At 36.1% G+C, this 72,089-nt stretch overlaps 3 protein-coding genes, 2 long non-coding RNA genes, 4 other non-coding genes and 1 pseudogene across 11 annotated transcripts; 5 read left to right on the top strand and 5 right to left on the bottom strand.

Annotated features, from left to right (window-relative positions):
* The first annotated feature begins 19,541 nt into the window (after positions 1 to 19,541).
* On the top strand, positions 19,542 to 22,841 carry LOC147518829 (putative pre-mRNA-splicing factor ATP-dependent RNA helicase DEAH5; annotated as a pseudogene). Its single transcript, XR_015211891.1, has 3 exons — positions 19,542 to 19,791; positions 21,186 to 22,231; positions 22,591 to 22,841. The product of XR_015211891.1 is annotated as a putative pre-mRNA-splicing factor ATP-dependent RNA helicase DEAH5 (transcript).
* A 1,893-nt stretch (positions 22,842 to 24,734) lies between these two features.
* Positions 24,735 to 29,363, bottom strand: LOC147518828 (DNA-directed RNA polymerase II subunit RPB2-like). Its single transcript, XM_086590553.1, is given in 14 exon segments — positions 24,735 to 25,282; positions 25,398 to 25,776; positions 26,848 to 27,142; positions 27,331 to 27,474; positions 27,562 to 27,615; positions 27,727 to 27,796; positions 27,896 to 28,011; positions 28,106 to 28,201; positions 28,304 to 28,381; positions 28,465 to 28,532; positions 28,535 to 28,589; positions 28,841 to 28,945; positions 29,030 to 29,185; positions 29,340 to 29,363. Coding segments are annotated over 13 exon segments (1,554 nt in total). The 5' UTR covers positions 29,349 to 29,363; the 3' UTR covers positions 24,735 to 25,282; positions 25,398 to 25,468.
* Positions 29,364 to 34,860: 5,497 nt separating this feature from the next.
* On the top strand, positions 34,861 to 43,110 carry LOC147518827 (uncharacterized). Its single transcript, XR_015214129.1, has 3 exons — positions 34,861 to 35,065; positions 42,042 to 42,143; positions 42,790 to 43,110. It is a non-coding gene; the product is annotated as an uncharacterized LOC147518827 (long non-coding RNA).
* A 2,185-nt stretch (positions 43,111 to 45,295) lies between these two features.
* LOC147518826 (protein sym-1-like) lies at positions 45,296 to 53,640 on the top strand. The gene is made up of 8 exons (XM_086590552.1): positions 45,296 to 45,921; positions 46,604 to 46,691; positions 49,080 to 49,174; positions 50,358 to 50,430; positions 50,561 to 50,653; positions 50,743 to 50,829; positions 52,910 to 52,990; positions 53,192 to 53,640. The coding sequence occupies exons 1-7, from the start codon at positions 45,533 to 45,535 to the stop codon at positions 52,988 to 52,990; spliced, it is 906 nt and encodes a 301-aa protein (XP_086446678.1). The 5' UTR covers positions 45,296 to 45,532; the 3' UTR covers positions 53,192 to 53,640.
* Positions 53,192 to 58,967, top strand: LOC147518821 (Pentatricopeptide repeat (PPR) superfamily protein). 2 transcript variants are annotated; one of them, XM_086590551.1, is made up of 2 exons: positions 53,192 to 53,324; positions 53,827 to 58,967. In XM_086590551.1, exon 2 carries the CDS (start codon positions 56,249 to 56,251, stop codon positions 57,983 to 57,985), a length of 1,737 nt encoding a protein of 578 aa, XP_086446677.1. In that variant the 5' UTR covers positions 53,192 to 53,324; positions 53,827 to 56,248; the 3' UTR covers positions 57,986 to 58,967. The 2 variants fall into 2 exon arrangements, with proteins under 2 accessions (XP_086446677.1, XP_086446676.1); XM_086590550.1 differs by having other exon boundaries at positions 53,217 to 53,354.
* LOC147518825 (small nucleolar RNA snoR97) lies at positions 54,774 to 54,881 on the bottom strand. Its single transcript, XR_015214519.1, has one exon. It is a non-coding gene; the product is annotated as a small nucleolar RNA snoR97 (small nucleolar RNA).
* Positions 55,412 to 55,505, bottom strand: LOC147518824 (small nucleolar RNA Z223). The gene has a single exon (XR_015214549.1). It is a non-coding gene; the product is annotated as a small nucleolar RNA Z223 (small nucleolar RNA).
* Positions 55,548 to 55,628, bottom strand: LOC147518823 (small nucleolar RNA U36a). Its single transcript, XR_015214687.1, has one exon. It is a non-coding gene; the product is annotated as a small nucleolar RNA U36a (small nucleolar RNA).
* LOC147518822 (small nucleolar RNA snoR134) lies at positions 55,796 to 55,958 on the bottom strand. The gene has a single exon (XR_015214674.1). It is a non-coding gene; the product is annotated as a small nucleolar RNA snoR134 (small nucleolar RNA).
* Positions 58,968 to 63,538: 4,571 nt separating the features above from the next.
* Positions 63,539 to 65,645, top strand: LOC147518820 (uncharacterized). Its single transcript, XR_015214128.1, has 2 exons — positions 63,539 to 64,731; positions 64,826 to 65,645. It is a non-coding gene; the product is annotated as an uncharacterized LOC147518820 (long non-coding RNA).
* The last annotated feature ends 6,444 nt before the right edge of the window (positions 65,646 to 72,089 follow it).

Below are 72,089 nucleotides of genomic sequence, written 5' to 3'. Positions count from 1 at the left end.
TGTGTCAATAAAAAGAGTAGCAGGTCGGAAACCCGTAGCATAATTTGAGTGACAAGTACGGCAAGAGGTGCTGACCTGGGTTTGGCATGCGTCATGATAGTGCAGAGGAATTCCACCATACATAAATTTACCTTGCATTCCTGTAGAATCCACAATAGGTGAAGAAACGTCTTGTTGATGTCAGACGTCTTGGAAGTGCCAATCACATTGTAGGCCAACCACTGAGTCACTGCCAGTTGGTTGTGACACAGAGAGTGTTGGAATGCGCATCTCAAGGTCTCATTGTATTCCCCCTCGATTAACATGTCGACCATGAGGTCGTAAAACCTCGGGTACTCCGATTGCTGTAGCGTTGGTTCATTGAATGGGATTAGAATGCCCGTGATTTCCAAGACTAATTCCAACTTGAGTTCACATTCTTCTCCGTCGACCGCTATCCAAAACTCATTCCCCCAGAAACCTCCATTGTTGTAAAACTTCAAAACCAAATCTTGGGAGTAACATTCCTCATTTTGATGTAGGAGATACTCCCATCCTCTAGCCTCAATTTCCTCATAAAAAAATGGGTGGAACATTCCCCCATTATAGAGATTGAAAAAAATTCACTCAACTGTGATTCGCCTGTTCTGAGCCATAGAGAGGTTTGATTTAATCGCGCGGGGTGGCTTTGAGATGAGTTGGAAAATTGGAGAGGGTGGATAGAACATAAACTGATTTGGTGGTGATACTATCGCGAACGCGAGATGTGTGTAAGCGGATGAGCACGCGGACGCGAGATGGTAGAGCTCGAGACCAGATCCGATTTTTGAGGAAGGAGAAAAAGGAAATAGTGACGCATGGGAGGGGATCGTGTGGGCTAAAAAGCTCGCGCACGTGAGTTGGGTCGGTTTGAAATTTTTGACCCAAGCCCAAATGAAATCCAGAAATGACCAAAAGGTCTTGGAATCCTCGAAATGCGTAAAATGGAGATTCCCGATTCGTTTGAACTCCAAATTTGACAAATGAACTACCAAAATGATCAGCATTAAAAATGTCATCCAATGGTATATGACAAGTGCACATTCAAACTTTTTTTTGAAAAAGGTGGAAGAAGAATTTACAAAATGTGAAAGGGTTGAGTTCTGTGGAAACAAAACTCAACTTTTTTTTTTATCCTATATACAAATGTACAAGGGAAGAGTAACATGTTTCCAACACTGGACGGCCAGAAGACTCTCCACGTAAAATCCAGGCAACTGTAATATCGGTGCTGGAGCAAACCTAATCCAGCCAGACTGTGACTTAACCTTTATGTTTTGGGGGCCTATGGTGTAGGACGGTACCATCCTTAACCGTGTGAAGGGTGCAACAGTTTAATAATATTACCCTTATTACATATGGTATAGCCTCAAACTACCCCAAAATGAACCCAAGTAGCAAACAGCTAAGGGTTGGTCTGGTGGAATCCATTGCCCGTGTCCCAAGTAGGCAACATCCGATGTTGAACACGAATCTTGTTGGGCACAATGATAGTGCTAAGGGGAAATGGGAAAAAAAAAACGAATATATACATGTTGAGTCTTTTAACGTTAGATCCTCAAGATGATTCCCAACCTGTGGGAACAATGGCACGGCGACGAAGTTTATCTTGCTCAGCTAGTGTCAGACAAAAGTATACCTTATACCGGCAAGTATCGGATAGTAATTGAAGACCTGGACATAAAGGAGTTTGACGACGCATACACCACCTCATCCTTCGTGCACGTCATTTACGAGCAAAAGTACTACGACCATTACTAATTCGAGATGAGTGAGACTTACACCAAATGATTAGCTGAAATTTGCGAGGAAGAGAGTAGAAAAGGGAATAGAAGGAAGGAGAGGAAATTTTTGGTACCCATTGTTTACCAGAAGGCATGCCTGCTCGATTATCAGAAGACATTTATATTCAGTTATGAAATAAAGTTGTTGTGGACTACGGTTCCAGAGCTTGCAACCACACACTCTAAGAGATTTCAGAGAAGAAAATAAAAGAGGGCCCGACTACCCTAATGGTGTATTTCCCCTTTTTTAAACACATAGAAGGAAGTACACCAGCGAATCTAGTAGTCTCTGTAGACTGGATCTTAGAGAAGAGTCTTTTCGACATCTGGATAGCGTAACTCATGATAATATTTAAGGGTTGGCCATTTACTTGAAATTCGTTGTTATCGTTTAAATTTTTCAAAGAGATTTCCCCATAAGGTGTGAGAGCAGAGGCAATGAAAGGACCAGACCATTATGTTTTCAATTTTCTTGAAAAAATGTGTAATCTTGAGTTGTACAATAAAAATTTTTGACTTATTTTGAAATTTTTCTCAATATATGCTTGTCGTGCACTCTTTTCATGTTGGCTTTATAGAACTTCGAGAGATCATATGTATCACTCCGAATTTCCTCAAGCTCATTTAATTGCAATTTTCGCTTCGCGCCTGCCGCATTGGTATTATAATTGAGGCTCTTGATGGCCTATAGAGCACGATGCTCAAGTTCAACCGGCAAATGACAAAGTTTCCCAAAAATGAGGCGGTAAAGAGACATCCTTATGGGTGTCTTAAAGGCCGTTCTATATGCCCATAAGGCATTAGATAATCAGAGAGACCAGTCTTTCCTATATGGATTAACTGTTTTCTCTAAAATGGACTTAATTTCTCTATTAAAGACTTCCACTTGGCCACTGGTCTGAGGATGATACGGAGTTGCCACCTTGTGGGTGACTCCATATTTCTTTACTAACAACTCAAAATTTTTATTACAAAAATATTTTCCCCTATCACTAATGATAGCTTTGGGAACACCAAAACAAGAGAAAATATTCTCTTTTACAAACAAAATGACAGTCTTATGATCATTAGCACGACATGGCATTGCCTCTATCCATTTTGATATGTAGTCAACAGCTACCAGGATGTAGAGAAAGCCATGAGAATTTGGAAAGGGACCCATGAAGTCGATGACCCACACATAAAAAATTTCGATAATTAGAATAGGATTTAAGGGCATCATATTGCATTGAGTAATGTGTCCAAGCTGCTGGCAGCGGGTGCATGCTTTGCAATGCTCATGTGCATCCCTAAATAGTGTTGGCCAATAAAAACCACATTGTAGATCCTTGGCTACAGTTTTCTTACCACTGAAATGACCACCACAAGATTGTTCATGGAAGAAGGATAACACGTCATTGTGTTCCCAGTCGGGAATGCAACGGCGTACTAGTTGGTCTGAACAATACTTGAAGAGGTAGGGATCATCCCAGAAATAAAAGTTCATAGTGGAGAAGAGCTTTTGTCGGTCAGCACGAGGCCAAGATGAAGGAACTTCCTCGGTAACTAGTTAATTTACTATATCATCATACCAAGGAGATGAAAAGACTGAGTACAAGTGTTCATCAGAAAAGAAATCACAGATGGGTTTTGGATCATTATCGACATCACTGACGAGTCGTGATAAATGGTCAGCCACAACATTCTCTCAACTTTTTTTATCTCTAATTTCTAGAGTAAACTCTTGCAAGAGGAGGATCCATCGGATCAACCTTTGTTTTGCATCTTTTTTCGCTAATAGGTAACGAAGTGCCGCAAGGTCAGTGTAGATTGTCGAAGAACCAACTAGGTATGGACGAAACTTATCCAAGGCATAAACAACAGCGAAAAACTCCTTCTCTGTAGTGGTATAATTACATTGAGCTTCATTAAGAGTTTTACTAATGTAGTAAATAACAACGGGTTTGTCATCTCGGCGTTGCCCTAAGACGGCTCCAATAGCATAGTCGCTAGCATCACACATTAGTTCAAATGGTTTAGACCAATCAGGTGGTTGAATTATAGGAGCTGTAGTCAGGGCATTTTTTAAGGTCTCAAAGGCTTATTTGCAATTGAAATTGAAATCAAAGACGGCATCCTTAATTAGGAGATTTGTTAAAGGTCGAGCAACCTTAGAAAAATCTTAAATAAATCTCCTATAAAACTCTGCGTGGCCTAAAAAGGCACGTATGTCTCGAACTGTTCTTGGTATAGGAAGAGATGTAATTTAGCTTTATCAACTTCTATTCCATCCTTTGAAACAATATGTCCTAGAACGATGCCTTTTGTAACCATAAAATGTCATTTTTCCCTATTAAGGACAAGATTTTTCTCTTTACAACGCGCAAAAACCTTTGAAAGATTTGTTAGGCATCTATTGGATGAATTATCATATATGGAGAAATCGTCCATGAAGACTTCCATAAAACGTTCAACCATATCACTGAAAATGTGAAGCGTACAACATTTGAATGTAACAGGGGCATTGCAAAGGCCGAAAGGCATTCGTTTATACGCAAAGGTGCCAAAGGGACAGGTGAACGTTGTTTTTTCTTGATCAGCAGGATCAATTACTATTTTAAAATAGCCTAAATAACCATCAAGAAAATAGTAATATGCATGACCCACTAAACGTTCAAGCATTTGGTCGATGAAGGAAAGTGGGAAGTGATCCTTACAAGTGACCGCATTAAGTTTGCGATAGTCAATATATATTCGCCATTTCACTGGGATGCGAGTGGAGATGCATTCATTCTTATCATTTTGCACAATTGTAATGCCAGACTTCTTAAGAACAACATGGACTGGACTTACCCAAACACTATCAGAGATAGGGTATATAATACCCGCATCGAGTAACCTTAAACCTTCCTCCCTTACCACATCCCTCATGGCGGGGTTTAGATGACGTTACGGTTCATGCGACGTCTTTGCATTTTCTTCAAGATGTATGCAATGAGTTGCACACACTAGGGTCAATGCCCTTAATGTCATCGAAAGACCATCCAAGAGCAAAACGGTGTTGTTTAATGACATTAATTAAATGGGATTCTTGATCGGCAATCAATTAGGATGATATGATAATTGGGTGACTACTATCTGGATCAAGATGTACATATTTTAAATCCGAAGGAAGAGGCTTTAAGTCAGGGTTGGGAGGAGTGAGTATCAAAGATTCTTTAGGAAAGTCGCCTTTCATAGAGAAAACATATTGATGTTCTTCCAAATCGCTCGGCATCACGGTAATAGGGTTAAATAATGATATTGACTCTAATAATGCGTTTACTTCCTGAGTGTAAGAGTCGACATCAAATTTGGAAACACCAAAGGAAAGAAATTGGTGTACTTCATTATCAGGAAAAAAATTTGTTAAATACTCTTGCACGAGGCTTTCAACCATGCTAACCTCACCATCAATGTAACGCCCATATTTAAAATACCGTTTTTTCTATTTATTAATTAATTAAATTATTTATTTAAAAATCGGCTGGATTGGATTTGGGACAGGTGGGCCTGATTTCTGGGCCCGAGTCTGTGTTGGGGTTGGGTTTCAAACCCAAGTATATAATCACATTGTTCTAGAGAATAGGGTTTTTAGAGAATAAAAAAATAATAAAAATGGAGGCAGAGCTAGAAACTCGTTTGCTGGAGGGTGGAGCGCGACGACTCGGACTAGGAGGAATTTGTGGAGCTTGGGATTAAGGTGAGTAGCTATTTTGCTATTTCACCGGATTTATGGTTTTCGTGTATCGGTGTATACTGTCTAATGTTTATGTTTTTTTATATACTGCTCATTATATTGTTTTATTCGGCGTCGTCCTGTCTGTTGTTAAAACTCTATTTGAAACTGTTTGTGTATTCCTCTGTCCGTATGCGTTACTGTGATACTGAGCCTTTAGATTGTCGAATTGGGAACTGTGGATTTGGGGTATTTTGTGGGTTGAAATTGGTTGAGTGATGTCGAGGTTGTTCAAGCTCTACTGATGCTCTGTAAAAGAGTTAATAGCGGCTGGAGAAAACCGCCAGTAAATATTTAGTTGAACTGTTTTGGTTGTTGTGTTTTCGAATGGAGTGTTGGTTGTTGAGGTATGTTTAAAGGTTAGATTTGTTTGGTTATTGTTGGATTATGATGGAGTGTTGGAGAGTGGGGGCAGTGAAGCTTTGTGGGAGGCGTTAATGGCGTCGCCCCAGCAAGAGAACGAACTACTCATGTTTGTGATGTTTGAACTTTTTTGATGTTGAATTATTGGTTGTGGAGGGTTGATGGGGGCTGTCAAAGCTCGGAGAGGAGCATTAATGGCGGTCACGAATTTCAAATCTAGATTTAGGAAGAGTTTTGATTTTATGATTTTCGGTTTTTGCTTTTGTTAAAGGTGTTGGGTTTTTCAAATTGAGTCAAACCGATGTGTTGAAGTGGGAGGAGGAGAACCCGGTGGTGGCTGGTGGTGGAGGTTGTTGGAGGAAGAAGATGACCGGCTGGGCTTGGGCCTGGGTCGGTTTCTCTTGGGCTTGGGTTGTTTGGTTGGGCCGGATTCTAGTTTAGTTTCTTGGGCCAGTTTTTATGATTTTGTCTTGGGCCGAATTCCATTGGTGTTTTGGGCGGTTTCAGTTCAAATTTTTAGGCCGAACCCCTTTGTGTTCCGGGCCAGTTCAGTTGAAGTTTATAGGCCTAAACATTAGTTAGTTATTGGGCCGGATTAATCCTTTGTTTCGGACCAGTTTAGTTTAAGTTGTGGACCAATTTTAGTTTAAGTGTTGGGCCGGTTTCAGTTAAATTCTCCGGGTCGAACCCAATTAGCTTTCTTTGGACCGGTTTTTCTGTTTTTGTTTTGGGCTTGGTCCATATGTTTTAAAGTGGGTCAGGTTGATTCACTAGGCCAGTGTAGACTTTTGGGGCCAGGTTTTAAGGTTTGGGCTTGGCCAGTTGGGTCCGAACCATTTCCTTAGTCATGAGCCCTTGAGCCATGCACCTTTGCCCTTAGCCATGAACCATGGCTATGACCCTGAACCTGTTGGACATGGAAACGACAGTTTGACCTTGACCATGACGTGTTGACTTTGACTTTGACCGTAGACCTTTTACTTTGACCATTGACTGTGGAATGTTGACTTTTTCCAGTTTTTCACATGTTTAAGAATATGGACAAATATAGTAATAAAATATTGTCGAAAATTGTATAACTTTGTTTGTCATTATCTAATTAAGATTTGACGTAAGTAGTGTGTAAAGAATATAAGATTGGCACGTAACCAGAGGGGAATTCTGATAACAAGATTTAGATATATATGTTTTTATGAGTATTCAATTATATACGGACTTAGATTCATAGACTTTAGGTTTTTGGGATTTGATTGTGGACTGTGGACTATTTAATTGTGCTACGTTTTATGTTGTAAATTGTATGGACAAATCAAATGCTAAAATGTTGTGGAAGCTTGTATAAATTTGGTTGTCATTATCTAATTAAGATTTGACGTTGATATTGTGACATTATATAATATGTTGGGATGTATATATTAAATACAATAGTTTTGGAGAAATAAATGTATATACACTCTATTATTTTATCTGTGAGATGCTAGTAGAGTATTTGTGGATATTTCCCACGGGATTGTGGCTTAGTGCAATAATATTGGCACGTGAAAGAATGAAAGTGATTATGAGATATAATTAAGATATTTCTAAATATTGTGGCATAGTGCAATAAGGTATTTGACCTGCACATGATAGAGTGGAATTATTATGAGTCATAAATGTATGACACCTGAATAAATTACGTAACGAAAATCCTAGAACCTGACTACCACAACTCATGTGATTTGCCCTGTGTGGGTGTATGGGATATGATTGACCCTTCTGGCGTTTTAGTGAATCTGAATGGCCTTCGGGCATAAGTAATGTGATTGGCCCTTCTGGCGTTTCAGTGAATCTGAATGGCCCTTCTGGCTTAGCCGAATAGTGGTTTGATTATTCCGTTCACAAAATAGAACGAGACGCGCGATATTTTATGCCGAATAGTGGCAGTACTTGCATAATGGCTTTCGTGTGAGGGTTACCTAGTGTGCGGCATCCCGCTCAGGGTAGTTACGCACGGAGTGGTTCATTATGTGAGGGGAGGCATGTGGATGTACATGTTCGGCGTTAGGAAGCGATTGTGGTAGCCAGGGAAACTAGGTAAGACATAGATACGACGTGATTTTAGGGACAAGCAAAGAAAGCCTTAATTAATATAATTATGGTAATATGTTGGTTAATGATATAACTGTAGATAGATGATTGTATAGGGTTTTGCAGAAGGGTGGGTCAAACTATTACTCGTGTAGAGACGACCCACTCTGTAATTGAGCATGAAATGCAGTACGACAGTACGTATATAATATGCTTGGTTGGTTATTTGTTTAGTTCGAACCTAAGGCGCCTTGATGGAGGAACTACATGCCTTATTTATGAGGCGTATAGTTTGTTGTGTGGTTAGTGGGAAGTTAAGGCGCCTCAGTGGAGGAACTACCTGCCTTAATTATTATACTTAAGGATGTTATATTAGTCGTTGAAAGTTAAGGCGCCTCGGTGGAGGAACTAACTGCCTTATAGATTGTGTATATATTTGTATAAGAATATGTTGTATTTTAGAGCTACTCACACCAGCATTTTTATAATGCTGACCCGATTTGCATGTTTGCTTATCGGGTGTGTTCATTAAATGAACATAGTTGATAAGTCTTGACAGGTTTAGTGTTGAAGAAGATTGGTTGATGCTTGTGGTTTGCGTTAGCGTCGCATTTCCAGATAGGTTTTGTTTTCCTTTGAGGTGATATAGATTTTCAGTTGAGATAAAATTAATTGCATTTTCATTTGTTAATTTTTGTAATGAAGAGGATTTTTGTTTAAGTTAAAAATTTTATTGGTTTTTAATTATCCGCATATTTAAACTGTTTATGGGTTTTTGAAAGTGAAGAGTGTGTCACACCTCGGAGATCGAAGAGTTGGGAACAAATAATGTTTTTCCGAATTCTGTCGAAATTCGGGGTGTGACAATCAATCTCAGCCTCTGGAATTTAATTGTTTCATTAACTTGAACACATTTACCTCGACTGAAAGATTTTCAAAGGACATGGTCATGGAACCATCCCTACAATTTATGAGGGCATTAGCAGTTGCTAGGAAAGGACGCCTTAAGATGATAGGAATAAAGTCACAGGCAACTTCTGTATCCATAATGACAAAATCAATGGGATAGTAAAAGTCTTGAACTTTTACGAGGACGTTTTCCATAATGCATTTTGGGTACTTAATGGAACAATCGGCTAACTGCAGAGTCATAGTGGTAGGTTTAAGCTCATGAAGACTTAGCTGTTTGAACAGGTAATATGCAAGTAAGTTCACACTAGTGCCTAGGTCTAGTAGTGTAGTAGCAGTATAGTTGTCTCCCAATGTGCATGGAACGGTTGGTCTACCAGGGTCCTTGTATTTGACAATTCCATTAGATTCAGTGATGGAAGGGAACTATTCGGTGAGGAACGCTTGTTGACCTAAAGCAGAGAGAATATCAAGAATATACTTTCTCTGTGAGATAAAAATACCAGAACTAGAGCATGCAACCTTAATCCCGAGGAAGTAAGTTTTATGACGACATTTTGGTGTCACTAAACTGCTAAAGCCGTCACCAATAATCGAGTGAGCGGAGCAAACGATTTTTTGGCGTATAGGGGCTATGGGACAAAACCAACTTGGTTGGTTTCTGTCTGTCTGTCTGTCTGTCCTCAACTTCTCTCTCATTTTTTCTCTTTCTCCTTCACCCATCTCTCCCTCTCCCCTGCATCACCCAACTCTCTCTCCTTCTCCGCAGCTCCGCTCACTCCCCACTGCCACGCAGTATACTAGTTAGAGAATTATTTCAATTAAATGTTGTGGAATTTTACTAAATAAAGTGACGGTAAAAGAGCGTGAAGAACGAAAATTACAATTAAGGGACCGTGTTTTCTTAGAAAAATCACGACCCAAACACTGCTCTCTCACCCCAGTGCTCATCTATCTCATCTTCTTCACCACTCTTTCTCAACTTCCCACCACTACCTCTGAAAAAGATACATAAACCTAGAAATGATGGTTGGTCGGTCACCGTGAAACGATTGAAGTATTTAGATCTAAAGCTTCAAAATTTCTTTACTGTCAAACCATTAAACGATTGAAGTATCCGAAGACAAACACGTTGAAGAAGGAGCTCGAAGATGTGATTGATTTAATGGAGAAAGGTACTTACGCCATGAAAGTTTGTGATTAATTTGAAATCAAGTTAGGGTATTCAAATTTCTAATTTACTTAGTTCGTTATTCTAGTGTAATCTAGTTTGAATTCATTAATGTTTGGTGTGAAAAAATTGTAACTTTACTGTCTTGCGTGATTGATTGAATTCGGTCAATTTATGTTTACTTTCGTGTTATTGCTTGAGAGAACTCCAATAACTCAAAATGGGAGCATTTGTGGCATCAAACTCACGGAGCTCTTAGCATCACATTGTCTTGAAATTGTAAAATCAGCCAGTGCAGATCATGATTGGGTGGCTTCCGTTGTAAGGTCGGCTATTGGCGTTAAAACCCCAGAGGATCTTATGACTCTTACTACTGCGGCTGTAACAAGTAACTCCACTTAATTGCTTAGTCTCTTGTGGACTTTTTTAAAAATTATGGCATGTAAAACTTCTCATTTTATTGAAGAAAATCACTACTTTTGTGAATGCTTCACAGCTTCAATAATTGATAATTAACTGGTGGTACAATTTTCTATTGCTAAAGCTTTACGAGGAGCTACTTCTTGGCTGAAAGCAAGGCGCCAAAAAGAAGCAAGGAACAATGCAACCATTATTCCCTATGAAAGGGGTCTTACAGAGATTTGTCATTCTGAACTGGAAATCATGGATTCTCCCTGCAAGGGAGAATTACTTCTTCAGACACAAACAGGTACTATTTTCACAATAACGGTATTAGTTTTCTCACACTTTCTGAAAAGGGGGAAAGAAGTTTCCTGGGAATGAATTGAGAACTGAGACATACATGTATACAGTAGTTAATGAAATGTTCATGCTAGGCTAGCAATCCAGCATATTGGAAGTGTGGCTACCATAAATTACATCTCTTGTGAGATTCCATGATATATGATGATCTATACTTTCTTAGTGGACGGTTGACAATAAATTAATTGTGTAAAGAGGAGAGTTGGATTATGTCTAGCAACAACTTCAAACCCCTGCTCCCTAGACACATATGACATTTTCCCCTGGCTTAGTTAAAGGAGTTAATGTGAATAGACACAAAAACTATTTTAAGGTAACCTATCAGTGCAAAGAGGAAACACAAAATCAGCAGAATAAGATTAGAAAACATAAACTTGTACTGTGTTATATATAGCGCCTATACCAACTGATCTGATATATAGCAATGTCTTTTTATGGGTATAGAAAAAACTAAACAAGGCAATGCAGGAAACTTGATTCCTTAAGACAATTACAATACAAATGGACAAAAACATACAAGATTGCCAATGCAAAAATTTATTTGACCTAAAGCAGTAAGAAATGAAAAAGATAACGATAATTTGATGATAATTATTCATTCAAAACCAGAGATGCAGCTAGAAAAGTAACAAGATTGGTTTGTTCCATATTCGATATCAGTGATCTGATGATAACCACGATAAATAGGAATGTAAAAAACAAGTACTACGGTCCAGACAAGAGTTAGCCAAGTCCATTATTTGTTTCATGAATGGATTGAATATTTGAGATTCCACTTAATACTTGCAAAGACATATAACGCAAGAGAATACTCATTTAAGCCATTGAGTGAAATCTTGCCCAATGTTACTCAGAGAACCGTCTCTTCCAAAAAATTCTCTGCTGTAATACTCTAATTATGTTACCACTCTCACTCATGGCAACCAGTTGCACTCGAATGCTAGCCTTAATAATACCTAGATGTTTACTTCAATATGTTTTACTTCATATGTGTAGATATTATATTGTCTGTAGTATAACCTATGTTGCACGGACATGGACGCGGACGCGAACACTGACACGGCGACTCGGTTATATCTCAAAAAAGTAGGACGTCGACGCGACAAAGGACGCGGAAATTAATTAATATTTATAATTTTATTTTATATAAATTAAACATTAAAAACTAAATTAAATGTATCAATATTTATAAATTCAAAACTATTAAAGATAAATAGCAACAAAATTAAGTTTATTATTTCTTAATCAAACTTTAAAAACATGTCATAAGTCTTAACAAAACAAAAAAAAATAAAAAAATTGAATTTTTTAATATTATTTTGATTTATTTTTTATTTTTTTAGGTTAAAATCCGCGATCATGTTGAGCGGCGTCTTGACCGTCGTCTTGACCCCGGTTTAATTAATTTTGCGTCTTGACCATGTTGATCAGATCGACGCGGACCTGACCTATTAAAAGGTGTGTCCGTGCTTTAGAGAGTATAACTTTAAAAGATTATTGAGTCTGGTTAGTTTTGAGTTTGGACGCATATACAAATCATGCTTCTAGTTGTTGAAAAGTTATTTGAGGTTTTTCGTTTAGAGATTTTCAATCATCATTGCAAGATAGTGAGAGTTCCTCGAAAATAAACTGTGAAAGGAAGATTTTCTAGGAAAAAAAGTTGATTGTGTGAATGGACTGGGCTGATCTGCACCTCAAGTTCTGAGCGTGTCACTGCTGAGTCACTAGTGTGCTTAGTGGCACTTTCGACTTTTGACTACATAGGTCAGCTTATCTTTAAAATTTTTCTAGTCATCTTTTGAGTGTTGCAACTCAGCTTTCTAAGTATATTATGTCCTTAAAGATTCCTTCAAGTTCTGTCATAATTTTCTTTTTAAATTTCTTTTCTACTACTATTTAGCTAGTCTTCGAAAGCTTGATGAACAGCCTGAATGGTTGAAAGGAAGAAAACTTCAAGATTATCAGCTTGAGGGCTTAAACTTTCTGGTTACTTGGTATGCTATATCCACCTTTCGGGAGTGATGTATAGGTAATTAGCAACATCCTTAGTAATATGGTAATCGTGGTTTGTTTGTGACAGTTGGAGGAATGATACAAATGTAATTCTTGCTGATGAGATGGGTCTTGGCAAAACTGTTCATTCTATTTCCATGCTAGGTTTTCTTCAGGTACGATCTTTAGGCTCTTTATGATATGGTTTTTAATCTTCAGTTATACCCTCTTTTTCTCAAGAATATTTCTTTTGAATTTTCTGTAGAATGCTCAACAAATCCATGGGCCTTTTCTTGTTGTTGTACCACTGTCGACTTTGTCCAATTGGGCGAAAGAGTTTAAGAAGTGGCTCCTTGATTTGAATGTTATTGTATATATTGGAAATCGTGCAAGTCGAGAGGTAGGCAATGTTTTGTATGGTGATATATATGGCTAGTTGCAAACACATTGTTTTTTCTCGAGTTTCTATTGCGAGATAATTGTAGTCAGTAGTTACTACTTCTATGCTTAGTTTTTTGCCAAGTTTTTGCTTTACTTTGGGGTTCCCATGGTCTCTACTAGCGGACCACATAATTTGTAACTAGTGATCAGGTTAGTCGTGGAGGGTGCAAGGGGCAATGGTAGTTTAGGACATTATTTATGTGATCTTTGTGTGTCTCCATGAAATTTTGTTTTAAGGATAAAAAACGAACAAGAAAAAGCAAATTAAATTGTGTGATACACAATCTTATTAATGTAAGCCAGTTTCCATGTCTTATGACACCATGCTATATACTAGAAGGTAGAGGCAGTACCCATTTAGTTGTATATATGTCACCTTGTTATTCATATAGCTTCTAGGGCTAAAGAGGCTCCCATAGGTGCTTTAATGTGTATTAGTGTTGTGTTGTCAAATAGTAATGCCATATAGCTTCTTTGATATCCTAGTGGCATGGTTACCTTCTTGCTATGTTACTAATTTGGTAGACTAGAAACCATGTCACTTTGTTTTAATTAGTATAAGTGAACCTATTGTTGTATATATCTCTCGTTACATTTTAAGGTAGAATTCCATCTAAATTCTTTTGTTAAATGAAACAAGTAATGCATGTGGCATTTGTTTGTTGCCGACCTTGGAGGATGGAGGTGGTTGATATTGCCACTTGGACACTTTCTAATAAGAAGACTTTCTTTCTAGCTAGTTGTAAGCATAATGTAATGTACTTTTTCGCTTGGAAAATTGAAGTACTTGGTGTTTACAAGTGATTTGTATTTTACTTTTAGATTGGAAAATTGAAGTACTTGGTGTTTGCAAGTGACTTGATCATTTTGAGTGATGGAATGAATGTTTTATTCTTGAATGGGATTGACGGTGTGATTGTGTATTTTATGGAATGTCCTAAACCAAATGAACTAGTAGGCAAATGTTATAAATGTAGACAGCTGGGACACTATGCTAAGAACTGCACTAGTTAATGTTAGGTATGTTTGAATTTGTTGTTTACTAGTTCCTTTATTGGTACTTAGCATGTAAGAAAGTATCGTATGATTATGAAAATAAAATGCTGGTTGTTTTAATGGTTAGTTCTTATGAAATTTATAATTGAAATTGTTCAGCATGTTATAGTGTTGTTTTCCTAACGGAATTTTCTATTTTAAGTAAGTATTGGCTAAAGAAGAAATTGTTATTTTAAAATTTCATATTTGAGTAATTTGGAATTTACCCAAGGAATAAAGAAACCCTTTTGATAAAGGTTGGATTTGAATTTTTATATATTGTCCAAGTTATGTATATCGTTGGTGTGTGATCCAATATACATAAGATCTCTCTGTATGCATCGTTGGAGTTTGATCCAGTGTATACATGTACACCGTTGGAGTGTGATCCAGTGTGCATACCACACATTGTTGGTGTTTAGTCCTATGTGATGGTAGAGAGTTAGTATGCATCATTGGTGTGTGAACCAGTGTATACTTGCATATCGTTGGTGTGGGAGCAGTGTGCATGCATCACATTGTAGGTGTTTGATCCTATGTGATAGTGGACATAGTATAAGTCGTTGATGATATGAATCTGTTAAACTGTGAAAGAATGATTTTAATTAAGTGTTGGCAATTGAAAAAAACTAATTACGTTTATTCCTTTTAAGGTGTGTATACTTGCGTATACACGTATGTCTCATTTTTTTTATATATTGGTTGACGTACTGTTTGTTTGGTTAATCTACACTCTACCTTGAATCTCGGGACGAGATCCTTTTAAGGTGTGTATATTATAACACCCCGTCTTTTATTTTGTTTTTCCTGTAATAATAGTAGTATTAATAATAATAATAATAATAATGATGATAATAGGTTAAACTAAATATAGATAACTATCAGATAAGGATAAAATCCCCGTAGATAAATAGATAAGTGTTGTCCTTATTTTTCGGTGAGTTTTCTCACGTAGAGTTTTTGGGGGAAAACACAGCGAGAGTTTTATACAGAAAAATGGGATTTTTCTGAAAGAAAAAAAAGGAAGGTTTTTCTTGTAGCTGGCTGATAATCGGAGAGCGGTACAGGTGAGTAGATATATTATGTGATAAAGTTCTCGTTGTTTAATGTAGATTGCATGAGGATAGAATCAATATGATTTTTACTGTACATATACTGTTCTATGAGTCGATTATCTTGATATCTTGTGTAGTGTTAACTCATTATACAACTTTGAATACTAAATGCATTAGGAAAACTTAAAACGAGGGTATTAAATCAATGATGGTCTTTGTAAAAGCATTGGTCGGCTTATGTTTTGGCTATCGCGGCTTTTCGGCGTTTTAAGCCAAAAGCCAAAAGCCAAAAGAACCAACTCGACTATTTTGTTTTGTGTGAATGTGATTGTTTATGTTTGATGTAAATGTTCTGGTGGAACTAAATAAGTATCTATGCATCTAAATGATTGTATTGACGGCGGTTGATGGTAGTTGGTGTCATGAGATGGAGCTTTTGCAGAGCAGTAATGGCGTCTAGAGTTTGGTGTTGTTTGGATTAGTGTTTTGTTTGAATTTTGGTTGTGAGGTTGTTGTTGGGTTGAGGTGAATTTGTTGGTGGTTGTTTGGGTGCTGGAGAAGGTGTGGTTGAAGCTTTGAACAAGCTTTAATTGAGGTCGAAATTCCAAATCTGATTTGGTTGAAAGTTTTCGAGTTCAAGAATTTAGGTTCTTGCTTTGGTTAATGTTATAGGGGTTTTGAAGGGGAGTAGTTTCGGTTAGGTAGGGAAGGCTGGCGAGTGGCTGATCCGGTGGTGGCTGATCGGTGGAGGAGCAGTAATGGCGTCAAATCGAGATTGTCACTATATAAGAGAATCACGAATTGTTGGTACAGGTACATGGGGTTTTTCTCCATGAACCAAACCGCTGGGTTCATTGTGGAGATGGATGGCCGGCGGTGGCTGTTTTGGTGGTGGTAGCACTGGTGAGGGGGGAAGAAGATGAACAGTGCGTTTTTGTTTGTAGTTGGGCTTGGGCCGAACTCAGTTTTGGGCTTGAGTGTTTTAAATTTCAATTTTTGGATTTTTAGTTTTAGACTTTGGGCATTTTGGGTTAGAAGAGTTTGGGACTAGTTGGCTGTTGTTGACCCTTGGCAGGTCGACTTTGACTTTGACCAGGGTTGACTTTGACTTTGACCAGGGTTGACTTTGACTTTGACCAGAGTTGACTTTTGACTAGGGTTGACTTTGACCAATTAACCCAATTTGATCTTTTAACTCGAATTATGATTTGGGTTATTAAGATAGGTCTAGGGCTATTAGCATGCTTGGTTTTAGGCTAAGACCTTTATATATATGTGTGTATGTATATTACCTACTATGTGATGTTTCAGTTTTTATGATATGCAACGTTATGACCCTTAGACATCAATCTAATTAATAACGCGTAAACCAAAATACTTGAATCAAGATATTCCTTCGTTCTCTGAAATAATATATACAATAAATTTCAATAATGCTTAAACAAAATTTACCGCACTCTTTTAGAACTCTCCACGCCTCAAGTTTTGGATTTGAGTTTTATGACTGGTGATGTCATATGTTAGGTGGGCATTTATTGAATGTGTCATAAATGGCCCGTTAGTGTTATATATGGGTATTCATTGAATGTGCAATGAACGACCCGGGTATTCATTGAATGTGCCATGAATGACCAGATTCTTTGGACTGCCCTAGAGAGGAACTAAGGTATTCGCCTTGCGGGTTAGTTGTATTCTTTGATTATGCGAGTGTTTGAGTTTACTTTTGAATACCTATAGGATATTTACATATGTTATATAGAAGTTCTAACTTTCTTTTGTAGGAGGGTAGGACTTAATAACATTTTGTCTTGAGGACGCCGGTCCTACCCTTATCTGGCCGATGATAGATATCGGTAAGTTTTAATTCAATGATTTAGATATTAAAACGAGTTATTAGAATAAGTTAATATAATGGAAGTTTTGCTTGGGAAGAAACTATGCCGGTTGAAATGACGGAACTATCTGTCTTCCAAGCTGAGAATGATGAGGTTATGATAGATTTAAAGTGTTAGTTGGATAAGTAAAGATTGAAAATATTTATATGTGGTTAGTCTACTCATACCAGCAAATTCCATTTTGCTGACCCATGTTTGCTTTGTTTTGGCAACGTGGATGTGTTCTTAGGAACATAGATGGAAGGCAGTGGAACCACGACGTGTGATTTGGATTCTTGCCTAGAGCAGTCCGGGAGTTTATTTTATTAGGTCTGATCTTTTTGAAGTATGTAATAACGTAGTTTCCTTTTCATATGACATGAAAATATGATGTTGAAGACCTGTTATTCTTAGAGTGATTTGATGATTTTTGGATGGAAGATAGACTTTCATAAAATAATAAAGAGAATTTTGGAGATGATTTTTGTTGTTAAGATTATTTATGATGTGGGTTTTAGGTTTTGACATGTGTTGTATCTACCCGTCCTTTGGGTTTTAGACAATTGAACATAGTGATGTTTGAGATATTTATATTTCAAATATTCATTTTTTTTAATTGTTTAGAAAATCGGGCTGTGACAATAAGTGAGGTAAAAGATGAAAGGGAACTTCAGGTTAAGTTTATGACAACTAGTACCATTCTGATGACATTCCAGCTGTACCACGAAAGTAGGAACCTTAAAAACATAACCACCAGCTGTAATGGTTGCAGTGTGGTGGCTATAGTAGTCGATGAATGTGATTCAATTATGGGATGTGATAGTAACCATGATTAAGAGTCCCCCTGTCTCAACCTACATTTCTCAAAATGTACTAAATAAACTTTGAGGAGAAAAACCAGAACAACAGAAAAATGTCATTCGTTGAAATTAATACTTAAAAAGAAAGAAATGAATTATTTTTCTTAAAGAAAGGCGTACACTAGATGTTCATTTAGTTTACAATTTATTACCTCTTCAGTGATAACCAATAATACTCGGAGACACGAGGCTCGCATTAAAAATTACAGGAAAGTGAGCATCCCCTACTTGTCCACCATCGACATTGCGAACTATTACATAGTCAAAAACTTTCTTTCCAGTGTGATAGTAACCAAGTTTTCCGCTTCTAGTTCTACTCATAACGAGCTCATTGTTCCTTAATTCCATCTTTTCATGACCATACATTCGCGGCAATAGGGGGAAACATTCCTCTGTAAAAAGATATTCTTTAACCCAAGAGCCAAGTTGTCCATACTCTTTCATCACCCATGTCCCTCTACCCAAAAAGTCTGGAACAGTAACACAGAGATGTTCACCTAACACCATCAACTCATAGCAAGAAAGTCTGTCATTGACAAGAGAAGGCAATTGGATTATAGAAAATTTCTCTGTAGCTACATTCAATGAAAGGATGACCATATAAATCTTAAGATTAACCATTAACTCAGCAACCCAGTGAAGGCATCCATTAAAAATCACATGAGACTGATTCATGGACCAAATCTCGGGAGTATTTGTGCTTATCACTCTCCAAATTAAATACTTGGACTATGTGCCCACTTTCCGAAGAGTGACGCGCATAATGTAAACGAAAGACTTTGTATTGGTTATGAAGTGCATCAAAACCAAACCCTGACCCAATATGTGTAGAATGGATCATAGGAGATTTAGGGGCTACTACATAATCTCGTGTGATGGGATTGCATATATAATCGAATTTTTCAGGAGAGAAACAAATCAAACCATTAACAGTACCCACTACTTCAAAACGAGTCCAAAGATTAGGTGCTCTAAAGTTTTTCTTGAGTTTTTTTAAGTGAAGCTTGTATGCAGTTGCCTGTCTTTTGAGATTACGAAAACATTCAGGATCAATCAAGTAAGACTTGTGGTTACAACTAATAAAAGCGGCACAAGGATTACTAAACGCAGTATAGTGATGTTGCATGTTTTGGATACCCATCTACGTTGTGAGATTGTTTTGAGAGGTAGTCTTGATAGGATGTCGAAGACGATGTCAAGTGGAAGCTTCGAAAACACTTGTTCTTTCTCATTCTTCTTCTTTAAAACCTTTTTCTCGATGAAGCTTTACGGACTTGAAACTTGCGATCAAAGAAAATAGTATGTGACTCCAAAATGGTAACTTTCCTAATAAAGTTATGGTCTTATTAGGATTTAGGAATTTTAACTCAAAAAATTAGAAATTCCGTTTGAACAAATGCAAAAACAATACACCATAGTATATCGTCACTCTGCTAACATATATCAGTCTAACTACATTATTAACCTCGTTTTGCTAGGCGAAAAAATTCACTCCTAGAGAGAGAATCAAATAAATATTTGTTTATATTTTAATTAACTAGAATTAATTACTAGTTAAATGAGACGGTGGATGGGTGTTTAGGACAAAATTAGTTATTCAAGGACAACCTTGTTAGAAACGTGGTCAAAAGAGGGAAAAAAACAAAATTTCTATCTGAAAGACTTTACCAGTTTCTAGAGTGTGTCTAACTTCATCAAATCAGGTAAGCAAACAAACCCTAATTTCAACTCTAATTGATTTTGTTATTAAACATTCTTAGATTTTGTATACAACTATTTTATCAATGTCGTCTGAAATTGGAAACATTGGTCTAAAGAAATTGGAATACTTGTCACTTATATCCAAAATTTGTATAGAGCTAGAAACTGATTTAGGGTTTGCGTAAAAAGTATTAGCTGAGTTTGTAACAGAATTAGATAGATATTCAACTAGTGAGAGTGAATTTGATAAGGAATTGAAAGATAATGGGGCAGAAATGCCAGATTATGTTATTAGTAAGTTGTTTACCGTAATTCATGTTTTTTATCCTTTGGGAATTAGTAGAATTGAGAAGATAGAGGAAATGGGTGAGAATGGGAAGTTTTTGGAGTTGTTGTTGAGGATAGTAAAGAGAGAGTGAAGGGTTTGGAGAGAGATTGAAATAGAAGTGAGGAGTAGGCGTAGAGATGGGGATTAGAGTTTGAATGATGGAAAGAGAGTAAATAGTGAAGATGATAGAAGGTTTACATGAAACGGCGAAATGGTAGAGGTGATTTGGGTGAGCCGGAATTGTTTCAGGTTTATGTAGGTAGGGTTTCAAGTGTGATAAATATAGGATGTTTTGTTCAGTTGAATGATTTTAGAAGAAAAGAAGGTTTAGTGCATGTGTCGCAAATGACAAATAAACGGGTTGCGAATGCGAAAGATGTCGTGAAGCAAGATCAGGAAGTGTTTGTGAACGTTATATCGATGTTGGCACAGAAGATGAGTTTGTCAATGAGGGATGTGGATCAGAGTACCGGGAAGGATCTTCTTCCGATGAAGAAAAGCTCAGAGGATGCTGCTTTTAGGATGAATCCTCAGAGCTCAAATCAAAGTCGTACTAGTAGGACTGGTCTTTCAGGGATTAGGATTGCGGAAGAAGATGGAGCTGTTGCACTGTTGAGGAGGCCATTAAAGAGGATGAGCTCACCAGAGAGATGGGAAGCAAAGCAACGTTTAGGTCGAGAGGGTAAACAAAGAAAAGAAAGAGATAGTCAAGAGTTTAATTTTACCTGCGTTGGTAAACCCTAGCTTTTCTTCAGAGAGAAGGGAGAGTTTGAGTTGTTATGAGTTCCTGAAAATTAGAGTGGAGAGTTTGACATATATTTTGTGAGAAGAGCGCAATATTTTTTCGTTTCCCTCTCTCCCAAAGCTTCTAATGTATTCCCGGTCTTCAATTTTTCAACACATTACCAACATTTTAGAAGGGTAACAAATTAATTCTGGAAATTGTAATAATTATACTAATACTTACATCACTATCCAACGCTAAATAAGCGTTACTAAGCCTGCAACGGTAAAAAAGTGCTGGTAAGTAAAAATTGATAGCGTTGCTAATATCCTGATATGGTGTAGTGAACTCATGGCTGCAGGGGTTCTGGATCCAAGGGAAAATCCATTGTTTGATGATGAGGATGGGGATGGATTACTTTATAAGGAAGAGGGTGCAGAGGAAGAGCTTGAAATTGAGCTCAATGAAGACGAACCAGCTTTCTTGCATGGGCAAACTCGGTATTCTATTGATATGTCACCAGTTAAGATCCTTAAGAATCCAGAGGGTCTTTGAGTCGTGCTGCAGCACTACAGTCTGCTCTCATAAAAGAGCAGAGAGAGGTGAGAGAGCAGCAACAGTGAACGATGCTTGATTCAATTCCAAAAAATCTCAATCATACATGGAAGGATCCAATGCCAGAGACAGGTGAGAGGCATCTTGCCCAGGAGCTGAGGGGTATTCGCTTATCTGGCTATGATATGCCTGAATGGAAGAAGGATGCTTATGGGAAGACGCTGACTTTTGGGCAAAGATCAAAGCTTTCCATCCAGGAACAAAGGCAGAGTCTGCCCATTTATAAATTGAAGAAAGAGCTAGTTCAGGCTGTTCATGACAATCAGGTGCTTGTTGTCATCGGAGAGACAGGTTCAGGAAAGACAACACAAGTGACACAGTATCTGGTTGAAGCTGGTTACACAACTAAAGGTAAAATTGGATGTACTCAACCTCGTAGGGTAGCTGCTACTTCTGTGGCAAAGGGAGTTGCAGAGGAGTTTGGTTGTCGTTTGAGGGAGGAAGTGGGATATGCAATCAGATTTGAGGATTGCACTGAACCTGATACTGTAGTCAAGTATGTGACTGATGGTATGATTCTTAGGGAAATTTTAACTATCATTGCAATGATTCAAACTGGGAACATCTTTTACAGGCCTCATGAGAAACAAGCACAAGCAGATCAGAAGGCCAAGTTTTTTCAACCCGAGGGGGATCATCTTACATTACTTGCTGTTTATGAGGCTTGGAAGGCGAACAATTTCTCAGGACCATGGTGCTTCGAAAACTTTGTTCAGTCTCGATCTTTAAGGAGAGCACAGGATGTCAGGAAACAGCTTCTAAGCATCATCGATAGGTATGATTCTCAGCTCTAGCTTGTCTTGTTACATCTTTTTCGTTTATTATCCATTTTATTGTTTATCTACTGGGCTAGGGGCTAAGGGTGAATCCTAAGTTTCTTTGTCCAAGACAATTAATATGTCAAAGACTCATACTTACAGGCTTACAGCTTATTGTGGTTGGCTAAATAATTTTGTGATCTTCAATTTTATTCTTTTAATTGAACCTTTTCCAAAGGATATAAAACCAATCAGTCACATGTTTCTGTCTCCTTGCCATGCTTTACAAGTACATCAACAATATTCAACTATTTGGTCAAATTTGCGGTCTTGTTTCTTACTGTGAAACTAATTGTCATGTTTGATCGTAATTCAGGGGAGAGATATGCTATAACCACCAAATGAGAGTAAGTATTATTGTTAGTAATAGTATTATTCTATGTAGTGGATTTTAGTCCCATAATGGAGAGCTAGGAGTTCTGTTACAGTGTTACATGTTATCTCCTTGTTTAGGAGATTGACCATATGCAATTATTTGACCTTGCTTTTATCAATATATTTCGAAGTCTTGTGTACTATTTGTTTACATGAAAATGGTAATAAACACTGTCCGACATCTTGATGCTATGTGTTATTGCTAATGAATATTAACAACAAACTTTTGTTTTGATTCATCTTTTTTAGCAATTGCAACCGCACACACCTTAAATGAGGTTAGTAAGTTTTAGGCACATTGGAAGCTATTGAGTTCTGGACAGAATCCATCCATGTCAGAATCTCATCAGAGTAGAATAAAAATGTTAGGATCCTATTAAGTATTTAGATTTCCGCTTCTTGACAGCTTGGGCTTTTAATTAGCATTGGCTGGTTACTTAACAAAAAGATCTGATGACGGTGCCTGTATAAATTATCCCTTATTTCTGCACAGAGAAGAGTGCCTCCATAGGGTGGACATCCCAGTGTGAGCTTCCTTGCTCATCTTTCCGTTGGAACTTAGGTGCCAGATGCCTGGAGTTTTCAAAGAATCTCCTATTAAAGATAGTCTCATGGAGTTCTTAGGATGCCAAGGAACTGTTACTCTGTTAGGATCTTCAGCTTGTGCCAATGTTTGAAATATGCATACAAGTCAATGACTAGTTACGCTCACACACGCACAGTATTTGCAAATTCTGACATAAATATCTCCAACAGTTCTCCAACAGTTCTCCACACGAATCACAATTTTTATGCAAAGAACTCTACTTCCTCTTAGACACATTCCCACGGTTTAGTGCAACTTACTATGTGTACCAAGTCTTAAGGTGCAGATGTCTCACCACACAAGACGAATGGAGCTACTGAAAATAACTTCTGTAGTATCCAATGTCTGTTTTTTCTTTCGAAATATAAAAAAGTATTTGACAAGGAAGGACTTGACCAAATATGGACCACACAGGAAACTAAAGGGAATTTAACCTTGTTATGGTTTTCAAATCAGTTATCTGTGGAGACTTACCCTGTTTATACTATCCCTACACTTCAGGCTTGATTAGTTTCTTTATCGTATTTATTTAGCATATCCGAGGTTCTTCAAGTTTGCAGACCCTATGAAAATGAGCAAGCGGAAATGACAAGAAAGGATTGAACCGCTGTATGACAGATACCATGAACCAAATTCGTGGCGCCCGCGCTTAAGTAAACGCCGGGCATGATTATGTAGATAATAGTTGTTGTATGTAGAAGCATTTCATATTTGCTTTGTTTAATGAAACTTTAATCTTCTCCCGTAAAAGCTGATTAGGTTTGGCTCGTTGGAGAGAACCTTTTTCCTTGTACTTGTTGGATAAATTTGAATGAATCCACTTTGTGATTCAGGCTCAAAAGAGGGCGTTAAGATCCATACAGATAACAAATATAATGGTACATATGTTGATACATGGCATGCTGATGTGGTAGAATCTGCCAAAAGACTCGTCCATCTTGCCGACTTAGAGCTGTTGTGGACTTGTGGCATAGCCCCATTTCGTTTTCTAATTTCTCTTTTTTTCTGAAATAAACGTTCAATAGCTAAACATCATTTTTACAATGAGTCAATGATCAATAGCTCAACATCAACACATCATTTATACGATGATCATTTATGCAATTTCAGTAAATAATAACGGGCATAGATATTTATACATCTTTGTGTACGTCTCACTTAAACGATGAACCTGCACCAAAAAATTGGGGCTGATTTTCGGTGGAGATTTCTTGGAGATCATCCACAAGGAAAAACTGAAAAAGGAATGGTACTGCATTTTTAATTTTTGCGACCCTGTTTTAACTATGAAGTTTTCAAATTCGCTGGTCGTTTTGAGCATGACGTCCATGACGGAACGATCTTCACAAAATATCATCCCTCGACTCATTTTGTAAGTCGATCTTGATCTTTTAAAGGTGAGATGCATATATAACTGGTAAATAGGATGTCTTTCTATATCTATTCTCAATAATAACATGAACAAACACATCACTGCTATTTGAAAGACACTACGGCAATAGAACCAATACTGGACAACTTTTACCACGCACAGCTTAAATACAAAAATGTATTCAATGTCACGAAGTCTTTGACACGATAGAATCACAGAATTTCTTTTCTAATTTCGCATCCAATACATTCAAATAAATAACTAATGTCCAGTAAATTAAAACAAATAACTGTCCTCCATTGGGCTTGGTTATTTTTAGGTAAGTGGAGCTGTAGTAATATACTGATATGTGAACGTCGAGGTCAAATGCCACTCAACTTCAGTGAAGGGCAGGGCAAGACGATATACATGCTGCCAAAACTGGTGTCACAGATACAAAGCGTACTTTTTTTAAGCAAAAAATACATTTTGGGACTCAATGGGATACGTATTGCTAGATGCCTTCACTTCAATCATCATTGAAGCTCCCACATAATGGTGTTGCTCTGGGTTCCGGTAACATTGATCAGGATGCTTTCTTTTTGTTATCCTTTTTTCCTTTGTCAACATTCTTGGGGCAATCGCCATGGCCATTAGTTCCTGGAAAAGTAACTTGCATGCATAGGGTATGTGAACCTGCATATAAGCGAAAAAAAAAAACCCTTAGTCCAACCTGAACAGCTGAAAGCCAAATATCAAACTTTTAGAGCCAAATGTAAGAAAAAGGAGTTATTATCAAGATGTTCTTTACCTGAACAATATCAGTCTTGTTTTTGCATCCACGACACTCAAATGAGTTTTTCTTTAGGTTTGCAATAGCTATTAAGCCACAACGTTCTTTAGGTTTGCAATAGCTATTAAGCCACAACGCTCACAAACATGAACTCTATAAGCATCACTCTGGTCAAACAACCGCTCTTTGAGAAAGTGTGCAGCCCCATGTGCAATCAAGCAATCTCTTTCCATCTCTCCAAACCGAAGTCCTCCGTCACGAGACCGACCCTCAGCTGGCTGCCTGGTCAATATCTGAACTGGCCCTCGCCCACGTGAGTGGATCTTATCATCCACCATGTGCGTCAGCCTCTGATAATATGTAGGCCCTACGAATATCATAGCAGTCAGCCGCCGACCTGTGTGACCATTGTACATAGTTTCAAAGCCACGCATCTGATATCCACATTTGTGAAGGGCTTTGCTGCTATTATCCACTTGCAGATATCCGAAAAAATATATGGATATGGATCTGGCAGTAAAAAATAACTATAGCCCTTTTTTATTAAAATGCAACAGACATACTTCTAAATTCAAGTTCTGAAATCAAAAGTGCAACGACAGGAAGGGATTCGCCAGAACTAAGGGTGGTGATGCAGAAATTACCAAATTATCCACCCGTGAACTGTTTATATTTGATGAGTTTGAAGGTTTAGGCATCCTGGACGTCTTCAGTAATTGTAACCTAGGGCAGTATGTATCCATATACTCGAGAGTGTTCTCGTTTAACATTTTAGCATGTAAAATATGTAAAACAAACTTCAGCTAAAGTTGTAAAAAACTGGGGATTCTTTTCATAATGCATTGTTATCCTGCCAAGATTAAAGTTTTCTTTTAAAAAATTTTGGGCTTAGGCAGAACCTTAAAATAGTACTAAGATGATCATCCACAGGAGTTGACAAATAGGGCTGTCAATGGTTTCGATAACCCGATAACCGATCCGAACCAAACCGATAAAAAATAGTTTGGGTCTGGGTAATTTGGTTTGCCCTCCACCGACCCGAAACCGAACCTAACCAATAATATATTGGTTTGGTTTCGGGTTTGTCCTCCACCGAACCAATATGAACCTGAACCGATAAGATGGCATTTTAGTAATATTTATGATTAATTTTGTATATCTTTATCAATTGTGTGGCTAAAATTAATTGATTTAATTTAGGATTTAATTGATTTTATAGTTTTCGGTTCGGGTTGGGTTCGGGTTCCCAATTTTCTTATCAGTTCGGGTTTGGATTTTCCATAATCCGACCCAAGCCGATCCATTGACAAAGTAGTAGATGTTAATGTGCAGCTCTGTTTGTTTCTCTAGAAATTTAACAGAGACTGTAACCGTCACAGCCTCCTGGATGCGTATCATATTGCTGAAGACCATAATTCCAATAAAACAATCAGTTCTGTGAAAGCAAATTGAAGTATTAATGTCTTACCGTGACATCTGTAAAAGGAGTAGCATCTCCCTCCTTCCCAACAGTTCATAGCATCTCCCTCCTTCTCAATAAGCTGACCAATTGTCATTCGGGACGGAATAGCGTGTGGGTTAACAATAATGTCTGGAGTAATGCCTTCCACGGTCCATGGCATATCTTCTTGGGTGTATGTCATGCCAACAGTTCCCTTCTGTCCATGCCTGCTACTGAATTTATCTCCAATCTGAGGTATCCAAACAGATCTCATCTTTAATTTCACAAATCTCAACCCATCTGCATTTGTTGTCAACAAGACCTATATTGGCACAAACAAGGTTTAGCAAACAGTAAGACATATAACACCTAACGTGAGGCTTCAACACTGCAGCGAGAACAACACTTCCAAGCACTTAACTAAGAAAATAAAATCAGACAAAATAGGAAATGATATAGCAGGATCCAATTGTTAAAATATTAACTACAAGAACCAAATATTCCATGTACCTGATCCACCATTCCACTTTCACTATGACGTAAACTTGTACTGTGATCACGCCGTGTGTACCGCGAAGCTACACCTGAGGATTCATCCGGAGCAATTGGAGTGGTCTTTCCAATAATAACATCCTCTCCGGAGACTCTTGTACCCTGAATTTGCAGGAAGATATTTTAGTTTGATAAGAACTTCACTTATTAGGAAGATATAATGGTAATAACTATCTCATATATACTCACAGGAGGCGCAAGACCATCGTCATCCAATTTATCATACGACCCATGCCGCATACCCTACAAAAAATGGCTGTGTTCGTATAAAATAACAAAAACAAGAAAAAACCAAATGAAACAAAAGAACAATTATTAAAAGAACAATTATTAAAATAATTTAACACCACTCACCATAGTATTTTCTCTATTCGGCCGCCCAAAATCTTCTTTGACCAGAGTTCCCATCTTCTTCTCCTCATCTCTGTGGAGAGAAAAAAAATTGATAATGAAGAATGAAGGATACTTATAAATTTCCAAACAAAACAAAACAAAACAAAACGACTTGGGATAGCTTGATTACCTGTAGGAACGGAAAAATAATGAGCGGAAGAATCCACGGTCAATCGAAGACTGATTCATTATGACAGAGTCTTCTTGATTATATCCAGAGTAGCAGGTGATAGCAACAATAGCATTCTATAACATGAAAATAATAAATAAATAAATAAGAAGTCCTTAGAACGGAGGTCTTGCAAGAAATTAAAACAAAATAAATTAGTCAAATACTTACAATACCAGCGGGCAGCTGCCTAAAATGCAAGTGCTCCATGGCACGAGTGGTAACAAGAGGCTTCTGAGGATAGTAGAGAACGTATGCCAGTGTATCCTGAACATGGAAAATAGTAAGTAGACCTTAACGAAAATGGTAGACGGGTAAACAGTTTACAACATGCTAATAAATACAAAGATAAAGAACCCATGTGCTTACCATTCTAAGCTGATAATTGGTGACATAAATTCCCATTGCTTGCTTTCCCATAGCTGACTGGTACGTGTTACGTGGGGACTGTGTTGTACCAGGAGAAGGTATAAGATAGAGACAACAGGAAGTAGCAGTTGACCATGTTTTCATACAATAGAAGAACTAACCTGGTTATGGTCAGGAAAGGGGATGATGGAAGCACATACACCCAATTTTAACGACGGATGGATTTCCAATGCGTGTAAGTTTCGGAATATGCTTCCTCTGGCTTTAGCCTAGCTTGTACAAGATCCTGAAAAACATACTTAATAATTAAGACTGCTCAAGTAGATCATGGTGACTTCATTTTCTTGGAAGCACAAGCAGATTAGAGACTCCTAGCATGCCAGGTCTTTTTCTTTTAAATAGGAACTTAAAGGAAAAAGGATTGGAAAAAAGAAAGTCACAAAAGACATCCACAATTTTTCTGATAAATAAAGTATCACAAAAATCGTTATCATCGTAAAATAACAAAGGGAGATGCCTTGAAAATTCAATACTAACATTAATGGTCATGGAGATCATGGTTGTCTCCTCTTCTTCTGTATCTACATACTCAATGTATCCCTTTTCTACAAGCTCGTGCCATCCACCCTCCTCAGCAGACTCCTGGAAAAAGATGAAACATGGTTGAAGTTGTCAAAGACGTATTTAATGATTGAAAACATCAAAGAACCTTCAAACAATACAGACCCGTTGCTGCAAGGCCATGATATCCTTTTTCTTTATCAGCAGTCGTTGTTTCTCCACAATAAATAATGGGCGACTGCAGCGACCATAATCCGTATACAGTCGCAATTCCTTCAAACGGATATCTCGGATGACTCCAACTTCTGTATTGACATCAACCTATAAATAATAATAATAAATTAGTCCAATATCCACGACTCACCCAACATCACGATGCAAAAGCTACAAATAAATTTGCAACTTATCATGTATGCATACTCCTTTAATGCAGTGATAACTTCAAGTGAAGAAATGCAGTTTCTAGGTAACGTACAATTGCCATAACAACCAAAGGTATGGTTAAGAGAATGAAACAAAAAAAATCAGTAGCTGTAAGATGACAGAAATTCACCTAAGGACTTCATTATGAGCAAGTTAACAACATCTTATGATACTAGCTAGGGCGCTGGAAGAGGTGGAAATGGATCAGGTCTGGGTCAGATACTCAGATCTAGCCATATCCATGTGAACAATATATCTTCAATCTGATCCGGATCCACGTCAGATCTTACCATCACCGACCCATTCGGATGCGGGTCCTGGTGAATCTGGTTGGATCTGGTTCGTTTTAAACCTCAGTTCAGGCAACTCGATATTTTGATTGATACCCATTGAAAACGGGAGAAAATTTTGATTTCAGAAGCCTTTAATTAAATATAAATATGATGAAGAAAAATATACTAAATGAATGTCTTACAATAACATTTTAATAAAGGTCGTACATTAAAATACAGCCGCAACCTTTAAAAATGAAATAGTCTGTTTGGATATTGCCAGTACAGGATCGATTCAGATCTGACCAGAACCCAATTCGGGCTTCTAAAGTCTAAACCCATGTGCGTTCCATTTTCTATTAGGAAATACTTCTATGGTCTGTATATCGAAAAATGAATTAAGTGTCGGGTTGGAATCGGGTCAGTTTAGTGCACACACTTCAAACTTAGCAACCAAACAGTAAAATAAATCTCTGGGGGCATCAATATCGTAGTTTATCTTGGTCTGCTAACTTTTTGCTTCATAATAAAGTTTTTGAGGAGAAATCTGCAACTCAGTACCCATTTGAACAATTCATTCAATATCATACAGAAAATGACACTCCCAATTCTTCCTCAACAAAAACAACTAAAACTAAAACTGGGTGTGTTTTTCCTACCTAAAGTGTCGTATTCCAGGCAGTTTTCACTACCTCACTGAACCATTCATGTTTCGCTAAAACCCCCAATTCTTCCTCAACAAAAACAAGTTAAAACTCAAACAACACCAATTATCTAAGAATTGTAAGAATTTTGTCACCTCTAGAAAGTCGGATTATGTTGAGATTCAGGACGGATAACAATATCATCAGACTCATCAAAAGAATCTAACAAGTCCTTTTTCTTCAAAATAAGCACTTATTACTGCCCATGCATCTTCTTCCTCGCCTAAATCTAAATCTCCTCCTTGAATGTTATTATTATTGTTAATGTTAATTGGTTCGTATTCATCTACACCTCCATACATTTTTTATTATTATTATTATTAACAAAATGAAACCCTAGTTTTTGCTTTTTCGCTTTTGAGGATGGAGCTCGATTTGAATAATAAAGTTTCGAAAGAGTGGTGTGTTATAAAGTGATATATATCGTGAGTCGGGTTGGAATGTCGGTACTTTTATAGTTGACTAGTTTCGCAGTTTTTTTAGCAGTGGCAATTCCGCAATTGTTTGCACAAAATGAGGGCAATGTCTCAATTTCAAAAAACAGTCCACGTGTGCGGTCAGCTTTTTGGGGAGTGGTAATATTGCAAATATTTGCAAAACTGAGAATAATGTGCTAAATCAAGAGGGAAATGTCTAAATTTTACTGGTCAAATACCAGTCTTACCCTTCCGTAACATATTATATTACGTATTTACCTTTTAATAATAATTGTAATAACCAAACATGTTCAGAGATATAAACGGCAAATGTCACTGTTCACGAGACAGCTCTATTTAAAGTAGTTAGATATTTTAGTTGGTGTGAGTGTATATACCGAGATATGTAAGGTCGGTTAAGTGGCATTTTAGGCAACTATGATTTCTTTGGTAGTTTGGTTGGAATATCGTGTCAATGGGATTTTTTTTTTTTTTTGGGATAAAGGGATGTGGCATTATAAACTGAGAGAGAAAGGTGTTTTTTTTTCTATATCTAAATCTATTATTGTACCGTGGGTGAAAATGTTTATATGGGTTTTCAGGAGGCCACGTCATCATAATTTTTAAGTGGGTACACAAAGTTAATTAAAAGTTAGGCCAATATTTTGATTATTTGTGAGTCGGTCCCTACTACAAAATACATCATACGTGATTTGCTGGAGATTGGATAGATGTTCTCGAGATTACATATAATAAGAACAAAACAATTACACACCCCATCTTTAAACCAATTCGCGATCACTACGAATCATTCAAACACAAAATTTGAATCTAAAAAAAAACTTCAACTTCAATTAGAAATCCTAAAAACCCAAAACACCTTCAACTACTATTAACCAAAAAAAATAAAACACCCAAATGCCAAAAGCCTCGAGTTCTCAACCTCAACAAAATGAAGAGTTGGCTTTTATTTCATGGTTCTATAAGGATATTGGTTCTTATCTTTCGATGCATCGATAAAGCTTAATTGGAACATTTGATATCAGAATCCTCTTTTCTTTTATGGTTCTAATGTAACATCTGATATTGCAATTTGCAGGGCAAGATCGAAATCAAACGAAGAAAGCGTCACAGAAAGAAACGAATTGAAAACCAAGAACCTTGCATCATGAGAGGTGTGTATTTTAAGAATATGAAATGGCAAGTAGCAATAAAAGTTGATAAAAAGCAAATCTACTTGGGAACAGTTGGATCACAGGTTGAAGCAGCACATTTGTATGACAGGTATTTCAGATTCTTCCATCCTTTCTATACGGGTAGCATATTGTTAGGTCCTGCTATGGGTAAATTGTATTCATATTCGATCGTTCATGTAGTTTGAGTAAGGGATCTTACACAACAAGGTAACCAGAAAAACAAATAAATTAAAAGTACACTTGTGATCTAAACAAACTAATATCCCATGCTATGAAGGCATGGGATCGGAGCCTTCTTAAGTTAGTAAAAAGGGTTCCTTAAGTTAGTAGAGGGTACAGGCATACAGCAAATGAGGAACTTCAAAACATCTAAACACTCAAAAGCATGTCTCTGATCCATAACTCAAGGATAAGGTGTAAATGTGTAATAATGAGTAATTTGAGTAGCTCATTGCGGGTGTATATTAAGCACAACGTTATCTATGTAACTGTGTCAGGCAGCTTTTATGTGTGGAAGAGAACCCAACTTTCAGCTCTCTGAGGAAGAAAAGCATGAATTGTGGAAAATTAGTTGGGATGATATTTTGACAATGACGAGCAATGCTATTAATAAGAAAAGTATAATTTTATACGTAGTTCAAGTTGTTGGTTATACTCATGGTTTCCTTGAGAAAGTCAGCAAGGTGAAATGCAATTGAATCCCCTACTAAGGAACAAAGTGGCATGGTTAAATCTCATTGTCATGTTTAGAAATTGTGGAAGTTGGTCTGTGGTTGGTGTTTCAGCAAGATTTGCCAAAACACACTAGTTGAGGGTTGGAAGTAATGTTTTTTGGAGATGGTGAAGGAGATAGTGATTGGGGAAAGATAAGACTGGACTTCGGTTTTGAAGTTGCCTACGTACCCAAAGATATTGCTTGGGATCAAGTCTCGATTGCGTAGTTCTGGAAAAATGACGAAGGTTGGATTTTATAGGTAGCATTGGTGATAGTTACTTCCTCGTTCTCCAATATTTCAATCGTGGGATGAAGTTGGAGAACTGGCGGGAGAACTGTCCAATCATGGGATGAAGTTGAAGAGCTGGTGGAACAACTATCAGTTCGTGGGATGAAGTTGGAGAACTAGCGGGACAACTGTCAGCTCGTGGGATGAAGTCGAAGAACTGGCGGGAGAACTGTCAGCTCGTGGGATGAAGTTGTAGAACTGGCGGGACATCTGTCAGCTCGTGGAATGAAGTTGGAGAGCTGGCGGGACATCTGTCAGCTCGTGAGATGAAGTTGGAGAATTGGCGGGAGAACTGTCAACTCGTGGGATGAAGTTGGAGAACTGGCGGTCGTGGGATGAAGTTGGAGAACTGGCGGGACATCTGTCAACTCGTGGAATGAAGTTGGAGAACTGGCAGGACATCTGTCAGCTCGTGGGATGAAGTTGGAGAATTGGCGGGAGAATTGTCAGCTCGTGGGATGAAGTTGGAGAATTGGCGGGAGAACTGTCAGCTCGTGGGATGAAGTTGGTAGAAGTTGTTTGACTCGCAAAACATGTGTGCAATTGATATTGATTTTACGTGTAGGTATGTAGGCTTTGAGTGTGGGCTTTTTGTAGATAAGCTCTGAGCATGAGCTCTGAGCGTGGGCTTTTTTGTAGCAAAGTTCTGAGCGTGGGCTTTTTTGTAGCATGGCTCTGAGCGTGGGTTTTTTTGTAGCAAAGCTCTGAGCATGGGCTCTGAGCGTGGACTTTTTTGTAGCATAAACTTTATATTGAATTGGACTTTTATTGGGCCACATTTGTGGGGGCCGAAACAGTTGGCTAATGATCATTCTTTGGTTTCAATTTCAAGCTACCAAGACGAGAAATAAATAAGGGTAGATATGAAAGGTATGAGTTCAAATAATGAAAGGACTATTAATGTGTCGATGTTGTGCACATGTATAATCGGTTGTACTATCCAATTTCTTATGAGAAAAGGAGATTTACATTACTTAGCTTTCATCGTTTTTGTTATTTTAATGTATTGGTTTTTTGGTCTTGGTACTAAGTCTTAACAAATTCTTAAAGTTAAAGAATTGCCTTTAATTTGTCATGGAAGCGGTTTGAATGGATTTGTTTTTGGTCTATGTTGATATGACATTGCCACATAATAACTAACTTCATCACTTCTATTTGTCAGATATCCTCCTTTAAAAAGCCGGCTCTTAGGTGTTCTTGTCGAGCGGATACACTCGAGGTATGCTACTTTGGGGTATTTTGGTGCATGTAAGTTTATTTGAGTTTACAAATTTCCCATTGATAGTGGAGTTTGGATATGAGAGGATTGTTTTTTTTTTTACAAACAATCATTTTTCTCCAATTTTACCTAACTATAGTGGATTCTTTGATAATGGATTTCTAACGAGTGATTGAGTGTTGTCACTAATTAATCAGATCTTACCGAATGAATCTTATAGATGAGTATGGTACTCGGTTTATTTTATTATTAACTTTTTTTGTCGAGCCGAGTAATTTTTTCTTTTATCTTAATCGTATATATAAAATTCGTTATTACTTGATTTTGACTTTAAAATTTATCATTAGTCATTTTATTTTGTGGTTTTGATTGGCTTTTATTAGTCAGTTTGTTCTTGATTGGATTCTATTTATTGATTGGGTTTTATTGCTTAGAAGTATTTCCCTTTTATTTTTCCTTATGGAATGGTAGGATGCTAAATTGATAACCCATGTGTAATTGTGAACAGAGACAATTTCTGATGAAAAAAGAGCAATTGAACTGGATGCTTCCATGGCTAAAGCATACCTACATAAAGGGTGAAAGGACCATTTTTTCTTTTATGATATTAAATATAAATGTGTTATATGCTGTCTAGATATGAAGTATTAGAGACTTAGCAAATGTTTGGAGACTAATATGAATTTCTTAATTATTATACTATAGTTTAATTGCTGTTTTTTATACCTTAGCGAGCTGGCCCTAGTTGAAGAATCTATTAAATCAAAGTAGTGGTGATATGATCATCTTAATATTTATATTATCGTTTAATTGTTGCATTTTAGACCTTTCACCAAGTTCGTCTGATGTGGCACCAGTTGGTTGCATCTCCTTCAGTATCAGCCAATTCTGCTGATGGTAAAAGTGATGAAAACAATACTTTGTCCCATCAGCTAAAAGTCGCAACTCCTACTAAACCAAAATATAGGTACTTGATAGTCCTATTTACTATAATCATCACATTTTTTTTTTATCACCCCCATTACATTATTGGTCATTTGGTTGTTCCTAAATGTCTTATATGGAAACTAATTGACTTAGTTGACCTGGTCCAATGGAGGTTGTGCATCACTATAGGTATAATTTAATATGTATCTCAATTAGTAGAGGTTGTAGAGTATACCATAATTAACATAGACATTTAAATTGGACCAACCTTTTTTCTACCATGAAATACCCTTGATAAAATATTAAAATCAATTATTCAATGCCTTTAAGAAGGACTATTTCGTCGTTTCAAAATTTACTACCATCTATACCCTTAAGGTTATATAATAACTTAAGGACGTATGTGTAAATTCAGGTTGGAAATCAACCATACGCCCATATTCAATTGTTCGCGACTTACCTTCATTAATTGCCAAATAGTTACCTTTTATACCGAAATTAAACTCAAGAAACCAACCGTTCTGTTTTCTTCTTCTATTCTTCTTCTCTCTCAAATCTCCCCTTATTTGTTCTCCCTTAAACTGAAACCCACAAAATATATATATATATATATACCTGATTGTCTCTCTACTGTCGATTATTATTAGAAGTCAAGCGAACAAAAAAAAAACTCGGTTTCAAAAGGTAATATATTTGTCCTCTATTTGATTCTTTGATTTCGATATCGATATTGATTTAAAGCCCTTGCGCATCTCTTCGTCCTCATGGTTCATGTTTTTTTTTCATCTAAGACTGTATTGTTTTATAAATTTTACAGGTAACATAAAACAGTTGGCTCACACTTTTCTAAAAGCATGAACAGTCAGCGTTAAGATGAACTGGATTTTCGGAAAAGAATTCAAAGTGTGCTCATAGTTGGACGTCTTTGTTTCAAATCGTCACCATTTTTTTCTTCAGAAACTTGTACTAAACGAGCACATTTTTTTTTTTTTTTTTTATAAAATGAAGTGTGCAGATAAGTTGGATTTAACTCATAAGAAAAAGATTCAATTATAAATGATAGGGTCTTCATCCTGTAAAGGTCAGAGATATTTTACTATGAAACAATACTAACACAAATGGATGAAAGAAATAAAAAAGTAAGATGCCACTTTCGACTTTTACCACATTTATTGTCCAGTACAAAGCCTGTGAGGTCAAGTTGGAACTGTCCTGTGATTGGTGACCACACCACTTAATATGCTACTCAGAAGCCATTGTTTGTTGATACTCATTCTTCAACTAATGTAACTGCTTTATTGTTAGGAGATCACTAGCTATTATGTGTAATTGTATTAGCAGGCTTTATTAGTTTCACTTTCAGGTGCCAAACCTTCATGTATACTCAATATTTTCTCAACTTCTGAACAATATATTCTTAACATTGAGTTTTGTTGTTATTGCATTTGAAAGATTATGAGAATATTTTATTCAGCCTATTGCAGGTATCTTACACATCATGGTTCCTTAATGCGTTCAATTATGTTATTGCAATGGAAATGGATGTGCTCAATCTGAGCAGTGGCGGACCTGATTACTTGGATCTTCCATTTGTAGAAAAGGTAGATAACCTTTTGTTTGCTGAGTTTACTTAGTTCTTATCCGGAACAAGCAAATTCTTTAACCCATGGAATTGAAGTCGCTTTTGTTACAAAATATTAGGGTTAAAACAGTTTTGTACTTACCCACCTTGATTTCTCTGAGTTGGAGGTAGTCAGAACTAATGATTTATGAGTTACTCAATAATGATTGCCTTGGAAACAGTTTAGGAGAGCACGAACAGTTAGCATTAAGATAGATCCAGATGAAGCCTTCTTGAATACTGAACGGTATGATGTACTCACGGTGTTGTCGGCACGTCATGCTTTGCATGTCTTTCTTAATGGACAATTATCAGGTAGAATATTAGCCCTTCAACATTGAACTGAAATACTGATTCTTGCAGGTTGGGAAAGTCAGCATGGAATGGTTGGATGGGGAAAATACTAAGATAACTGGGACATTTGCCACTGAAGAAAAAGGGTTGGACAGGTTATGTTGAGAAAGACACTACTGGACAGACAAACATATACTCAGTTGAGGTTGGTATTGTTTACTGCCTTTATTCATTTAGAGATTTCAGCATCTTACATCATTTATTCTCAAATAAAACACTAATGGGTAACAACCATTTTGTAATGCTAAATAATATGATTCTCATCGTAAAAAGTGCTGCCATGTAGCCCTGTAAAATGACCATGAGCTATCTTAGCAGTGACGAGTCTATAGATTTTAAATGACAATTGACACCATTAAGATTCTTTGCTTTTGTTAGATTTGAAATGGAAGAACATTTTGTTTTTTGTCTTTATGTTCTTTTTGTGGTTAATAACACACTATATTTTTTGACTCAAAAGTAGTTTCCTCATCATATTATTTTTTGGCTTCAATACGTTGGTTTCTTACTGTAGCAAAAATATTGAAAATTTGTTGGTAGCAAAAAGTTTTCATCGCTTAAAGGCTTTTTGCAAGTTTTACATATAGCAACCGACTCACTTTTTGTAAGACTTCATCTCTACGGTGCTTGGTGAGTACCTACTAGATATAGACAACTCAATCCTTATTTCATGAATTTTTCAGGGAGAATCTTAATGTTTTATTATTGTTTGTTGGTTAAGGATGTGTTGAACAAGGGAAATGATTGCATGTCGACCTTATAGTATATTCTATTAGGGTGCAACTCCGAAAGGAATTGAACAAACACAAATATGAGGTATGTAAAAATGAATTCTATACGGATTGTTTAGAAACTGTTTAATACGATGAAAATATTATTGCAATACATGGTATCACCTCTAATTAAAACTGTTCAAATTTGAAGTTTTGATTTTTGACGTTTTTAGTGACTGGATTGTTCTTTTTGAATGATGAATTATGTCCAAATTCCAACTATTTTTGTTTCTCCAACTATTCCAAGTTCAGCATATATATAGTTTACCTTAATGTTCACTAACAGTATAGACATTGCATGATGAATATAGTAAGCACTAGGCAGGGCTACATAATTATTTCACACCTTTAATTCTTTTCAGAAACAAATTATGGTTCATTTTCTTTTTTCTTTCTTTTTCTGGGAACCAACTCGGCGTTGATTCCGAACAATGACCACAAACGAGAAGGGAAGGGGGCTGCTAACAGAGGACAATGACTGAGCTTCTCCCATGAAGCTCAAGTACACTAACAGACCAAGGGGGTGGTCTACTTTAAAGACATCAACCATATGGAGAGACATCACTTTGCTGATAAAATGTCACATATATTGTTACAGACTTCTATTTTGTCATTTTAAGTGTAACGAGAGAAGGATAGACTGCAGGACTTATAATCTATTGTGTTCCTAATTCGTTTAGGTGCTTGGTTTAGAGTATCTACTGCGCCCTTTTTCATAGCATACCTTTTAGTTGATGTTAAATAATAGTTCAAGATAGGGATATGAATTATTTCAAACGTTATTATATTTATGAATCTTTTTTATTCACTCTAAGGGTTGAGGGAGTAATTAACGATTGGTTTAGGGAAGTCAAAACATTGTTAGTGCATTCCCTGTTAGATGTTGTCTTATGATGATTCTCTCATAAGTGTTGGATCTATAAACCAAATGTTTTATTCAGACGCTTGCTGCCATTAGAGAATAACCAACTCATATTTTTTAAGTTGTTATGTGAGGAAGAGCTCACTAACTTGGCTACAGATTTGCAAACGAAGTAGCAAACGTTCCTTATTGGTAAATATGAATAAATAGAGCTTCCTCCATCTGGCATGTGATCTTCTCAAACCCTCATCGTATTCACTTTATACCATTTCAGAGACTGCATAGATATGGTAAGTTTTCATTCCATAAAAATAAATTTTGACTTAGTTTGATACCCTATATAGTTACAACATTATTCCCCTAATAAAGTTCCTTTTCCCATTGAAGGTGGGATGTGATCTTACGGATCCTAGTTCTCGGTCATTAGAGTTTACCCAAAAAACACTTTTACTTACATCTCATAGCAGTAGGACTTAATCTATTCGATTTTGATGATTCATGAGGATTTTCTGTTGAAACAGTATGTTCTTTTTGTTGAGTTTTTTAACTTTTATAGTTTTAAAAACTCGGCGTTGATGTTAAATTTTTCATAATTCTCTGTAGATTAGTAGCTATTTAGGTCAATATACAAATAAATGAGTTTCTTGCACACTTAAGGCTGATAGAGAAGGAGGGAGGCCTTTGGAGATAAATGTGCATACATTAGATATAAATGGTTTATCTACTAAACAAGAAAGAGTTTCTAGCAAGTTTCTACCACCCTGTGTGTTCTGTGCAAATTAAAATTTGGTTTAAGCAATGGATCCTTTTTTAGGGAGTATCAAAGAAGTAATGCATTTTAATATCTCAATGATCTCAATTACTCTTACTAAAGGAAGATCTCACAATTTTATTATCCACATTTATATTTCTGTTTTGCATTATTCAAGAGCCATTGAAAACTGCGAAAGGGCGTCAACTTCTTCTGATTTTGATCTGTGTTCCGGTTAGCATTGGTAACATCAAATCAAAATTGGACGGGGTTGGATTGGTCGATTAATTCCACAACGGATGGATCATATCGGATGAAACTTAAGTCTAGACTCATATCTATATCTTCTTCACTTGGAGGTAATACATGCCTCATTATTGTTTAAGAATTATATGAATAAATGAATAATACTCCCAGTAAACATTTCGTCTTATTGTGCTTCTTATAGGAGCATAAGATTGTAGATACCGACCCTTCCAATTGGCAAAAGGCTTCGAGTTATCAAGTGATATGATTGGATCTGTAACACCACCCAAAAGTTTTCATAACACTTTCCAAATTCACAGGGTATTTTCGTTGGAGTAAAAATGTCTGAATCTGGCATTTACCAGCAGGTATCATCTATCTTCTTCATCAATTAGTTTTTATTATTGATTTGTAGATTGTTCTTAATTTCTCTTAGAAGATGGTGGATTTTATTGCTGGAAATTGGAACTCCACATCCTTAATTATGTTTTTCTATTCTACAGGCCGGTGACGTACAACGTCAATCAATAGAGTTAGAGTGTTTGTTTACAATAATCATTTTGGTTTTGGAACAACATCAGTTTGTGTTATCTTTTCAAATGGAACAATTTCGCAAAAGGTATATTCACATTATCAAAATGCTATCCCTTTTGTTGTAGCTTTGCAACTTATATAACTTCATCATTTGACCCATCTCTCTCTGGCATGATGGTGTTTTTCGGCCTATAGCTTCATATTAATATTGAATTTTCCAATTGATGAAAACTGATTTGGAATTAGTTTGAACATAAAAAACCAAGTTCTAAGGGTGTGGCTTTGGGCCGCCTCCCATTTTCAATTGACACACCAAAAGTTTACCTTTAAGAGAAAATCATTATAAGAGCCTTCATTATTGAGCTCTACAGAGTGTAAAATTATGTTAAGACTTTATAGGTGCATTGTTTAGTTTCAACGCGCTTTAGTGACTTTAATCGAACTGAATCCTAACCCCTTTCTTATTCCCTTGGTTTTGAACTTTTTGAAAATTTTACCGCTATTGGCATTCTTCATGTGGGCGGTTGCATCCGATTTACATATCTCTGCAACTTCCCTTGGAAAGGGTATTCAACCCCAAACTTTTTTCTACTTTGGAAATAATTTGAAATTTATTAAGTGACATTTGTTTCCTATTTTGCATCACATATATGTAGATTAGTAAAATATAGGCCGCTTTCTTTCATAAGTGTTTTTCATCATTTACTTTTTATGAAGTTATGGGAGCTTTCTTCTTTCTACTCAATTGTAATAAGATTTGGGAATGTCTTATTCTTATTGGAAATGCATTATGTATTTACCAGGTTTTTTTTTAATAAGTTTTTTTGATTATTTTCTTTTTATGAAGTTAGTAGAGCTTTCTTCTATCTACTCAATTGTAATAAGATTTGGAAGATTTTGTCTTATAGGATCATAGTATTCTGATGTTCTTTTTTCTAAATGACACTAACTACAGCATCTATGGAGTTTTAATGATGGCTTGGTGGTTAATGGTTATGTGATAGCTACTTCATTGTGTATGATGCATGAGTGCCGATTGATTTATAAGAGGTAAGTGAACCTATGACACTTATGGAAGAAAGAAGAGTTGCAGAATTCATAGCTACAACGTTTTGATTGATGGTTTCTACTAGATGGGAAATGTCATCAAATGTAGTAGAAGTTCAATTGTAACTTGTAAGAGTATGCTATAAGCTAATGGGAAATGTGCTCAAAGGAATTGACATCTTTGGTCAGCCATAAGCACCAGTCTTCTTACAACAAGTATCTTCGCTACTGTTATTTCAAGCTTGGTGATTTGGAAGTGGTTTGTATAAAGTTAATAAAGAGATGATTACTAATTCGACACTTTCTTAAATGGGTGTTGTTCTTATAATACGGTTTATGTCTGTTACAAATAGAGTTTTAGGTGATGTGGATAACAATTGTTGTTCTATGTATGATGTTTTTATAAATAGTTGATTTGGCTTAACACCTACGTACTTATGTTCTGAAACCTGTGAATGCATTGACAATAAAACACAAACTTCATTATGAGGTATTTCTTATTTCTTATTTATTTATTTATTTTATTAAGTCTTTGGCTCTAGACAACAACACATTTCTATATTTTCACTTTTTTTTTATAGACCAACCATGGCTCCACCTCTAGAATAACGTGGCAGCTTTTGTAATATTTTTCCAGTCATCACTCTGTAAACAAGAATCATATCCTATCTTACAAATTTGGTATATATTTGTTATCATTTCATATAAATTCATATAGTTTTAGCTTGATCAATTTCAAAGTTTACTCTTTAGTATGTTTTCCACCCACGTGTAGAACACATGCATTATTGCTAGTTGAAGTAATGAGTATTTCTTTGATGTTAGCAGATGTCTAGGACTACCTCGATCAACACAAGGTAGTAAGTGCACACAAGGACAAAGCGTATCGGAGGTTTGCTTGGTGGTTGGATTGTTGAGTTGTGCACATTGGTATGCTACTGTACTAAACCAAAATGAGTCTTTATGTACTATTTGTATGATGAACACATTGTTACTCATCATTAGTTTTGTTATTTGTATCACTATGTTTAAATTGAACTTAAGGATTTCAACTATTTAATTAGGAATTCAGTAAGGATTTTGTTACTAAGGACAGAAAATAGGATGAGATGTGAAATATCTTCATGAAAACTGTCATGTTGATTGTATTATACATAAACTCTAGGCATACGTGATTATGACACGATTTTGGACCCATGGTTAGTTTGACTATGTAGATAATATACTTCCATTTTGACTATGTTTTTTATTGAACAGAATGTTCATATGTTTGATCTATAGCTACTTAAACTAAAATTTCATAATTTCATAATTATGGATACCATTTTATTGGCATGAGCAATAGTTACTGAAGGGATATGTTATTAAATTGGATTTCAAGCTATTGCTACTGATACTGATTTCTAGAAGCCACTTTGCACAAAGGAAGCATATATAAGTTGCTTGCTACAGAAGTGGACTTTATAAACACCTATTTACATATTTACAATGGGTATAGTTCCTCAGCTATGATGATAAAAGTCTTGGTTTTGGTTATATTGGAGAACTGTTGTTTTGTCTATTGTTCAACTTGCAGCTATACTTATTTTTGTTGAAGGAAACTGCTATTTTAGAGTACTTAGCGATTATATGAAATGCAAATCAAGGGGGAGGAAAGGGATGATTGAATGTATGCCACAAATGAAGACAAATGAAGCAAAGAGTATTAGATGATGATTAGGTGAAGACAACTGAAAAATGTCTGGTGATGCAAAGCGTACCTCACCAAAGCAGTAGGTGAGGATGCTAACCAATGCGGCAAAGAGTCACAGTTATGCAATACTCATGTAATTTTTTGAACTGCAAAATGTTTCATCATTAACTGAGTTAAACCCTTATGTTTCTTACCCTTAGTTCATTAATCAATAAATGTTTCATCACTAACCTATATTTGTGATCACTCCAAGTTAAAAACAATTATGTTTCTTACCCTTAGTTCATTAATCAATAGTTCAATAAAAATGCGTAAAGGTGAACACTAAACTAAAAATAGACACTTCAAATACCCAAACTAAAAATATATGTTGGAGCAAATCAACTATTAATGTAGCAAGTCGGCCACCGGCGGTATATTGGCTAGTAGTTACTAGGTATTACATAGTCACGGACTCACGAAGGCATTAACATATGTTGTACTAATTAAAGTAGTCAAAATGTGCATAAAAAAATACTTGTACCAAGAAAATTATGGCATTGACTTTTTTTAAATGGTTACACTTGCCTTTCTCCTATCGTCTTTAAAATATATATTCAATAAATATTTTTGCAACCTCATTTGATAACTTACACTTTTGTTGAAATTGATTTCCAATAAAGACCTAAACAAATTCACTCCAAGTTTACAACAAATATAAATAGGTTACATATGTTGAATCTTCTATGCTTGGAAAGTCCTTCCATCTCTCTTACACCTCCATTGATATGAAGTCACTGTGAACTAAGAAGCAAATGTTGTACCTACTGATAAGTTATTAACCATAATTTTATTTAATATTGTATGTTATTATATTTCAATAAGCAAGACATGTTCAGTAACAACTTCATGGTCCTCAAATATTTATCTTGCTCCACCTTAACTCATGTATCCTTTATCCTTAACTTTAAGATAGCCCATGTATCATGTTCATAGTCTTTTATATGCATACCTTATCTTCCTCAACCATTTGAGTTCGAACTTTGTTACGCATTATTGCCCGAGAAATTTATACAGTTTTCTGCACACAAGGCTGACTTGTTTTCAGACAATGAACCGAATGTTGACATCCTTAGTGGAAAAAGTAACCTTATTAGTGGGAATGAGAGGCAACTGTTATTGAAACAAACTAAGACTATTGGACTCGGATTAGGTGTGAATTATGTTTTCAAAAATCGGGAGATGAATGTTGTTGTTGACCACCTTGTTGAACTCGCACTCAAGTCAAACTCATTATCGATAGCGGAGTTAGAATCCTAGTGACCTATGCCTTATCTTCACATGAAGTTATCTTCACATGGAAACTCCATGTGACAGATTTAGGAGGTAAGTGAGATTTAATTATTGTCATACTTTGTCCTTTTTTATCCTAAAACGTGCAGTAAATATTCTATTGTGCTTGCTTTGCAAGTGAAAACTATGACGGAATTTTTTTTATTCATCATTTGTGGAGATGATATCCTTTCATTTTTTAGCTTTACAACAAATTAGGAAAATAAATAGTTACAAGTTGGGGAGATATTGTGAACCCGTGTCTCATTTAATATAAACTAGACGAGTTACATCATATTAATTATATATGTTAAACGAATAGTAATGAGTATATGATCGAGTATCTCGTCAGACTACTAATTAACAATGCAAAATCTCAAATTATTCGACACCCTAAGATTCACTAAGTATTTGTCAATAGATTTTGTTTATATTTTTATCATATAACATCATATTTGGGCAGTCGTAATCTAAGTAGTTAAAATCGGTTTTTGGAACTAACCGGTCGAGAAGCGATATATATGCGATTAATCAGTTATACCGGATGTAAATATTTTATATATTTTACACTTTCAAAATATATAATAATATAATCATATAAGATATTTATAAATAGTTATCCGAAATGCAACAAAAAATATCAAATTCTCATAATCATATCTAATCAACTCAATTTTAGAGTACTATAGAGATGCCAAACACAATAATTATGTTAAATATTTAAAAGAAGAGATAGAGAAAAAAGAGAGAGAGATAATACAATAATTTGTATATTTAACATTAGTTAAGAGAAGAAAATAAGTAAACTCTTAACTTTGTGTGTTTATTAGGTTCCATTATTATAATTACGGTTTAAGAATCCAATTTGTTAATTTTTTATTTTTTTGGGTGGAGAACCAATATTTTCAATAATTTTTTTTATCGGTGAGAAATAGGTCATCTCGGTGATTAAATCAGTTTAGTGAAAAAACATTAAAAATCGGTAAAAACTAATCGGGATATTAGCATAGGTCGTAATCGACTTTATGTTGTTGCATTTTCTCTTAACCTGCATTTTACCTGTAAACCTAAATTTTTCGTAATCTACTACTCTCTTCTTTGAAGATCATTTTCGTCTTTACTCAATTTTTCAGCCATCTAGTGTATTAAAAAAAGTTAAACAAACAAATTCTAAAAAAATAAATCCAGGTGGCCGAATACTCGTTGTTCAATTGGCATTATTGCTGTCTGCCCACGTGTCCAAATTAAAACATCTTTTCTAGCGAGACCTCTTAAACCCTTTACAAAACCCTTTTTGTTGCAACTGAAAAAAAAAATGGCTCCATACTCAACAGCAACACTTATCTGCAAATCTCCCACACTCTTCCGTTCCGTTCCTCATTCTTCTCCAACACCCTTTTCTACTCTAACTAGAAAAACACCTTCTGCAATTCCCATTACCAACAAAGGCTTCAACACTTGTTCTCCTTCTTCTTGTTTCCATTCTCATGCACCATCTTTGAATTATTCTAGTCATGGACTCAGTTTTAACGACTCGGGTCGTTCTAAATTTGGGTTTAGAGAAATGGGTTTTGGTTTTTTTGGAGTTTCAGCGGTGGGTAATGGTGGGGTTGGAGGAAATGGGAAAGGTGGGTTTGGTGATGGGAGTTCAGGTGGAAGTGGTGATGATGATGGTGGGAAAAAGAAATGGTCTTTGCTTTCATGGTAATGCTTTTTCCTTTCTTTCTTTCATCTTAGTGATGAATTGTGAGTAGTGACTTGTAAAATAGCATGTTGAAACTTTGTTTGATAATTTCATGCCTACATGGACTAGTTCAGGATGCATTTTCTTTTTAATGTGTGTGCTCACTTCTGCTTAACCTCATGACACATCTGAGGGGTACAAAAAATAGAAACTTTGTGCCGCACATTGTTAATGCAGGCTAATGTTGTTTTAGACTTTGGCAATTGAGCATCAGATACATTATATTTCCTCTGTAAATGTTTATGCTTTTATGTTTTTATCATTAATCACAAGGGGGCAGAGTGCGTTACTGAAGTTAGTGTTGCTTTGGCGTGCACAAATGTTTAGTTAGTTATGAGTTTTGGTTTTAGATGAAACGCCATTTTCTTCTAGTTGGTCGAGTACTAGTTTCAATCTGAATAGCTATGGTCTTTACCAATCTGGTGGACCTATATCCCTGTGTGAGTGGCAGATCCTCTAGGATTATGGATATAAGCCTATAGGGTCATCTGATTTCATGATATAACTTATATCTGATATCATTTAGGCATTTAGCTAATTAACGAAGGTTACTTCTAATAGGAATGATTGGAGAGAGAGGAAAAGAGGGGCCACCTAAAGATTATATACCAATAATCAGTTAACTCCTTTGTGTTTTCTCAGGTACTTAGCAGCTCTTGAGACGTATCCGGTGTTTACAAAAGCTTTGACTTCTGCAATTTTGACTTGTGTTGGCGATTTGATTTGTCAGGTACCATTTTACTGATTTATGGTCCTTTTCTTTATTCTTTTTGTTGTCCTAGTCTACAATTTTGTTCATTTATCTCCTTTTCTCTTTGCTGTGGATTGTTTTGTTGACATTGAAAGGTCAGCTTTATTATGTGTATCTTATTTTCTGTTATTAGAAATTGTTGGGTAAAGAGTTATGACACAGCCTCTGGGCTATTAAATCGTTGAGTACTCCCCGAGTAATCGGTGAGTACTCGCTACTCGCTGCTCAGCCGACCCGACTAACAATTTAATCCCTGATCACAATCGGGCTCAAAAACTCCCGAGTACTCGGCCGATTAGGCCCGATTAGCCGAGTAATTGTGTTGACTATTTCAATGTTAAACATTGAACTCGACATTTCGCCGATTCGACCAACCCTCGATTCTGTAAAGTTCTACACTATAATCATATTTATTTTAGTTGATTGAGTGTTTTAATTGTTTATTGATTGATTGGGTTCTTAATTGGCTTCATTATGTTGGTATTTCAAAGTTAAATATATTTAATAATTATTTGTAAAGAAATATAGTGTTATGAAAAAGCGTCCGATTAATCCCCGACCGATTACACCTACTCACTACTCGCTCTTCAAGCGAGTAGCGACCGAGTAGTGATTTAACTGCACAGCACATGCTATACTCATGAATATGAAAGTAAGATGATGCTTATCTGGGTTTTCTTTGTTTGGAAAATTATAGTTCTATGGAGTCTGGATTACGTGTTTTCCATAAAATAATCAATTATGTGCTGTTTTACTGTTAAGTGTCAAAGTCATCGAAGATTTATTGTCATAGAACCTATGTATTTATCCATGTGTATAAGAAAGCACATTATTAAAATAAAAACTTATGAAAAATTTATTGACTCGCCACATACATTGGAATGCCTTGTTTCTTCTTATATTTAGTGAAATGAGTTCTGCTGCACGTGCCTTCGGTATGTTGCATTACCTTAAAAACAAGTGCAAAGATTTATCTTGAAACCAACTAACCAAGTCATCTCAAATTTAATTGGTCTAAGAAAAATAAATGGTTTTCAACACCAATGAAATTTGAAAACATTTATTTCCCTTGTCACTGGCGCATCAAATAAATTAAGGGTCCTCTGGCCTATTCTTCTCCACCTCCAAAAAAATATGTCAATAATCTGAAATAGGTTGCAAGATCATATGTCAAGACTTATCTTAAAACAGGTCCTTCCACTTCAGTGCCACTAAGACTCTATGAAGACTGTTCAAGGACAAATTCTCCACTCTTTGGCCAATTGCGTTACCTTCATTGTTAAGCATATCATCAAGGCAATTCCTATAAAAAAGAAGGAGAAATCTTGCTCTTGAATAACACATCTTCTGTGGTTCCCCTTCTCTCCCGTGCAAGTCTAACCGCAGTAAAATATTTTCAGTTCACCAAACATCCCCATTGCAACCCCTCACATCTTCCCACTCGATCCAAAGATCCTAAAAGCCAAATTCAACCGGCCCATTGACATTGAAAAGCGGAACCAAGCTTTCTCTGCCATTTACTTACATCAGTGAAAAGTTCCCGAATGGAGATAATCCTGCCTGATCTTTTCATGGATGGTCCATAAACAAACCCCACTTCTCCTCTCCCCAAAATCGCACTACGCCTCCACTTTCTCCTCCTCCCCCGTATCCATCTTCCCCCCTCTCACTCACCAGTTTCATCATTAATAATTTTCAAGAAGAAGTAAAGAAGTAACAATGTATGGTGTTTTGTGGCTTAACTTTTCAGTTGTGAGGGTTGCTAATAGGAATTGATAGATAGATATCTTTGTATACTTTTCGCTTTTAAGAATTTAGGTCTGTTTTTTTATGTTGAGACGACCTTCCTTCATGGAGATCATGCCAAAAAAAAATTAGCTCATTTGAAAAAATTTAAGTTGGTCAAAGGAGGATTGCAAAAACTGTAAATTGCGGACCGCTTATTAATTAATACATTTTTTGACCAAGTTGGACATATTCAGATGGGCTGATTTCTTCTAGGGACGATCCCCATGGTGGGAACATCACCTCGATAAAAATCAGCCATCAGCTCATTCTGTCTGTTCCATATATCCATTCCCTTTACTCATATTACCTTTGCTCATCATCCTTGTGCTTTGATCTATTTATTAGAACTCCCACCCTGTTTGTTTAATTCATTACCCAGAAGTAACTACATTCTGTTTCTTTTAAGTACAAGGAATACTTTGTTCTTCAACTATTTGAAGTAATTTTTGTAAGTCCATGTTATCTTAATGCTGCAGCTCATTATTGATCAAGTAATTTATTTAGTCATTGTTATTTTATTGCCGCAGCTCGTGATTGATCAAGTAAATTTAGTAAGTAGTTGTTATTTTGTTGATGCAGCTTGTGATTGATCGAGTATCAACCTTGGATGTGAAGCGGACATTTCTGTTCACTCTCCTGGGATTTGTGATAGTAGGTCCGACATTGCATTTCTGGTAATGAATTGGAATCCCCACTAGTCACATACCTGATAGCTAAATGGCCTTTGCTGTAGAATCTTTGGTAATATAGTAATGGGGAGGGATAGAGCCACTTTGTGTACAGATCCAAGAAAAATGTGGACTTAAAAGTTGAATTAAGGGCCGATTTTTTGTAGTATTTGATCCCCCAACATGGAAAATATGCCCACAAAATTTCAGCAAAAAAGTCTAACTTATCAAAAGTTTTAATGAAATTGGAAAATTCTGGACCGCTAGTTAAAAGTTCAAAATTGAACACTACTTTTTTGCAAGGTTAGATACTTGAGACATATCCAAATAAGATTTTTTATGAGGATGATCTCCAATCTCCATTGCGATATCCACAAAAAATAAGCCTTAATTCATTTTGCATGTGGAAAAGCGCAATGTGGCTCTAATGGAAGTGGCTTTGTCCCTTCCTGTAGTAATATAATCAAGTTTAATTTTGCTATTTGAGTATCTGTTATTTTTACTTCTCACTTTTTCTCCCTCAAATTGTTCCGGGGTAGAAGCTGTATTACATTTTATTTTTATTTATTTTACTTCTCACTTGTTCTCGGTCAAATTGTTTTGGCCAAGAAGCTGTTTTGAACTTTTTAGCTGTAATATTTTTGCTATCTGGGTAAAAAGGTGAAGTCAAAGGCCATCTTCGTAGGATCGTCGATGTTAAGTGACCCTGTTTTTGAGTCCTTGCAACATGGAGGTTAGATAATAGTAATATATTGTGGAAGAATCTGTCTAGGGTCACTTATGGACCTATCCCCACTTCTCATGCACTCTAATTAATCTGGTTTCAGCAAATGGAATTTACCTAATTTTGATAAAGTGTTTGATCTCTCAATCATTAACTTCGGCACCCAATGCTTCTTGGCCAGTGGTCAATCATAAGACATTGGTCATACTGGCTGGATAATCTTTGCTCCTCTGTCTGGTTGCACTGGACAAGAAGTAGCAAAGTTAATCCCAAATAATAGCAGATGAGATAATACAATTTAAATACTCAGAATTGTTTAATTATGGGTTTTCAAATACAGTTTGGGTGCTTAAACTGGATTGCATGGGTTATTGTCTATCTGCAATGTATTTTTGTGCTAATTTGTTTTGGTAAGAAGCCTGAGATGACTGTTCTACTGAGTATACCTTCCTTCATCTTCTCTAGGTATCTATCTCTAAGTAAAATGGTTGCAACTCCGGGGGCATCTGGTGCTTTCTTGCGCCTTCTGCTTGATCAGGTTAGATTGTTTTTCTGCATATTTTTTTTGTCCAGCATGACCGTATTCAACAGATGGCCGGCTACTTGCCTTGATGGTTGTACTGTGTCAGTAAACTGTGTCGTTTGAAGTAGCTTCACCTTTGTTTCAGTTCCTATTCTCGCCAATCTTCATTGGATTTTTCCTGTGTACGTTACTGACATTAGAAGGAAGACCATCACAAATAGTGCCAAAGCTTCAACAGGTGAAGTATTCCCTTTGTCTTAGAAACGGGTTCCACAACTGTTTTGTCTATTTAACTTCTTAAATAGGTTTATCACTATTGTTATCCAGGAGTGGTTGGCAACAGTGTTGGCAAATTGGCAACTGTGGATCCCGTTTCAGTTCCTCAACTTTCTATTTGTTCCACAGCAATTCCAGGTTTGAAAGATTGAGTTACTGACAGTTTCCCCCTTTTCAAAAAATTATGATGTGTACTCCCTGACTTTGCCATATATGTGGGACAAATTCGTCTATTGGGAGCCATGAGCTTGCTTGAATATCTCTTACATCTCTATATAACATTGACACTGATATGTATAACCTATGTTACATGGACGCGCCATATTTTAAAAATAATCTGTGTCGGATACGTGTCCATGTCGGACACGACACACGCACATGATATACTTAATTTTTGGTATTTTTCCGTGTCCGACACTTCGTATCCGTGTCGGATGCGGACGCACGTATCTGTGTCAATGTAACTTAGCGTATAACAGTGTCCAACTAGGGAATGAAGTGTTTGACATGGAATCTTAAAAGGACTTTGATACGAGCTCACGGCTCTGTTAGTGGTCTGTGTTCATAGATCATACTAGGCATGTCCAACTACTGTCCATTTTAAAAAGGTGATTTATCTTGTTCTCAAGACCAGCATGTAGCCCAAACATTTCTTGAGTCCATCAGTAACCCACATCAGTAACCCATGATTTAGATGGAGAAAAATATTCTTCCAAGTATAACTAGATGAGGAATAAGATTTTTCCCATCTTTCGCCTTGATTATCTCTTCTTCTTTGTCTTCTTCCTTTAGGGTTTCAAATAGCAAAGTTAAAATTGTTTGCATCAGCATGTGTCTATGTATCCGACACAAATTTCTTTGTGTCCGTGACAGATATTTCTAAAATAAGGTCCATGTTACATAACATACATCAGTATAGACCCCGTAAGTTAAATGTTCCTTGACTTCCCTTCTTTGGCTTTCCATCGGAAAATTAGAGATTTAAATTGTTTCATATATACTTTGAAGTATTCCTTAGCAGGACCATTTGGATTCACTCAAAATGGATTCCTTGCCTGAAAAGGGTTCTTTCAGCCCCTAAAGTTTGTAGAAAATGTGCTTTGTGTGATTATCAATTGACCATTGTTTACTGTCTTTATGTTTTAGTTCTGGATTATTGCTTATGCCTTGTGTTCTTACAAATCTTTTGTATTTATCATTTGGGGAATAAATAAAATGTCATTTACAAAAGGAAAATCAAAGATATGAGTTGTTTTAGTTTTACTTTCTGAAGCGAAGTTACATTGACATAGATACGTGTGTCTGAATCCAACACGGATACAAAGTTTCTGACACGGCAAAATGCAAAATTGAGGTATATCACATACAATATGTATCCGTGTTGTGTCCGACACGAACACGTGGATACATATCCGACACAGATTACTTATAAAATATGGTGTGTCCATGTAACATAGTTCGGAAGTTTTTTCATAGGAGTCTAATTGGATTGCACCCAATTCGATCCGCTCGGATTCCTTGTGCAGTTGTGCCTGAAAAGGTCCCTTCAGCCCCACCCAAAATTAGACTTCTCAGGAAAATGTGCCTTGTGTGATGACCATTCTAGACCGTCTTTCTTTGTCGTTTCACCATTTTAGGCACATGTTCAGTAGAAACTGCAAATGTCAGTAAAACAGTGAGTTGCTGCAGAAACAACAAGGATTCCTATTCTTGAACTCAGGCCGACAATGTCCCAATTGTCCTGTATGTAGGACCCTCGAAAGTCCAATTGTATTTATGATACATTGGAATATATCAGCCAATATATCCATTGTCAAGGCAATATTGGAAAAAATATCATATTGGAACTATCAGTAGTGGGTTTCTGAAGTTCCAATATGATTTTTACACGATATAGGGGATAAGTTCGGTTCTGCTTTATATGTAAAAGTAAATGCCGTGAGATTATGCTATGTCTGCTGGAATTTTACGATTGTTTTGTGAAATTTTGATATTCCAACAACTCCTTATGTCAAATTCTTCTGAAGTTTCAGTTCTTTGATGGTACCAGTGTGCCCCCCCCACCCCACTTGAAACGGTGTTTTGCACTATGCTTAAAATGACCTTATCTACCAATAAAACATTAGCATGATTTTATAAAGGCGTCTCTGTTCCATGTGAGCATTTTACGATTTTATTGCTTCTCTTTGCTAATTAATCCGTTAATTATCCATCATAGGTTCTTGCCGCAAACTTCATTGCTCTGGCCTGGAACGTGATTCTCTCATTTAAAGCTCACAAGGAAATTCAATCCAAATAAGTATGCCACATTTTTGAAATATTGATTCGAGGATCTCCAATAATTGCCTAACAATATGTGATACTGTTGAGTATTGATATCATCTTATTTTGACGAGGAAAGTAACTAGTATTCTAGATGGCTAGATGTTTGTTAAACACATTTTTTGTACCTGGCAGCTAGATATATCCTTGGATTTTGACTGTTCTTATTCTTGTTTAGGTCATTACAGTCAGCTCATTTTGGGGCATGTCCTTGCTAATGTCTGCAGCAGTGATAGTCAGCATGGAAATGTTACATATTTTTGTTTCAATTTAAAAGATGGATAAAAGCTAAGAAAAGCAAGGCACACAAGGTTGTGAATCTAACGCATCTGCATGTGCATGTATGTATTTATGAGTCTGTTGAGTGTGATTGTGTAGTTTAGCTGAAACTGAGCTCTTAGTAGATAAATGAAGAACTAATTATGATTCTATGCTGTGTTTAGTTCTGTACTTAGGAGGTCATGTTAAGCTGAGAGCAATCTTGTTAAGAACACCTTGTGACTTGTGTTGACTGCTCTTCTTTGTCCTTTTGATACTGCGCTTCCATTTTAATTAGTGTCGTTCTGTATCTGTTGTTCAATTGACAGGTTTTTTGTTCTCCAATAAATTAAAATAGATTCAACAAAACATATTGGTTCAGTGAGTAAAATGTTAAATGCATATCAGTATATCAGCATTTTCAATAAGCCCACAATCAAGAATTCCAACCTTCTCAATGACAATCTTGCTATTTTGCAAGGGAGGCTTCTCTTGATTCAGGAGAATTATATATTGATCTTTTGTTTTCTAATTCTAGTAACCAACAACTTGTAGGATGTGTGGGGATTAAAGCTCAGATATTGGAGGACCAGAATGGTTAGCCCTGCCTGAAGAAGCTTTATCCCTGCAAGAATACTGGCTCAAACAAACGTTCAGTCTTCTCAGGTAATGATCTTGGAAAGGGGAGTGCAAGTGATGTCATCGGCTTCTTATCTGCTTTCGGAAATGATCTTGGAAAGGGGAGTGCAAGTGATGTCATCGGCTCCTTATCTGCTTTCGGAGAATGTTTTGAATACTGCATTACTGCCAGTATGATAAAAGAAGCTAAATGAACTATATTGGATTGTAAAAACGTGCAAAAAAGGAGTGAGGTTATAGGAAAAACTAACTGTAATGGATTGTAAAAATTCGTAGCAGAGAATTTGCGTTGAATTATAATGATAGACCAAAAAGGAGTGAAAGAGTCTTTGCGGGGAAAAGGGGATTAGAAAACAAAAGTTAAATGGTGACCAGCAATATTCAAGTATCTTCCTTAATCTCATGGTGCCAACGATCCCAAAATTTTGATTAATAAAAATCCGGCAAATTAAAATTTGGCCCCAGGCCACCCATTGAGGGAAACCTTCGTCTATCTGGGGCCTAGGTGGCCAGATTGAGGCATGTGTACGCCTATAAAAAAGTTGCCCTCACAAGCCACTAAACACTTCCAAGTCAAGTTCGAGACAATTATTTAGAGCAAAACAAGTTTTCCCGTAAAATTCAATTTTAAAAGACTATTCAGGTCCCCCTCATTGAGCAACCCTAGTTATTGCCTAGGAGCTGGTCCGCTAGATGAACTTCAGTGTAATTATTAGTGGCCTGGGCAGCGTATCCCTGCTTTCTCGTGCAGGACCAGGTAACATCCAGTCCCGAACTCGATTAACCTCTTACATCCGAAAAAATACAATTATTTTACATTTTGCATAAAGTCAAGAACAACGAAAAACTTTTCAAATGGTGAGTAATATAGGGCTGTTATTTAACTCCAATCTCGTGATATACAAAGAGAAGAAGCTGATGACAACACTAGACTATCCGAGTTATTTCAGCCTCTATGCCCCAATTAATCGAAGCACAAGGATAGTTAAAACTCAAAATTGTAAGTTTGTAAACACACGTATCAATGATTCTCTATGCACTTTTATTCTAACGCCTAAATTCACACAAATCAATTACAATTTACAAGTAAAGAAAAGTATAGCATCAGATAGGTCCAATATTCTCATTTGAAATGTACATCCACCAAGGGGTTCTCCCTGTAACCAGGGTCTCAGCTTCAGTACACCTCGATAAAATGGACAATATCATCACACACAGCATTGAAATTAAACCTCAAACATGTACACAATCAACCTAGAAAACAATTCTACAAATAAAAACATATATTCTGATCAATAAAATGTTGTAACATAGGGTGAATGAATAAACAATTAGAGACAAGAACAGTAATGCATCAGCTGTGTCCAGTATTCTCATGTGAAATGTAAATCCGCCAAGGGGTTCTCCCTGTAAACAGAGTCTCAGCTTCAATACACCTCAATAAATTGAACAATATCATCATAAGCATCAACGTCTTACTAACTAAAAAAATATTATTAAATCATGGCTCAGAACAACAATAAGCTCTATCTATCATGAATTTTCTGAAGCAGAACTGGCATTGGAGCTTTGATATTCAATCATCACAGCCAAAAATAAACCCATTACTCAAAACAACATCAATTAGACTATATAATTGGCTCATATCAAGAAATTCAACCATATGTAATCCTTTGCTTCATAGATTTCTCTCAGAAGCGCCAATAACAACAAAGACAGAAATGTTGTGAGAGTTTTTAGAGGCAAAATCGATAAAAGAAATAAAGCCCCCACGTGTAACCCCACATTTAATATGTGCCTCCATGACTAAGCTATTCTGAGAGGTTTATTTATTGAATCAAAGAAGAACTTTAAGGTGTGGAGAGGCCAAATTAACCCAATTGAAAGATGTAGACGTTACTCTGACACAATTTAAGCTATGGGAAAATATAAGTACAAAGCTCAATTGCAACACTCAACGTCAGTAAATCTAGCACTAGCATTGGGGCTTTATTCTTCATTGAATAAAAATAATAACTAAGATAAGCCCGGGGTTTTGCAACGTGCATAATAATAAAAAACTATTTGATGAAACGACTAAATGAAAGAAAACGAATAACCTAAAAGATGAAGAGTGATTAGAGAAACTGGGTTTTATATATATAGAATGAAAACCCTAGCTAGGTTTTACTTTCTTTTTAAGGGCTTTTTTTATTGGGCCCATACCAACTTGCAAATTGCCCAATGAATTATATTTACATAACAAATTTGTGGACAGACAAAAACATCGAGAGATGATTAGCAGTTATTATTTGTTTTTCTCTCCAAAAGTTGATATTTAGTGCGAACAGCGAGGCCAATGGAAGCAACTCATTCACCAACATACAAAGCACTATTAGAAGCAGGTTCTAGAATCAAACCCCTTAAACAAGTCCACACTCAAATCATCACTTCCGGCTCCCACCACTCACTTACTCTTCTTACCAAACTCCTCACGTTAGCTTGCAGCACAAGTTCCATTCACTACACACGTCAACTCTTTCTCTCAATACCCAATCCCGATTCTTTCCTCTTCAACTCTATTATCAAAGCTTCTACTAAATTTAACTCCCCTTTTCATGCCATTTGTTATTATAAACAAATGCGTGTTATGGGGCTTCACCAGTCCAATTTTACTTTTACCGCTGTTATTAAAGCTTGTGCTGATTTATCTGCTTTGGGGTATGGTAGAGTTATACATGCTCATGTTTTCAGTAGTGGCCTTGGAGAGGATTTTTATATTCAAGCTGCATTGATTACTTTTTATGCCAAGTCGGGTGATTTGGGTGTGGCTAGAATGGTGTTTGATCAAATGTCTGAGAGGAGTATTGTTGCGTGGAATGCGATGCTTTCGGGGTATGAGCAAAATGGGTTTGGGAATGAAGCAGTTGAGATTTTTTATCTAATGCGGAGACTGGGTGTGGAGCCTGATTCGGCAACGATAGTTAGCTTGTTATCAGCTTCTTCTCAATTGGGAGCGTTGAGTTTAGGTAGGTGGGCTCATGATTATGTTGTCGAGAGAGGGCTGGATGTGAATGTGATTTTAGGTACTTCTTTAGTTAATATGTATGCTAGATGTGGAAATGTGGGGAAGGCGCGTGAGGTTTTTAATGGAATGCCGGTAAGGAATGTGATGACTTGGACGTCTATGATTTCTGGTTATGGGATGCATGGTTATGGTAAGGAAGCCATTGAACTTTTTCATCAGATGAGAACTTGTGGGCCTCGGCCAAATGACGTTACCTTTATTGCGGTATTGTCAGCATGTGCTCATGTGGGGTTGGTTGAAAAAGGGAGAGAAGTTCTCACGTGCATGAAGCAAATGTATGGGCTGGTGCCGAGGGTAGAGCACCATGTCTGCATGGTTGATATGCTTGGTCGTGCTGGATTTCTGAATGAAGCATTTCAGTACATTGAGGAGTCATTTCATGGGAAGCCACCAGCAGCAGTATGCACAGCAATGCTTGGAGCATGCAAGATGCACAAGAAATATGAATTAGGAGTACAAGTGGCTGAACATCTACTGACCATAGAACCTGATAATCCTGGGCATTACGTGTTGCTTTCAAATATATATGCATTGGCTGGCAGAATGGATCGAGTTGAGGTAATTAGAAAGCTGATGAGAAGAAAAGGCTTAAAGAAGCAAGTAGGATATACCGTAATAGAGGTCAACAATGTGTCTCACATGTTTTGCCTGGGGGATACATCCCACCCACATACGGCAGAGATCTACAAATATTTAGAAAATTTGATGTGGAAGTGTAAACAAGCAGGTTACATACCTGAAACAGATTCAATGATGCATGACTTGGAGGAAGAAGAGAGGGAATTTGCACTTAGATTTCACAGTGAGAAGCTAGCCATAGCATTTGGTCTCATGAAGACCAGTCAGGGCTCTACCATCAGGATCATAAAGAATCTTCGAATGTGCGATGACTGTCATTCTACAATAAAATTCATCTCAATTGTTACTTGCAGGGAAATAATAGTTCGAGATAAGCATCGATTCCACCATTTCACAGAAGGATCATGTTCCTGCCTGGATTACTGGTAAATCCACTTCAGTCTCTAGCTAGAGAGAAGTTTGGTGTTTCAACACAAAGATGGCAGTCCTTAATGTTTTTGCATTTGTATGGGGACACCATATTCTGGCTCTTGGTGGTATTGAGAAAGTAACGAAGTCTCCAACCAACAATAAGGTGCAATCTTAATCAGCAGTTTCTCATCCAGCTTTGTTTGCTTGCTGCACTCGCAGTGATTTCGGAAAGTTCTCTTGAGCATGGGTTCCTCAACGCTGTCTGGGTCTGTTTTTTTACACATTCTCAACAAGAACTCGTACACATTTCTTTGGATGGACCATTCTTCAATCTTCTTGGAGAGACCAAGTATCGTGCAACTGGGCGTGCTTTTGTTGTGCTGCACAAGAGCTATTCTATGAAAGATCATATATATGCTAGTAGCCAGTTTGTGATGGAAATTGAGCAGGGGACACTATTAGTGATTTACCCAGTACACAGCTGAGAAGTCCATAGTGGTGGGATACATTTGTTTAGGTAGCTATGACAGTCTCTAGTTTGTTTCTTGCAAGAGCTTGGTTCATGGTTTTGAGTGTTAAAGACCTTTATGACTTTGATGATTTTTGAACTGGATATAGTATTTTGCACTGGAGTATTCACAAAAGCTGATCAATGTTGGGAGACGTGGTGGTATGAGGAACAGAACCACCTGTGAACAACCAGTTTCTAGAGGAATCTGTCAGCGATCATGCTAGATCTCCGCTTCTTCTTTAGTATGGGAGAGTCTACCACCTTGGGATTGCTCATGGAAGCACCAGCATTGCTGTTTACCTGCTACACTGGATTTATGTGGTTGTGGTTGTCGGGATTTATAAAGTGGTATATTCTGATCGGGAAAGTTTTGATTCAAAGTAGCACAACTACTACCAGCTTGTTCAATTACTTGTCATTGTGTTCAACATAGTGGTGATTGTTGTACTGCTGACTTTACCGAAGTTAAAATCTACTGATATTTTCTCAGTCGTCTTGCATTCGTTGCTACTGTATGGTGGGAGACTCTGGCGTCCTTGCTAGATTTTATGATATAGTGTTTGGAGTGATGGTTATGGCCTCAGTGGCATTTCTATCTCCGATGCCTGGGTTAGAGTTGATGCAGACTAGGACCTCTTTAATGAAAGCATTTAGCTAGGGCCTCCACATATCTCGTATACTGTCAAGCAAAAGAACTAACACTATTCGAGGTAATTCCTCATTCACTGACTTTGAACCCTTGATATTTGAGGTTCTTGACTACTTTTTTTTTTTTTCTTATGCTGACCTGTGACTCGTTTCTCATCCAGTGTAGTAGTTTAAATCATGCAATTCGGTCAATAATCACTAATTCCTTGCTTTACTCTATGTTTTCTATAAGTTGGGTCTGCACAGAGATACAACTCCACTGTGACAACTGACAAGCAACGTTTTCCAAGAGTTACATACCTAACCTTGATATCATTTTTGAGTTCTTGTCTGGTTGCTCGCATAATAGCCTTATTATATATTATTCCAGTTAATTTTAACCCCTGTTATATTAAAACTGCATGCTTGTGAACATTGTTAACAAGAATCTGGTCAAAATCAATGACCAATAATATGTGCATGTCGTCGTTGTCAAATCATTGAACAATCTGTGCCACTAATACGGATCCTAGTGTTAAATCATTGTTGTTTATGTCATTAGTGATCTTGTTTTAGCTGAATGATGGCGTATAGATTTCTATTAATATTAAATCATTACTGTGCCACGTCCTAATATGTGCTTAAGTTTGTTAAAAATGGCTTATGTGTGCACGTCATGTAAGTCTGGTTGGCTTACAGCTTCACCAATGTATATTTCTGGGGTCCAAAGATGGTGGTGTTGGCGAGAAGATCACGAGAAGTTTTTAGTAAAGCTTGTTTTGATGTTATATCAGGATACATACCATCTGTTGCTTCGCAACAGAGTTTCCTTTGCTTGGCCCTTTTACTCAACTCTACTTTAAAATCGGCTCTTTCTTTTTGTTCTATTAGTTTTGTTCCATTAGAAATGAGTACCTCTATAATTTAAAACACAAATTTCACAAAGAAACTAAGTGCTCGGGAGAGCACCTTTACTGGCTTCAGCAGTTTAGTTCTGGCTCAGCGTATCAGCTGGTTTTTCGCATAACTGGTTTGGAAAAAGAAACTTTACTCTGCTCCCCCTTCTTGAAAATGATCTATAAAGAGATAATATTATGTTAGGGACATGACCATTCATGATCTCTGAAATCATGAGGAGTCAGCATATCACTTAGCGATAATATGTGACTTTAGCCGTGAGTTTTGGTGCACTTTTCTTTAGGTAGTTTGATAAGCGTGGGCTTGTAAAGAATTTGGCAGTCACTGGACTTGTCTCGACAAACTTGAGGGAGCCTTTACTGGACAAATTATTACAATGTGGAATATTGACAGATGGTCCTACTACTATGTCATTTAAAGGAAATGATAAATTCTTTCTGAATGGGGACTGGGTTGGGGTTCAGGTAATTTTTTTTATGATCGGGCTGTCTTGTTTTGATGAGTTTTAAAGTGGGCTCTTGTTGGTTTTTTAACTGTAATGACTGTTTTGATCTGATCAGTGTTTGTGTTTCTTTTCTGTTTACTTCGTGGATCGATGGTATTTTCTTTTATGGTCCTTAGTTTTGCTGTTATGCATGTTGCTTGCTTTGAAGTTTGAACACTTGTATTTTTTTATTAGGTAGTGTCTGGTATGACTAAGATAAGTTTATAAGTTGGTTGGTTGATGATCTTGGTGAGTGTTTGAAATGATGCTTGCTTTCTCATTCAAGAAAACTTTAGCACTAATGCTCAATATTTCTGTTGGAAATAATGTTATAGGTAAAATTCTGCATAACTTGATCATTTGAATTTTATAGATTAAAATTTATGTAGTTCAGAATACGACATTAACTGAAACAGTACATTGATGTAGAACTTGCAAACTTGTAATGCAGAATCTTTTTTCAAAAATTGTTGAAGTTTAGAAGGCTAATTGTGTTAGGTGTGTCTACGTGTAAATGGGAAATCACATTAAGAAAGAAAGTAATTCTTCTGAGGTTGTAGTGTTGTATATTACTACACTAAGCAATAAGGCCTGGTTGTAATCCTGGTAGGATGCTCTTAAATATAGATTAGGAAATGTATGAAAATTCAATGTATGATAGAAGGCAAGTCACCGTGATCTTGATTTCATGCACAATCTGTTTAGATCGAAATTGATTTTTGGGTTAGTTAGTGTTACCCCCCCACTAGATGAGCCAATTAGGGATTCCCCCCCAAATACACACAAAAAAAACATGGTCAAGTTGACTTTGTTTTTGTGTGTACTTGGGGGGAGACCCTAATTTCCCCATCTAGTAGGGGGGAAATCCTAATTGGCTCATCTAGTGGGGGTAATACTAGTTTTTTTTTTGGTTAAACCACATTATATATAATATATATATAAATATGCACTAAAGTGCGTCAGGCACCTGAATATTACATGTTATAAGTTCCTCCTGCAATAGTCCTAGTAACCAAGTGGGTGCTTCCATCTCCCACTAGTTAACCCTTGGTTTTTTCCTTACATATTTTGTCACTGCTGACTTACTAATCAGTAATCACACATCTTGGTACTTGTTACAGTCTTATGGGCGTTCAGTTGAGCTCGTAGGTTGAAGAGTATTCGCTCTGGTTGAGAGTAGAAATATACTATTGATCCTTGGTTCCTTTAGAAAAGTAAGGTCCATCTCTTCCTCATAGTTACTGAATGAAATATTCTTTGAGATTTGTTTTCTTACACTTGGAGCTGTATGGGATAGTCACACAGATTTGATACATCAATGATTATGCATGAACACGGAGTTTTTAGAAGACAATGATAGAAACTAAATGGCTGACCATTTAGACGCCAAAGTAAAAGACAATAATTTTTTTATGTTGTGCTGTAGGAACCTTTTCGTGGTTCAGTATGGAACAATGATGTGTAACCAGAGAGCATTCTTTCTATGGTTAGGGGTCAAGAGTGCTGAAGAAAACTGATCCTCAAAGTGTTTGCGGATCTTGCAAGGGTCAACAGGCTGTCCTTGGGCATTGACACCATGGGTGATCATGTCGGGGCACTGGTTCATGTTGGAGAGAACGAGAGTGGGGGAAATAGTGGGGGGATTGTGAAGAGGTTGCCTATGATCCGGTATGTTGCTATTTGATGGTTACAGTGATTTACAGAACAATGGCAGCACATGCATATGGAAGGCCTGTGCCATTGGCCAAAATACCAACATCTATTAGGCAGCTTCAAAATGGGATGGCTAATGAATGTGGTTAAGTAAGCAATTGGCCAATTCTGTGTTCGGAAAAGTGAGTGTAAGATGTGAAAACAGCCCAAGGAAATGCTCTTCATAGCATGTTGTCATGGAGTCTTGGTTGAGTTCATTTAATGGCAGCTTGAACTACTACAGAGTGTTGGCAATGATCATCAACTCTGCCTCAAGTTGCAGGCATCCTTTGGAGCCCAAGCTTGAATAAGGTGCCTACTGCCTAAATCTAGTGGATGCGTACAAAGTTGGCCCAATATTGTGTCATACCTCTCCACTTGATTTCGGACTTGTAAACTCTGCAAATTAAGAGTGCACCTTTCTAAGATATCCAAAGCTAGCTGTTCAATCAATTAGACACTTCAGGCCATCTAATTACCTACATGTTGAGGATTTTAAACAGATTGAATGGCTTGTAACATATAACTGAGTGTTGTTAGGTATTCAGCGGTCGTTATCTAATATTATTTTGTAGCTGGGCTTTGGTGCTCCTATATAGCTACCGAAAAAAAAAAATTAATTGCTATAAGAGAAGATGCAGAATATCTGTAAGTCATGTAGTTATTCTCGGCTTATGCATCTGTTGGTCCCGTTCTAGTTAATTTAGCCTGCTAATATGGTTAATTTCGCATCTTTGTAGGTTATATCAAGCGGATTGCAAAACTCGAGACAAAAATCAAGTGCAATAAAGTCAAATGATACCCAAAGTAGAAATATCTGATTTTGAGGATGAGATTTTGGCAATAGCTGATGGAATTTACAGCTGATTGTGTAGTGTTGAGTCTTAGCTGAGTTTGAGAGGAATTTGCTTATGCATAATATGTTGCAAATTTGTATGAATAGTATTACCGCGAGATTCATTTCTTAACAACAAACAATAGTTATGCCAGTCCTATAGATTGTAAACATTTGAGAGGAGTTTTGTAATTTGTACGTCATTTAACTGATAAAAAGTCTTGTTTTACTCAGGTAATGGATCGCTTTAAGAAGTTGATTCACGTTCTTAAATCAAATTGTCTTGTCTATTTCTTCTTGTAAGACTTTTCGATCATAGATGTTTTCCAAATTCGAACTTAGATCCAATGCTCAGACCGGAGACTGAAAGAAACACGATTAATCATATTTGTGAAGGTTCATGTTACAAATTTACAATGCCATCTTTCATTACTTTTCATTACTTCTAGATCATAAATGTATAATCGACTTATGTATAGGATTGCATCATGTCTGTTTGTCTGGGATGCGAAACAACCTCTTTGTGGTTCCATGCTTAACACTTGATAGCCACAATGGTGCACTTGTTGGTTTCACTACTCTGTTTTTTTTTCCCCTAGTGTTTGTCCAGTCTCCTACGTTCGTAACATGAACTCCACTCCTAAGTTTAACACACTTGGATAAGTTAGGATTTGAGAGGAGGTACCATTTGGGTAGGTTCCTTGGCTCCTTACTTCTCATAAGAACCTTGCATATTCTGATAACCATCCTTGCTTCTCATAAGAACCTTGCATATTCTGATAACCATCACCCCAACGTCTACTTTGGTTATTCTTAACTTGTCATTCAGATTTTGTGATTTTTGGTTATTCTTAACTTGTCAGCTCCGTATATTTATTTTATGTTGGATGAGTTTGATAAGGTGACTAAGAATCACTTTGTCTTGTGACTTTCATAAATTTGCAAGGTATCAGGTGTTCGATCTCTTTCTTTTCTTCATAATGCAGCAATGAATAAAAAGATGCCTCTCTTCCTACTTAAAATCCCAGTCCAAGTAAAGAAAATTTCACAAACCAAACTTGCTTGTGCTCAATCTTTTTGCATTTGAGATTGTAGTTTGTGAGATCGAGGTTTCTAAATTTCTTTTTCTTAATACAATTTACACTTTACCTAGCCAAAAAAAAAATCAAGATATTGCAATGGACATGCAGGAAGTTTTCAGGGGACTCTCCGATCCATGTCCACCCGTGATAAATGAAGCCGTTGATCGAGTGCTCGAGAAGATGGATATTGAAGAAATTTCATGAAGAGTCTCTCGATATTGTTCACTCTCTCAGTTTTAGTATTACTCCAGCTATTGTTTTAGATTGCATCTGCTATCTCTCTCTATTTACATATGGTATCGAAGAAGTTGAAGATGTTGTAAAGTTTTGGTTTGCAGAGGGGTTTATTGGAGATACCACTAGATGTAGTTTTCGAGTTGGGGAAGGTCCTATTGGATGAGCTTCGTGATCGTCACATAATTCAAGTAAGAGGATATCGTATATCTGAACACGCCTTCGACAAATGGGACAAGTTTACAGATATGATGATCAAATCCACTCTTTCCTTTTGACCAATTACTGAGAATATCTGTATATGACTATTTATTATATTTGCATGCCCTCAAATTGATGCCGGTTGGTTTGGTAACACAAACCAGGGATCAACTAACAAATGTAACTATTAGTCTTTATGTTTAATATTGCATAATGGTGCCTAATGGTGTTTTAAATGAGATTTCAAAGTTAACTAACAGGTTTTTGTGGTCAGGTCTTTCGATGGAACGGAGATTACATAAAATCAGTCACAACACTATCAATCTTAGTAAAGAGGAGAGTGGCTTAAATATCATAGATGCAAAGACATAGAATGTGGCAGCATACTGTGAGCTTATTTTTAAAGTAGCTAGCAGAGAAAACTCCTTGTGGACTAAGTGGATATGGGAATATCAACTAAAAAAGAAGCATTTCTAGACTCTTAAGGTACCTTCTAATTGCTCATGGGTATGGAGGGCCATCTTAAAATATAGGAAGAAGGCAGTGAAGTTTATAACACTCTTGATAGCAAATGGAGAGAGCCTCAATGTGTGGCACAAATCTTGGTGTTCAAATGAATGTCTTCACCTCAATGCGGAAGCAAGACAGTTAATCCAATTACCTGAGGAGGCAACAGTAGCTGATCTAATTCATAAAGGCCGGTGGAATGATAAGGTTACTAGTCTACCAGAAGGGGTGCTAAAGAATAGGATTATGAGTGTAGAAATTCAAAGCAATATGGAGGTAGATAAGATTGTATGGAATGCTACTCCATCTGGGCAGTTTAGTACAAGATCTGCATATATGGGCCTGAAGAATATCAGAGAAAAGGTGAAATGGTACATGTTAGTTTGGGGGAAACTATGTGTGCCTAAACACTCTTTTATCTCATGGCAACTTTTTAGTGGAAGCTTATCAACTCAGGATAGACTCATTAAAAAGAACTAGCTTTCGAACCCGTCCTACGAACGGGTGCCGTTATATTAAATTATTATTGTAAAAAATATTAGCAACTATGCATAGCTATGAGATATGAAAATTATATTAATCAGTCATTCAAATTTCTTGCACCACTCTCTATAAAAAGGGAGCACCAAACCTTGATAAAACTCATCGACTTCTTTTTGTTGTTAGGTTTAATAATAGAAGTTTGATTAAAGTTTTGTGAGAATGCCCAATGTGACGAAGATAATATTGAAGCTACTTGAATAGTATGACATTCTTAATCATAATAAAAAAAATTATGATAAACACTACTTAAAATGCAAAACTATATTTGTCGAGACATTTATTCCCCCTACATATAATACAAACATGTTTTAGGATTATTAATTCAATGCATTTGCATCAAGTTTATGATTTTCCATTAATTATTCTTTGAGGTTAGTTCAATGCAGTACGTTGCATTCAGTTTCCAATTTCTCATTAATTATTTTTTGAGGTCAGTTCAATACAGTTGTATCAAGTTTCCGATTTCTCGTTAATTATTATTTGAGGTTAGTTCAGTGCAATTGCATCCACTTTATAATTTCCCGTTAGTTATTCATTAAGGTTAATTCAGTACAGTTGCATCCAGTTTTTGATGTTTCACTCTTTGTGATTTGTTCAATACATTTGCATCCAGTTTCTGATTTCCCGTTAATTGTTTTTCTAGGTTAGTTCGATAGTTTACAATTTCTAGTTATTTATGGTTTGAGTAATTTCCAATTTCCCGTTAATCCCGTTAATTATTGTTTGAGGTTAGTTCAATGAATTTGCATCTAATTTCCAATTTCCGGTTAATTATTTCTTGAGGTTAGTTCAATGCATTTGCATCCAATTTATATTTTAAGATTAGGTCAGTGCAGTTGCATCCGGTTTCCGATTTTCCATTAATTATTCTTTAAGATTAGTTCCACGCATTTACATCATGTTTCTAATTTATAATTAATTTTTCTTTGAGGTTAGTTCAATATATTTGCATCCAGTTCCCAATTTCCCGACAATTATTATTTTTATATTAGTTTGATGTATTTGCATCCAAGTTTTGATTTCCTGTTAATTATTCTTTGAGGTTAGTTTAACGCAGTTGTATCCATATTCCGATTTTCTATTGATTACTTTTTAAGATTAGTTTAATGCTTGTATTTGCATCCAGTTTTCGATTTTCCGTTAAATATTATTTGAGGTTAGTTCGATGCATTTGCATCTAGTTTTCAGTTCCCCATTAATTGTTCTTTGACATTAGTTTCATTCAGTATTATATATGTTTTGAAATATTTGTCATTATTGTTTTGCCGTTATTTTTTTTTTTTCATTTTCTATTATATATTTTGTGATGTTATTTTTTGTATTATTTAATTTTTCACATGTAATTTGTTTTGGTTTGGTATATAATTTATTTAAGCCCAACGTCCATTTTAACGGAATCTCGTTATTCTGTTGAATTATATATATTATTGTTGAATTATATATATATATATATATATATATATATATATATATATATATATATATATATAGTGTTGAAAACTTATAAATTTATAAATTTAATTGGAATCTATCGTAATTATTGTGACCAGAATTGTGATTTTTGGAATTCTTAACTATGAATAGATGTTTAAATCCTATTGTGGATGACGCATCAAATCGAAAGGGTTTTAGGAAAATTGTTTTCGGTGGAAACTATTGTTTTTAGCAATTTAGTTTTTTTGTCTCATATTTTTTTTCGTAATTAGCTATATTTTTTGGGAAAAGTTGGAGACTCTATGAAACTCTAGATGAGATTGTTTTTGTGAAACTCTAGATGGAATTGTTTTTATGTAATTAGTTATAGTGTTTAGGAAAAGTTAGAGACTCTATGAAACTTTATATAGGATTGTTTTCTTATTTATATCCTACTTTTTTATAAGTAGTAATAGAGTTTAGAAAAAACTTGAGTCCTATAATATATATATATATATATATATATATATATATATAGAGAGAGTTAAGAAACATTTGGGACAAAGATCTAAACAGCAAAAAACTCGTCCGTTGGATCATAATCGGATCAATATCAAGATGGAAATGCGATCTTTCAAAATTTTGGTATATATTTGAAATTTGGGTGGTTTCAAATTCCCCTATGAAGGGTTTGGGTTTCCAATTTCTAAACAACAAAATCAAACCCAAAATCATCAACAAACGAAATCATCAACAACAAAATCAAACTACCAAATCATCATCAACAAAATCAAACCACCGAAAAACCCAAAATCAATACCCCAAAAATCCAAAATTCAAAACCCCTTATTTTCAAGTTCAAACTAAGTAGTATATGGTATGTTGAATTTTAGTTGTTAGCTTTGTTTTTAACTTGTTAGCTAGTATTTCAAACCCAAAATTTATAAATGGAGTCAATGGGAGATAATGTAACAACCGGTATCGACAATGACGTAAGTTGTTGGGTCTTCGTCGAATAAATCTCCGGATAGAATAGTTGCTCCGTTTGAAGGTATGGTTTTTAGTAGTGTTGACAACACAAAGACATACTACAGACAATATGGTCAACAAGAGGGATTTGAGACTTCGTGTTCGGTTTGGATTTGGCTAGGGTTGTTTAATAGTTTGTTCATGTGAAGGGATCCATAACAAGAAAGAATTAAATTAGGCGAGTGTTTCTAGATGAAATACTAGCAATGTCAAGTGTAGTTTAGAATCGTGTTACAAAAAGAAAAACACGATGATATATACTATGTAAGCTGCGTTGAAAATGACCATAGCCACGGTTTGGTTAGTCCAGCAAAGAGAATTCTCATGAGATCGAATAAAAATATGCCTGAAGCAGCGAAGAAGTTGACTGAGATTTTTGGTGAAAGTGGTTTACCTGTCGGTAAAGTTGCAACTGTTTTTAGTGGGGAAGAAGTTGGGTTTACAAAGAAGGATTGTTGGAACCACTATTATGGTTTGACTAGGAAGATGCCTAAAGAAGGTGATGCAATTGCCGTGCTTAAATATTTTATCTAAGAGAAAGAGTGCCCGCGTGATCCCCGGTTTACTACGCGGTGTTTTGACTTGTTGGGAAGACTTCGGCACTTACAATGAATGTAGCTGATGTTGTGAAAGATTGGTTATTGATGCAAGCTGAGTTCTGTCAAAGTTAAGGGTGTGTTCTATCAAAGTTTTCAGTTCTGTCAGAGTTAGGGTGTGTTTCGAGTTTTTAGTTTCCTCACGAGTTAGGAGTGTGTAATAGCTAATCTAATTTCGAATTTTGTATTGATGACCATACTATTGAATTTGGTATTTTGTATTTTGTATTGGCTGTCAAAGTTTTGGTGCAAGTTTTGGCTGTTGGTTTAGAATATTGGTTTAGAATATTGATTAGCTAAACCGATATTGCATATTGATTATGAGAAAAATTGATATTGCATATTGATTGATATTGGTTTAAATGTAAGAGTTTATTTTGAACCGATCATAACAAGTTAGAGTAGCCTTTAGTTATTTTCGAAGACTTTAAGTTCCTTAACAATTCGCCGAGTTGAGTTTGAATCGGACATATGAGAAGCAATTTACGTCGGATGTTTGAAATCGCCCATATTGGTTTTGGTGTATATCGAATTTTGGTTATTCTTGTCGAGTTTATTTTGAACTTCAATGAATCATGATGGCTAGAAGCACCTATTTCTCATGCCCGACATTGTTGAGTTTAAGTTTGTCTCAAATCTAGTAATCCAAAATGGTACACTAAAGCAAGAAAAAGAAACAGAAATGTCGAGTCATTTTATCTTATTCCATGATACCACAACTTTACAAAAACAGAAATGTCGAGTCATTCAAAAAACAAAAAGAAACACTATCACTTCCTTACTTTGACCCATTTGAGACAATCCTCCAATCATCATATTCCATGATACCACATCTTTATCCGGCATCGTCTTGAATAAGTTTTGGGCCTCACCCAAGTTCTCATGCTTGACACACCGATGAATCATGGTGTTCCGGACTACAACATTTTAAGGAGACACCTCATACGTCAGCGCACAATCAAAACTACCGAGTCCACAAAATTTGCTAATATCGCTTTTAATAAATCCATGCATTGTCTTTGCAATGTCCAAATTCCCGATTGCACAAGAGAAGCAATTTATCGAAGTGGGGCATTATACCCGCTTCCCTCGTTTTTCCTAAAAACACCAAACCTTCTCTTGGACAATTTAAGCAAACATAAAGCATTATCAAGTCCACAAAATCAGTTCACACATCTACACCCAACATAGAAACCAAGTAACACACTACAAACAAATTGACTACACTCATTTCCAAATTTTACAACATGTGCAACAGTCTCACCACCGAATCGACCTCTACTAGAATTTTTTTTTTCCTTTGTCTTTCTTCTTGAGATAGATCTTCACTCCGTCTTTTCTTCTTGGGGCAGTCTTCCTTGAGGTGTCCCGCCCTACCACATCCGGAGACATAGACTTGTTATGTCATGTTTCATAAACATTTTAGAAAAACCTAAAAGCCCAAAGTTCTATAAAGCATGCTTAAATCGACATTAGAGACTAAGTACCTAAAGTACAAACCCGGGATCCAGCAATCTTTTGAATTGTTCGGATGTAATAGAACAACGTTTCTATGCAAGCTATATTGATGATGGAAACAAAGATATGAACACAGAGGATTTTATAAGAAACTTAAAAACAAGTATTTTTTTCTTGTTATATAATAATAGTCTTGTACCTTTGCAATTTACCAAAATAGTAGAAATAAGATCCACATAAGGCCAAGAAGAGCGGTTTCGAGATGTTAAGCACTTCCAATCGAGCAAAAAATACCATATACTGCCCATGAAAAAAAAAAAAAAAGGGGTTTTGAATTTTGGATTTTTGGGTATTGATTTTTGGGTTTTGATTGGTTTGATTTTGTTGATGATGATTTTGGTAGTCTGATTTTGTTGTTGATGATTTCGTTGTTGATGATTTTGGGTTTGATTTTGTTGTTTAGAAATTGAGGGGAGAATTTGAAACCACCCAAATTTCAAATATTTGTTTTCACCAAAATTTTGAAAGATCACATTTCCATCTTGATATTGATCCGATTATGATCCAACGGACGAAGTTTTGCCTTTGTTTAGTCCTAAATGTTGTCCAAATTTCTTCGTCTCTCTATATATATATATATATATATATATATATATATATATATATATATATATATATATATATATATATATATATATATATATATATATTATTGTTTACTATTTTTTTTTCGTAATTAGCTATATTGTTTAGGAAAAATTGGAGATTTTGTGAAACTCTAGATGTGATTGTTTTTTCATAATTAGCTATAGTGTTTAGAAAAAGTTAGAGAGTATGTGAAACTCTAGATGGGATTGTTTCTTTATTTATATCATACTTTTTTATATTTAGTAATAGAGTTTAGAAAAAACTGCTTTTATATTTAGTAATATAGTTTAAAAAAAAACTGGAGTCTTTGTGAGGGTATAGTTATAATATATATCTAAGGATAAAGATAAATATTTGTTTCCTATTTTATCTCCTATTTTTTCTTAATTAGCCTTGACATGTGGACACTTTAGAAACGCTTTCTCAATTGAAAAGGGTAGAGCTAATGGTCAATGTGGAGAAGATGATATTAAAACTACTTAAATAGTAAGACACTCTCAATCATAATAAAAGAATTATGATAAACATTATTTAAAATGCAAAATTATACTTGTTGAGACATTATATTCCCCCTACAAATAATACAATTATGTTTCGAGGTTAGTTCAATGCATTTGCATCAAGTTTTCGATTTTCTGTTAATTATTCATTGAGGTTAGTTCAATATAGTTATTGCATCTAGTTTCTGATTTCCTATAAATTATTCTTTGAGGTTAGTTCAATGCAGTTGCATCAAGTTTTCGATTTCCCGTTAATTATTCTTTGAGGTTAATTCAGTGCAGTTGCATTAAGTTTATGATTTCTCGTTAGTTATTCATTAAGATTAATTTAGTGCAGTTGCATCCAGTTTTCGATGTTTCTTTAATTAGTTTTTGATATTACTTCATTGCATTTCCATCAAGGTTCTAATTTCTCATTAATTACTCTTTCAGATCAGTTCAATACATCTGCAGCCAGTTTCTGATTTCTAGTTAATTATTTTTAGATGTTAGTTCGATGTTCAATGCATTTGCATCTAGTTTCAAATTTTTGGTTATTTATGCTTTGAAGTTAGTTTGACCAGTTACATCCGATTTCTGATTTCTAGTTAACTATTCTTTGATATTATTTCAACGCATTTGTATCAAGTTTCTGATTTTCCGTTAAATATTCCTCAAGATATTGCATCCAATTTCTGATTTACCATTAGTTAATCTTTGATTTTAGTTTTATGCAATTGCATCCAGTTTCTTATTTTCTGTTAATTATTCTTTGAGGTTAGCTCAATGTAGTTGCATCCAATTTTTGATTTCTAGTTAATTGTTCTTTGAGGTTAGTTCAATATCAAGTTTTCGATTTCCCGTT

This window comes from Coptis chinensis, chromosome 2 (genome assembly GCF_015680905.1).
Source record: "Coptis chinensis isolate HL-2020 chromosome 2, ASM1568090v1, whole genome shotgun sequence".
Classification (NCBI taxonomy): domain Eukaryota; kingdom Viridiplantae; phylum Streptophyta; class Magnoliopsida; order Ranunculales; family Ranunculaceae; genus Coptis; species Coptis chinensis.
The sequence above is the reverse complement of the archived record's forward strand: the minus strand, read 5'-3'. Positions and strand labels throughout refer to the sequence as shown.

What these genes read in the sequence shown, in the direction of transcription:
- LOC147518826 (XM_086590552.1), top strand. Translation starts at nt 45,533, where the DNA reads ATGGCTCCATACTCAACAGCAACACTTATCTGCAAATCTCCCACACTC. An exon ending in AAATGGTCTTTGCTTTCATG is followed by an intron (nt 45,922 to 46,603) that starts GTAATGCTTTTT and finishes GTGTTTTCTCAG; the next exon opens with GTACTTAGCAGCTCTTGAGA. An exon ending in TTGGCGATTTGATTTGTCAG is followed by an intron (nt 46,692 to 49,079) that starts GTACCATTTTAC and finishes TTGTTGATGCAG; the next exon opens with CTTGTGATTGATCGAGTATC.
- LOC147518821 (XM_086590551.1), top strand. Translation starts at nt 56,249, where the DNA reads ATGGAAGCAACTCATTCACCAACATACAAAGCACTATTAGAAGCAGGT.